The sequence below is a fragment of the Cololabis saira genome, chromosome 11 (assembly GCF_033807715.1).
Source record: "Cololabis saira isolate AMF1-May2022 chromosome 11, fColSai1.1, whole genome shotgun sequence".
Lineage (NCBI taxonomy): Eukaryota > Metazoa > Chordata > Actinopteri > Beloniformes > Belonidae > Cololabis > Cololabis saira.
Window position 1 is genome coordinate 41,988,033 of NC_084597.1, and position 72,089 is coordinate 42,060,121.

Consider the following 72,089-nt stretch of genomic DNA (forward strand, 5'->3'; position numbering starts at 1 on the left):
CAATGAATTGCCGGTCCCCATCAGGCATCTGGAGGATGGGAGCAGAGGTGAATCTAGACCTGAGGGTACTGAAGGCTTTGTCAGGTGCTGGGGTCCAGGTGAAGGGTTGCTTGGTGCTGGTTAAAGCAGTGAGGGGAGCGGCAACGGTACTGTAGTTCCGGATAAACTTTCTATAGAAGTTAGCAAACCCCAGGAACTGTTGCAGCTTCTTTCTGTTCTCCGGAACTGGCCATGAACTGACGGCTGACACCTTGGCTGGATCCATTTGGATACTCCCTTCTGCCACGATGTACCCCAGGAAGGCTATGGTCTTGACATGAAACTCACATTTCTCCGCCTTGACGTAGAGGGAATTCTCCAGGAGACGACGAAGGACTTGCTGGACGTGGCGGGTGTGGTCAGACAGGTCTCTGGAGAAGATTAAGATGTCGTCCAGGTAAACGAAGACAAAGATGTTTAACATGTCCCGTAGCACGTCGTTCACAAGAGCCTGGAACACAGCAGGAGCATTGGTGAGGCCAAAAGGCATAACCAGATACTCGTAGTGGCCTGTTGGTGTATTGAATGCGGTCTTCCATTCATCCCCCTCCCGGATCCGCACTAGGTGGTAAGCGTTTCTGAGATCCAACTTGGTAAAGACAGTGGCTCCCTGGAGCAACTCGAAGGCAGAAGTGAGCAGAGGCAGAGGGTAACGGTTCTTCACCGTGATGTCGTTGATACCCCTGTAATCGATGCAGGGGCGAAGGGATCCATCTTTCTTCCCCACAAAGAAGAAGCCAGCACCAGCAGGGGATGAAGATGGGCGGATTAATCCTGCAGACAGAGAGGCATTGATGTAGTCTTCCATGGACTGTCTTTCAGGAGCAGACAACGAAAAGAGGCGGCCCCTGGGAGGAGCTGTTCCAGGGAGGAGGTCGATGGCACAGTCGTACGGCCGGTGAGGGGGCAGTGATGTGGCTCGTGCTTTGTTAAACACTTCTTTGAGACTGTGGTAGCATTTCGGGACATTGGAAAGGTCTGGAGCGGAGTTGGTGGGAACTGGCCGGGGGGGTAATGTGGCAGCCAGCAGGCAGGTTCGATGGCAGTCTTCTCCCCACTCCCTGATCACCCCGGTCACCCAGTCGAGCTGAGGGTTGTGCCGGCGAAGCCATGGGTAACCCAGGATGAGGGGCTGGCCAGGAGAGTGGAGCAGGTGAAACTGGATGGTTTCCGGACAGGTTCATCGAGACAGGGGCCGTGACATGAGTGACTGACCCGAGTAGGTGTCCATCCAGCGCCCGGGCAGGAATAGGGGGTGTCAAACGGCGGTTCTCCAGTCCCAGTTGGCGTGCCAGCATGATGTCCATTATGTTGGCTTCGGCGCCAGAATCCAACAGAGCAGCCAGAGTGTGAGTTGAGCCAGAGAGACGGAGGTGAACTTGCAGCAGGGGTTTGCGGTCGGAGGACTGGATGGTCGTTGAGCTCAGCCGGACTCCCCCTATGTCCGGTGAGCTTTGGCTTTTACTGGGCAGGTTGCAATCCGATGTCCTTCACCCCCACAATAGAGGCAGAGGTTTGAAGTGAAGCGGCGCTGGCGTTCTGCTGGAGTGAGAGTGGCTCGCCCAATGTCCATGGGCTCAGGCTGGTCAAGCTGGCTTGGTTTTGTAGCAAGGAATGACGGGGGCCCAGTCGAATTTCTCCGAATGCCGGTGGTTGGTGGATCTTGGCGGCCCCTCTCACGACGGCGGGTCTGTATCCTTCTGTCAATCCGGACAGCCAGTGAGATGGCTTCATCCAGGGTGGATGGCAACTCATGAGAGACCAACTCGTCCTTCATATAGTCGGCCAGGCTATGGAAGAATGCGTCCCTCAACGATGGTGTGTTCCAAGAGCTTCATCTTGCCAGGGTTCGGAAGTCGATGGAATGGTCTGCGACTGAGCGCCTGCCCTGCCGAATACTGAACAGTTCACGGGACGCCTCTGCGGTTGGTGAATCCAGGTCAAACACCTTCAGCATCTCCTCAGCAAACAGGTCGAAGGTTGCACATGCGGGGGTTTGACGTTCGAACTCGGCTGTTCCCCAGAGTCGAGCTCGGTCCGTCAAGTGAGTGATGGCATACCCAACTCTAGCCCCCTCAGTGGCAAAGGTCCTTGGCTGCAGGGAGAACTGAAGTCGGCAGCTAGTCAGGAATGGCCGGACCTGGGTTGGATCACAGTTGAAACGCTCTGGGTTTCCAATCCTGGGTTCTGGAGCATGAGCAGCGGCTGCAGCGACCGGGACAGATGACTCGGGAGCCGGGCTGGTGGACAGAGTGGCTGGAGCTGGGCCGGCTAGAGCAGATGGGGGGGTAAGGTTGTTGAGGAGTTGGATGACCCTGGCGAGTTGTTGTTGCTGCTGCTCGAGCCGCTGGTGCTGTTGGTGGCCGACCTGAAGCAGGGAGGCAATATCGCCACTCATGCGGCTTACCCCTCTCTCGGCGTGTTCCAGACGTTGCATGGCGTTGGGTTGCACAGGGTCGTCGGTTTCCATGTTGAGGGGAGTGTGCGCTGGGTCCGTGTTTGGTCAGATCGTACTGTCACGATTTAGACAGACAACCAGAGGACCACAATTGCGTCACACAAGAAGGTTTATTAATCCTTCAGGGGAAAGGGAAGTTGGGAGTGAATGAGGGCTTCAGGGGGTCCAGGGGGTCCCGGGGGTTCAGGGGGTCCACGGTGTTCAGGGGGTCCAGGGGGTCCAGGGTGTTCAGGGGGTCCAGGGGGTCAAGGGGGTCCAGGGGGTCTGTGTGTGTGTGTTCCCCCGGCAGCGATCACGGGAGCTGGAGGGTCCGGGCAGTCCTGGGGGAAACTGTTAGGTTAAAAAGTCATCAACATACATTAATTAACTTAGAAAAAGACACCGGAGACTTATGGAATGATTTTCAATGCCTTCTGCAGAAGGTTGGACAGAAGTCTGAGGAGCTGTAGGGCAACACGGCCCTCTCTTCGAACTCGTCAAACTTCTTCCAACTGGCTGTCTGCAGAGCTGGCGCTTTTATTCAGCAAAGGATGACAGGAATGACCATATTTGGAACAGTGAATGTATAGATGGTCAATTGACAAAAACAGGAAACAGATGGTCACACAGACATGGTAGTTGAAAAGTCACACCTTATGACTTTTCAGTTAGTAAGTAACTTATCTGTGGTGTGCAGAGCAACAGACATCCTTTTAGAATTGGTCAAGGGGGTTTTGTTGTCATGAGATGGTCTTAAACCCTTAAAGACAATGAGACGGCTGTCAGACAACCCCCCTGAGTCTCTCCAAGGAAGTTTATCTGTTTAGAGCATGTGATGGGGGTCTTGGCAAAGGTCAATTTGGGCCTCCTCCTGAACCCAGGAAATCTGGGACAGATGTGTCCATCTGACAATGGTTCATTGACAGACTGAGAAGTCAGCAGGGCAACCTTCAGTTTTAACCTCCAAAGCATGTCATGAGGATAAACAGGCAGTTTTCTCATTCTGATTATGGCAGTTTCAAAATTATAAACTTGGATTAATCTCACATTTCCCTCCTTTTTATCATTTTGAAACTTCAACAGTAAACAAAATAAAACACTCCAGTGTCATCGTAAACATACAGGTAATGAAAACACAGAACAGTACAAAGACAGTAATAGTCGGAATCGTAATCGTAATCTCAGTCATTATGTCAGCATGACTCAGTAGTGAAAAAGTCTCTTCCATTCCTCGGACTCCTCTCCTAGTTTGTTGTCGCAAGTCAGTTTGGCTAGTCATATTCTTCAGGCTGGGCTGGCGAGATAGGCATCAGTTGATTACTTCGGCGGGCAAAGGTTGTGAAACCGCCCGACTTCCTGCACTACTCGAGCCTGGCACGTTTGTCCGCTAGCTTTCACTGCAACTGGTGAACGCAGTAGATCGTTCAGCAGCCTTTACTGCTGCCGGTGCTGTCGGTGTCCTGATCTGGACAGCAAAAGGGCCCGTCCTGATGGGTGATGACGTTTCACCACTCGACTCAGGATCCGGTCACCCAGTTTCAGCAGTTCCTGCTTTAGGAGAGGGAAGAGGAAGAAAACAGCAGCGTACAAGAAGACGATTCTCATGTACAGTTCGACTAATGGCCGGCATTCAGGCCATGGCTTTCTTGAGCCTTAACTTAACAGCCATTAGTTCACTCCAAGAATGAAATCCATATGAACAACTTCAAATGGATAGGTCCTCTCATGTTGTATCTGCAACATGTCGGAAAGCTCCTACTAAAAAAATTTTTAAAGGGTATTTAGTATTTAATCCTCATGATGTATCATATACCCCTACTCCCTCCTGTTGAGCCATAAAAACTTCCTATGGCTCAACTTAGCCACCAGGGGGAACAACTTCCTTGGAAGCACCAGTTTGCTTCGCTCCAGACAAAGGCCTTCTGAAGTTACAGTAGCTAGTTGCAGTAGCACCTTCATTTAGCCAAATGCTTTTCTCTTCTTTGCAAGAGCATTGTTTCTAATGTCAACAGGGGATAGAGGGGGGTCAGGGCTGCCTGAGTCCTGACTTCTCCCCAGATAAGTGGCCCTCCCACTTTTTGACCTCTGCATCCTGGCAGGTCGGCAGGTCTGACTTAATGATTCTCTAGGGTCGGATATCTATGTCCCTCAGAGATCCCCCCCTCCCATCACCAGATTAGAAGGGGCAAAAACCTGGTAAATTCTGTCTCCCACCGTAGATTAGACTACAGAATTTCTCATTGAAAAACGTTCTTATTTCAACCCAAGTAGGTTATGATCTTATTAAAGTAACACACAAAAACTGTCAGTGCAGCAACTCTCCTGCAACGTAAACAGTAGTCTTCAGTGAACTTATATATATATATATATATAAACAATAAGTCATAGTCACAAAACATCGGACTTAAAGGAGCATTCTATCAAATAATGTCTTCTCAACTGTTGTTGAGCTCTATTTTCCCCAAATCAAAAAAGAAATGCCAGAAAATTGTCAGAAAATTGTCAGAAAATTATCAGAAAAATTGTCTCCAGATAAATCATATAGTCTTCAGGAGATTCCTAATCTTCTGTTTGCATGCTGCAACGCAAATGCATGCTCTTCTATGAAAACTCATAGAAGTCTTAAGAAAATTGTGGGATAAATTCCCATGTGTAAACTACACATAGACAAAAACCCACTAACATTAAACACAACTTCAGACCATCTATATGTGGGTTTGTGTATCACTGCAAATGTGTAAATTATTTATCCTCCAACTAAACTAACCAAACTCAATTGGTGCATTTCAAATTAACTCCAAAACTAAATGGTAACAACACTGATCACAAATGTACACATTTTCAGTGTGAATAGCCTAGTATGCACTCAGAGTTTTTCTTTTCTAAAAAGATTGTACAACGGGTTTGTTTCTCCTGCATACAATCCGAGTTAAATACAGTATTACAAAAGTAATCTGCAAATTAAATGATGAATTAACCCAATTTAAAACTTCTATGATTCTATGCCCTCATTCAGGGCTTAGAATGATAGAACAAACTATATTTCTCCATTTGTACGTCTCCTCCAAAAGGAGAGCTCACTTCTCAGCCTGCAGCCGCTCGTAAAGCGGAGCATGCTTTCACACACACACACAGACACAGACTTCCTCATGCTGCAGCCTGCAGCAGCCCCCACTTCTCCCAAAATCCATCCTCTCCTCACAAGTTCGCAATTTTCTTGTTTCTTCTTCTAGTCTTAAATTACTCCATTTACTTCTTTTTAAGTTCCCTATATTTCGCAAGATTTGTCTCCATTTTCTTAAGTTTGAGGACGTCTCCCCATCAATTAAGCATCTTTTGAGATTCTTTAAGCATAAGTTTCAGCTTAACCACACCTCTGCTATTTTTCGTCAGTTATTTTCTTTCCTAAGTTTCTCTCAGAACACAAGTTTCCTTTTTCAACAGTTTGGTTTTAGCCTGATCTTTAGTGAACAATTTAAATTTTTCCTCTCAATTTTGAAAACCCCAAACATTGAACAGACAGTTTTCCTGTCATAAACATCAGACAAACATTAGACAAACAATAGACAAGACGAACATTAAACAAAACCCATTAAAAAAATCATTCCAAAGAAACCTCTTCTTGTTATTCTGTCGGGTCCGAAACCCCCGTGTTGGCCTTACGCACTGCCCCAGGCATAGTATTTTTAGAGGCCCCTATGCCTTCTTATAAAAATCGTGTCCCCGACCTGCTGCCAATCACCTCTTTCACTAACCTTCTTGTTAGCACACAGAATTTCACTCGTATTTTACACAAAAATACTTCAATACCCCAGGTATTAAGTAAGAGGAGTTTTCTCACCAGTCTCCAAGTGCTTTCCCCTGGCTGGGAAATCTCGTCGTCTGGACTCTGGAACAGCGCAGACCAAATCTGGGCCCGTTCCCTAAAGTCGGAAACGCTGTCGACAGATTTTTAGATGGCCTCCTTTGACCGTACGCCGTTCCATCGCCAGAACTTGAGATCCCGGGTTTCTCTGCACCAAATGTTAGGTTAAAAAGTCATCAACATACATTAATTAACTTAGAAAAAGACACCGGAGACTTATGGAATGATTTTCAATGCCTTCTGCAGAAGGTTGGACAGAAGTCTGAGGAGCTGTAGGGCAACACGGCCCTCTCTTCGAACTCGTCAAACTTCTTCCAACTGGCTGTCTGCAGAGCTGGCGCTTTTATTCAGCAAAGGATGACAGGAATGACCATATTTGGAACAGTGAATGTATAGATGGTCAATTGACAAAAACAGGAAACAGATGGTCACACAGACATGGTAGTTGAAAAGTCACACCTTATGACTTTTCAGTTAGTAAGTAACTTATCTGTGGTGTGCAGAGCAACAGACATCCTTTTAGAATTGGTCAAGGGGGTTTTGTTGTCATGAGATGGTCTTAAACCCTTAAAGACAATGAGACGGCTGTCAGACAACCCCCCTGAGTCTCTCCAAGGAAGTTTATCTGTTTAGAGCATGTGATGGGGGTCTTGGCAAAGGTCAATTTGGGCCTCCTCCTGAACCCAGGAAATCTGGGACAGATGTGTCCATCTGACAATGGTTCATTGACAGACTGAGAAGTCAGCAGGGCAACCTTCAGTTTTAACCTCCAAAGCATGTCATGAGGATAAACAGGCAGTTTTCTCATTCTGATTATGGCAGTTTCAAAATTATAAACTTGGATTAATCTCACAGAAACACACACACAACAGAACAGGTGAAAACGGAGCAGTAGTGCAGTCGAGGGCAAAGCAGAAATCGTAGTCGGGGGCAGAAGGCAGGTCAAAATTACCGGGGCAGGAGATCAGAGTGGGGTGGAATCCAAGTCCGGGTCACAGATGGGAGTCAGAGAGACAAGCAGACAGGCAGGGTTCCGGTGCAGGTTTGCAGACGATCTGACAAGGGAGAGCTGAAAGACAGGGCTTTAAATACTGGGAGAGGTTAAGTGGAGAATGCAATACAGCTGTGCAGGTAAATCAGAGCAGAGTGGGGGCAGGTGGAGCTAATTGGATAGAGGGTCAACGGGTGGAGTGACAGGGCTCATGACAAAAACAAATATATTATTTCCCACTACATTCAAAGTGAGATATTTCAAGCCTTTATTTGTTATCATTTTGGTGATTATGGCTCACAGCTTGAAAACCCCATATAAAAAATCTCAAAAAGTTTGAATGTTTTATGAAATCAATAAACAATCTTAAAAAAGAAAATAAACAACATATCTTGCTTTGCATGTAAGACTGTGAGACTGTAATTTATTAGTTTCACCCTTTAAGTTGATTTATTGAAATAAATAGTAATACATGCTAGTATGGTTGTCTGTCTGTACAGTCATGCAAATTCAATGCTTTTAAAGCACTTTAAACTTTAAATCAAAGCATTTTGTTTTTTCATATAAAATAAATAAATGTCTATGCAGTTAAGAAGTTTTGGGGATGTTCCCTTTTTTTTGGCGCCTGCGATGCTGAAATCGGGGCGTCCCTTATTTCTATTTCTGAAAGGTGGCAACCCTAGCAACAGCAGACGTGTAATAGTAGGGAACCTGTAACTTTCCTTTAAACGTTTAGAAACCCTTTTGAGACTTTTAAAAATCTCTTTTTCCATTTCTTCTGAATCCAAGCAGAGCTTGTCACATTTGCCCTGATTGGAAACAAGCACTCCACAGTCCAACAAGCCATTTAGTTTTATTTCACTAAAGTTCCCTATATAGTTCAGGTCTCTGTCTGCTCATTAAAGGTGACCTATTATGGCATTTAATGTATATTTTAAACAGGCCTTGAATGTCTTAAAAACAATCTAAAGCTTGTTTTTTCTACATAAATCATAAATTCAGCCTGTGGGCCATGTCACTAGTTTTACCGCTTCTAACCTCTTTTTCTGCGCCTCATTTTTAGGGAAGGGGGGGGTATGATAATGAGGCTCTGCGCTGATTGGCTCCCTGAATGACGTGTAGCAGGGGAGGAGAATAAACCCTCGCTCCGCCAGAGCAGCCCGAGCCTGTAAATTATCACAACACTGAATTTTCACAAATGGCAACTTTGTTAAAAAAATAAAATATGAGTTGTATATAAATAACATTTATGCACTATTTAAGCCGGATCTACCCGGCGGATGCTGAACGCTGCCCCGGAGCCACGCCGGGCGCCCGGGAGCAGCGCGCATCACCGCGGCTTTAACGGGGGAATCTGACCGGTTCCGACCGGCCGGGACTGCAGGAACCGGCCTGGACTGGTAGCAGGGACTCCCGGGGACCGACCAGCGGAATTTCAGCCGGATCTACCCGGCGGATGCTGCGCGATGGGCGCCGCAACCCCACAGCGGGCGCACAGATCGGCTCCGGGGCGCATCCGCGGCGCATCGCCCGTTACCGGGGATCAAACCGACAGATTTGCCTGAAAATCTCGGAGGATGAAGCTGGTCCAGCCTGGGACGGACCCCCGAGGACCCAGCTCCCAAACCACCCGGGAACCTGGATGATTTAACCCGGATCCGCTCCGCCGCGGCGCCGCGTCCGACTGGCTGAAGGAAGGACCGCTCCAGCAGCGGAGAGAGCTGGTTGTGGGCGTGGTTTCAGCAGCGGAGGCTGAACCTCTGGAAATCTGCTCCCGTCGTGACGTCACGATGGGAGCAGATTTTAATCGGCTCAAAAAAAACCACCTGACACTGGGGGACTCTGTCCGGCGGGGGTCAGAGAGCTTGCAGAAATTCATGGTATTTTGTCTCCCCTGTGCTGGCAGGGTGAGGGGAGACCACTTTATATATGTTAAAACAAGAAAAAACGTGTTTTTCATAATAGGTCCCCTTTAACTGTAGACCAGGCCCAGGGGTCCGTTTCACAAAGCAGGTTTAGTGAAAACTCGGAGTCTGTTAACCCTGAAATGAGGGAAACTCTGAGTTTTCCGTTTCACAAAGGGAGGTAACTCAAACCAGAGAAAGAGGAGTAACTCTAGCCTGTTTCACAAAGAGAGTTAACTTAAGCTCTCGGTCAGTTACCGTAGTAACAGACTCTCTGAATCTAACCTGGTCGGGACCAGGTTTATATCGTGAAACCTGGAGTTTTTCTGCGTCTCCGCCCTCTTTCAGAGCCGCACGCACATTTGATTTCCTCATTCATTCAGTCAGCAGGCGAGTTTTGGCGAAGTTCTGCCGTCTGTCATTAAAAACAGAGTCAGTATATATATTAGAAGTCCATTGTCACGAACATGGCATGTCCTTTTGATGAAGTCACAATTGATGAAGGTGCAGAATGATTGCGCAGAGAATTAAATATTCGTCGGGAGATGGTTATCAGACCGCGTAGTATATTACAGTACATAGTCTCATTACAGGCAAAGCAATATATGTTAATCCTTTATTTGTTATAATTTTGATGATTGAATTGTTTAATGATTTCATAATATATTCTAATTTTTTGAGATTTTTTATTTGGGGTTTTCATAAACTGTGAACCATAATCATCAAAATTGCTTATTTTCATGCGTACTATAAACTACTTGTACTTTTACTTTTGGTACTTGAGTATATTTTTTCACAAGATACTTTTGATACTTAAGTACATTTAATGTGAGCTACTTTAATACTTTTACTCAAGTAATTTTCTTATGGGTGACTAACTTTTACCAAAGTCTTTTTCAGTTATGGTATTTCTACTTTTACTTAGTTACTTTTTTCAAATACTTTATACACCTCTGTTGAAAACACCCTCAGCAAAATTAATGTTAGACTTACTGGGTTTATTTTTGCGATTTCAGCTTCAATGTAAACTTTAAATTCAGAACGTTTTCCCTGTTTTCTTCTTGAAGTATACAGAACTGTCTCAGAAAATTAGAAGATTGTGATTTTCTGTAATGCAAGTAAAAAAACAAAAATGTCATACATTCTGGTTTCATTACAAATCAACTAAAATATTATAAGCCTTTTATTATTTTAATATTGCTGATCCCGCGACCCGGGAACGGATAAGCGGAAGAAGATGAGTGAGTGAGTGAGTGAGTGAGTGAGTGAGTGAGTGAGTGAATATTGCTGATCATGGTTTACAGCTTAAGAAAACTCAAATATCCTATCTCAAAAAATTAGAATATTCTGGGAATCTTAATATTAAACTGTAAACCATAATCAGCAATATTAAAATAATAAAAGGCTTGCGATATTTCAGTTGATTTGTAATGAATCCAGAATGTATGACATTTTTGTTTTTTTAATTGCATTACAGAAAATAAAGAACTTTATCACAATATTCTAATTTTCTGAGTCCTGTAGTTAAGGTTGCTCGGGTGTTTAAGGCTGATTTATGGTCCGCGTTACACCAACGCAGATCCTACGGCGCACCGTAGGGTGCGCGTCGCCGCGTACCCTACGCCGTAGGCTACGCCGTCGATTCAACGCAGAACCATAAATCCTGCTTTACTCGACACCGCTCAAGTCCATCCTCCTGCGCTTCTCATTTGCTGGCCAGACTCGCGGGGGGAATGTGCAGGATTCCTGCAGACATGCGCGTTCCAGCCTCTCATTGAAAGTTTGGGGAAACTCCTGCGGGCTGTTTGTCCGTGCAGCCCCAGGATGATGGCCGTGGTGCTGGGCAGCCTGGCTGCGGGGCTGCTGGCTCTGCTGTTTCTGCTCCTCCAGCTGGCTCGGGCTCGTCCCTTCCTCTGGGCAGATCTGCGCTTCTACCTGAAACTGCAGCGGTACAAGCGGGCCGTGCAGGCTCGGGTGCGCCGGGGAAACTCCACATTCCTGCACTGCTTCCGCTCCAGGGCGCAGCAGAGTCCCGGGAAAGCCTTCCTGGTGTCCCGGGAGCGCAGCCTGACGTACGGGGACGTGGACCGCCGGAGCGAGCGCTTCGCCCGGGTGTTCGGAGCCGCCGCGCGGCTGCGCAGGGGCGACGTGGTGGCGCTGCTGATGAGCAACGAGCCCGACTTCGTGTGCGCCTGGTTCGGGCTGAGCAAGCTGGGCTGCACGGTGGCCTTCCTCAACAGCAACGGCCGAGCCCGGTCCCTGCGGCACTGCGTGCTCAGCTGCCGGGCCACGGCGCTGGTGGTGGGGCCAGGTACGACCCCACACCCCCCCCCCCCCGGCCCCGGGACAGGACAGGGTGTTTAGTTTAGTTTTTTACTTTATTGTTTTGCACAGATTTAAAGATATACAGGACTGTCTCAGAAAATTAGAATATTGTGATAAAGTTCTTTATTTTCTGTAATGCAATTTAAAAAAAACAAAAATGTCATACATTCTGGATTCATTCAATCAACTGAAATATTGCAAGGCTTTTATTATTTTAATATTGCTGATTATGGCTTACAGTTTAAGATTAAGATTCCCAGAATATTCTAATTTTTTGAGATAGGATATTTGAGTTTTCTTAAACTGTAAGCCATGATCAGCAATATTAAAATAATAAAAGGCTTGCAATATTTCAGTTGATTTGTAATTAATCCAGAATGTATGACATTTTTGTTTTTTTAATTGCATTACAGAAAATCACAATATTCTAATTTTCTGAGACAGTTCTGTACACTGCAAGAAGAAAACAGGGAAAACGTTGGGAATTTAAAGTTTACATTGAAAGTGAAATCGCAAAAATAAACCCAGTAAGTCTAACATTAATTTTGCTGAGGGTGTTTTCAACAGAGGTGTATAAAGTATTTGAAAAAAGTAACTAAGTAAAAGTAGAAATACCATAACTGAAAAAGACTTTGGTAAAAGTTAGTCACCCATAAGAAAATTACTTGAGTAAAAGTACTAAAGTAGCTCACATTAAATGTACTTAAGTATCAAAAGTATCTTGTGAAAAAATATACTCAAGTATCAAAAGTAAAAGTACAAGTAGTTTATAATACGCATGAAAAGAAGCAACACAACCAAAAATTATGCTTGTTTTTTTTTATTTCACTTTCAGGTGAAAGAAATGTGGTATAAAATACAGCAAAAAAGTAAACTGTCTTTCTTGCAAAATATAATTATTAGATTATTTTAATTTGTAACAAGCTGTAATTATGTATGTATATGGATGGATAGATGGATAGATAGGGTCTTAACAGAAAGTGAGGACTTAATCAATAAACAGTAAATCTGAGTACGCAGACAGAAACTCAGAATAAGGACCAGAGGGACAATATACCAGAAAAAAGAAATGTTCTCTCACGATTTCCATGCTGAGTGGGAAAAACTCTGATTCTCCAGGGATTTTCAGCCGAGGCTGGGCAATGTGACAGACTTGAATGACGACTAAATGATTCCTAAATACACAAATATTGCAATATAATTCAACCTGACGCTGTAATATCTAAGATGAGCAGAGCCGGACTGGCGACTGGTGGGCAGGTTTGTCTTCTTCACCAGCTTCCACTGAACCTCCTGTGTCTTCTTCTGCAGATTTGGTACCTTTGTTGGAGGAGGTGCTGACGGATCTGAAGGAGGACAATGTTGACTTGTGGGTGGTGGACCACACATCACCCTCCAAGGAGTTCAACTGCTTACTTGATAAGGTGGAAAACACGTCCGTAGAAACCTTGAGTGACATCCCCAAGGTGGACATCATGTCTACCTTCCTGTTGATCTTCACCTCGGGGACCACAGGTACCGTATCAGCCCCTGAACCACCAAGTCCTTTCACAGAAACCACGTCTAAAATCATCTGAATAAGTTGTTAGGAGGAAAGAAAAGGATTGTAGTAATATTGTGTTGTTCTTGGTATCAGGTGCAGTTAAAGTTTGGTCATGTGGGATGGTCATGTGACACATGTTTACAGCGCTGAAGCGTGGAGGGAGAACTTCCCTGACACACATTTACATTTTGAAACGTAAACAGACCGATGTGGCTGCTTCCTGTCAGATTTATAGATTTAAAGGGGACCTATTATGGCATCTAATGTCTTAAAAACAAGCTTTTGATTGTTTTTTCTAAATAAATTAGAAATTCAGCCTCTAAACCATGTCTTTATCTTCCCAGTCTCTAACCTCATTATCTATGCAGGATTCTGAGTGGGCGGGGCTTTGATAATGAGGCTCTGTGCTGATTGGCTGCCTGAATGACGTGTAGCAGGGGAGGACACAAAGCCTCGCTCTGGGCAGAAGAGCAGCGGCTCCGTACACTATTAAACCGTGTCCTAACTGCATGCGATGTGAGCGAGCGTCAGCGACAAAATCAATTCCATGTCTTTATTTTCTATTGGACTGTCCTAACTGGCTGCAGAGACGCAGCGTTTTGAGCTGAACATTTGTCGGACGCCCTGCTTCTATTTTCTTTCTGTCACTCGCGCCAGAGACGTTCTATAAACGAGACCCCCCACTACGGTTGTGTTTCCTGTATCTGTGTTTCCCCACTGCCCTTTAGGAGACCGGAAGTAGGTCCTGAGTCTATTGAGTCCTATGGGAAAAGTGAACGTGAGCACAGATTATTACCAATTCCTTCGCCCCATAGTAACCTAAGTAAATATGGGACCCATTTCTCAAAAGCCACAAACCTTCTGAACATTCTGACACCAACATGGCAATTTTCAGACCGACAGATTAAGAGAAAATGAACTTTGTTTGAGACCTGTCTCTGTCTGAGCAACGCACTCTCACGAGATTTGGCTCTCATAGCTAATAATATAATATAATATAATAATACATGGCTCTGCTCAGAGTTGTCGCTCACTGCAGAACTCGTTTTCCCATCGGATAAAATGAAGTTTAAAACTAAAATAAAACTTGCTTCTTTGCTTAATAATACTGTTATTGTTATTATTGAAGTCTTTTTGGAAGGGAAAAAAAATATTAGACTGATCCCATGATCAGTGACTGGGTGGGCGACCACGCCCACTTAGGAGACAGGAAGTGTATACCATTTCATACCATTGGCAGTAACGGTAATGCGCTATCTTCTGTAGAGTATCTTTGCTCGCGTTGAAAGCCGGTTGAAAGCGCTGTAGGAAACGGTCACGGATGAGGAACGGCTGATCCAGTTAGTTGAAATGAGAAGTTATCTCTATGATTCCTCCTCATTTCACTACAAAAACCTCAATAAATATGGCAGCTGCTGGAGGGAGATGGACAGAGAGACGATGTCACGCAGTGCTACGATAGTCGGACGCTCATGCAGTTACACGGTTTTATAGTTGTGGCCGTGGTTTGCATTTTGGTTACGTCACGACGGGAGCAGAATCTTATTGGCTCGTAGATCCACATCACACTGGACGGCTCATCCGGGCGGCTGTACAGACACTGCAGAATCTGGTTGTTTCCTCCTTCTCTGAGTTGGGAGGCTGAGGGGAGACCACTTTATATATGTTAAAGCAAGAGAAAACCTGTTTTTCAGAATAGGTCCCCTTTAAATGTCCCAGACGAGGCGACAAGTACGGTTTTGACTGAAGAAGAACTGTCAACATTTCAACCTTCCCTGCCAGGTCTGCCCAAGGCCGCCCGTGTGGGCCACCTGAAAGCCATCGGCAGCATGGCCCTCTTTGACCTGTGTGGAGCCACCTCTGATGACGTCTTCTACATCACTCTTCCTCTGTACCACATGTCTGCTTCCCTCTTAGCCATCGGAGGCTGCATACACCTCGGTAAGTTTCTGCCTCGCGCTGGCCGTGCAGGGAGAGGCAGCATTGACCTCTGCGGTGCAGGCCTTTTATTTGCATAGAAACAACAACTCATCTTTGATTCTCTGCGTTATTGCAACAAAGTCTGGTCGGTGGTTCTTTCTTTTGAAAAGACATTTGGAAAGAACTGTTGCCCTGCAGCAACCGAGGGATTGGAGCAGTGTCAGGCTGTCATTTAGCAGCAGAACATTTCAGCATCTCTACCATTTACTTTCCATAAAGTAACATTTTCATGGGTTGATGGTTCTGCAAGTCGTGTTTTCCGGTAGAGATCCTGAGACTCCTGCACATCCTGAAAGTTGGCCTTTTCATGTACAGTAGTTGCAGGCCACAAGGGAACGCCCCCATATTTAAGGGAAGTCTCACTCCCTCACATGCAAAGAGGAAAAGCTGAAACAAACCAGGGAAATCCCTCCCTGCTGCTTCAACACTGACTCTGGCTGTTTTTATCTTTGTCTTTGCATCCTCTCCACCTCTTCTCTGAATCACAGGCGCGACATGTGTGTTGAAGAAAAAGTTCTCTGCCAGTGGATTTTGGAAGGACTGCTTGAAGCATGACGTGACCGTGGTGCAGTACATCGGCGAGCTCTGCCGGTACCTGCTCAACCATCCCGTGGTGAGTCGGGTCTGTCTCTTCACAGACATACAGTCAGTCCGGAAAGTATTCAGAACGCTTCACTTTTCCCACATTCTTTTATGTTACAGCCCTATTGATAATAGGAATACATTCATTTTTTTTCTCAGAATTCTACACAAAATACCCCATAATGACAACATGAAAGAAGTTTTGTTATGATTTTTGTAAATTTATAAAAAATAAAAAACTATAAATATCACCTGTGCATAAGTATTCAGAACGTTTGCCATGAAGCTCAAAATTGAGCTCTGGTTCATTCTGTTTCCACTGATCTCTCTCAAGTTGTTTCTCCAGCTTAATGGGAGTCCACCTGTGGTGAATTCAGTTGATTGGACTTGATTTGGAAAGACACACACCTGTCTATATAAGCTCTCACAGTTGGCAGTGCATGTTGCAACACAAACCAAACATGAAGTCAAAAGAATTGTCTTCAGACCTCCGAAACAGGATTGTTTCGAGGCACAAATCTGGGGAAGGGTACAGAAAAATGTCTGCTGCTTTGAAGGTCCCAGTGAGCACTGTGGCCTGCATCATCCTTAAATGGAAGAAGTTTGGAACCACCAGGAATCTCCCTAGAGCTGGCCGCCCGCCTAAGCTGAGCAATCGGGGGAGAAGGGCCTTAGTCAGAGAGGTGACCAAGGACCCGACGGTCACTCTGTCAGAACTCCAGTGTTCCTCTGTGGAGAGAGGAGAAACTTCAAGAAGGACAACCATCTCTGCAGCAATCCACCAATCAGGCTTGTATGGTAGAGTGGCCAGGCGCAAGCCCCTCCTTACTAAAAAGCACATGGCAGCCCGACTGGAGTTTGCCAAAAGGCCCCTGGAAAAAAAATCCTCTGGTCTGATGAGACAAAGATTGAACTATTTGGCATGAATTCCACGTGTGGTGTTTGGAGGAGACCAGGCACCGCTCATCACCTGGAGAACACCATCCCTACAGTGAAGCATGGTGGTGGCAGCATCATGCTGTGGGGGTGTTTTTCATCAGCAGGACCTGGGCGACTAGTCAGGATTGAGGGAAAGATGAATGCAGCCATGTACAGAGACATCTTGGATGAAAACCTGATCCAGAGTGCTGTTGACCTCAGACTAGGACGACGCTTCATCTTTCAGCAGGACAACGACCCAAAGCACACAGCCAAAATATCAAAGGAGTGGCTTCAGAACAACCATGTCAATGTCCTTGAGTTTCCCAGCCAGAGCCCAGACCTGAATCCCATCCAACATCTCTGGCTGTACACCGACGCTCCCCATCCAACCTGATGGAGCTTGAGAGGGTCTGTAAGGAAGAATGGGCAAAACTGCCCAAGAATAGGTGTACCAAACTTGTAGCAACCTATTCAAAAAGACTTGAGGCTGTAATTGCTGCCAGAGGAGCTTCTACAAAGTATTAAGCAAACGTTATGAATACTTATGCTCATATGATTTCTAGTTATTTTTCTTTTTAATACATTTACAAAAGTCGCATCAAAACTTCTTTCATGTTGTCATTATGGGGTGTTTTGTGTAGAATTCTGAGAAAAAAAATGAATTTATTCCAATTATCAATAGGGCTGTAACATAAAAGAATGTGGGAAAAGTGAAGCGTTCTGAATACTTTCCGGACTGCCTGTAGTTCCTGTTGATTGAAGCGTTTCACACCGGAGGCGTTTGTAAGGCGTGCAGCTGCTTCACACGAGTGAAGGAAGCCGGAGTTGGTGGGTGTTCAGCTGCAGAGCATCCAGGACTGAGAGGAGAAGGAAAAGCCCAAAAAGGCACTGATTGTTAAATCTTATTTTTAGTGATGCACCGAAATGAAAATTTGTGGCCAAAACCGAAAATAATAATAAACACTTGGCCGAATACCGAATAATACTGAACAATGCTTCTTTGTAGTTTTTAATTTATTTTGCCAATTTTTTCACCATTGCATAAATCAAATAAATGTGCAGTGAAATACCCGTCAGTCACAATTTGTCTTACTTTACTTATTGTATTTTTTCTCATAATCCTTTTTCATTTTCTCCCGTTCAAATCCAGTTAATCGGGTCGTGGTGGGGCTGATCTCTGCAGTTTGAAGCCTTGTATAATAATTGTAAAAATCTGGGTTATTTTCTTGGAGGATCTGGTCATATCAGACAGTGAGTTTTCTCCACCACATCGGTAGTACGGTTCCTTTTCTCTGCTGTGCATCCCGTCACCGTCTCCATCACCAAGCCGTTTCCCAAATTCAGCTCAGCCTGGATCATTTCTCGTGTTTCTGCTTTTCCCCACATCCAAGTAATGATCTGACATGCTGACATGTTTGCTGCATTTAACACCACACGCTGTTCGCTGTTTGATTTCGTCATCACACGCCGTTATTAATTGTTCGTTTTTTTCCACTGAAAGTGTTTTTTTGCTATTTTCGGCCAAACAATTTCGGTTACCGAACATTCGGTGCATCACTACTTATTTTCTTGCTGAAAGTCTTTTTTTGTAACCAACTTCATTTTATTTGTGAATGTACGTCCATTTTTGTATTTCACATCCAAGCGGCTGGACGGTAAAGCTCTCGGCTCTGTGTAACGCCACGGTAACAATCCTTTTTTTTTTTTTTAATATATTTTTATCCAGATTTTTTCCCATTATATGTGGGTGCTCCTACCTAAGCTACAGTCCTGGGCATTGCTCCCTCTACCAACCCCGGGAGTTCCTGCACTGAGCTCAGGTCTCCTCGTTAACCTGAGGAGTGAGCAGCAGCAGCTTCTTTTCAGCAGACAGGGTGAGGTTTCTCCGGCCGGACGTAGCGCGTGGAAGGATCACGTTATTCCGGCCGGATCCTGGTTGGCCAGAGGGGGCATGTGTAGCCCAGGACTGCTGCATGTTTTTGTGAGGGTAGCTCACATTAGCTACCCAAGGGAACACGGGGAGAACATGCAAACTCCACACAGAAAGCCTTTCTCCAACCCCACCCAGGGTGTGGGTGCTGAAGTCATGGGGGAACTAACACGCACTTCAGCGCCCACAGCGTCCCCGGCGGGAATCGAACCCAGAACCTTCTTGCTGTGAGACGGCTGCACTACCAGCTGCACCACTGTGTACCGCGTTACCCCTCGGTAACAATTCTTTCTGGAAAACACATGTCTGGGTGGGCTGCATTGCTGTTCTGTTGGGGACAGGTCCAGACTGGAGCCAGACCAGTGCAGGACCCTCCTCTTCCTCAGCGGGGCCTCTATAGCATCTTCTCTGGTGGAAAAGTGCTTGGAGGTCCCTAGGAGACATTGGATGTTGAAGGCAGTTTTGTTGGCCTGTTTATCAGGGGCCCCACCACATCACCCCCTACAATCACAGGACCCCGGCCTCTGGACTCTGGATAGTCTGTTTCATCTTTGGTCCAGAGCACAAGGTTCCAATTTTTTCTGTAAAAGCTGTAAAGAACCAGTTTGTCTGTTTCCATCTCCGATGACTCAGAGTCCAGAGATGAGCCTCTACCTCCAAAGCCGTGTTTTTGTGATTGACGACAGTTTCCCGGACGTTTGGCCTTCTCACCTGCTTATATGAGCGACTGAAGATAGAAATCAGCCAGAGCCGTTTCCTTTATAGAGCTGCTCACATACGTTGTGTTTCAGAAACGTCTTCTATATTTTGTAGGTTTTGTACAAAAAAAAGAAAAGTGACCCAGTAATATGTGTTTTTTTTTTAATCCAAGGTTTTAATGTTCCTAATTTTGGGACCTGGAAAGAGCCTGGCGACATCTGTTCAGAGGTGGAAAAAGTACAAAAATATTGTACTTAAGTAAAAGTACAGATTTTCTGCTTGAAAATTACTTAAGTAAAAGTACCCATTAAGAACATTACTTAAGTAAAAGTATAAAAGTACCTCAAATTAAATATAATAAAGTACCAAAAGTACATGGTGTAAAATGTACTTAAAATTAAAAGTACAAAATTCTTTTCAAAAGGATTGCAAAGAAATGAAGTCCCAACATTGTCATGCTGTCGAAAGTGGCTTTATTCCAATAATTTGCTTACAACTCTAAATAATGGTGATATTATTCTGACCCCTTTAGTGTTTGTCTCCATTACCCCATTTTAATTTCTCCCTTTGCTCATCACTGCTGCTGTACCCCATTGGCCCCGCTGACACTGACAGTGACAGTGACTGACAGGTTAAGTTATTACATTAATCAAACCCATTTAAATCTTCATCCTCCGTTTCTGCATTCATCCAAGCCTGATCGCGCTGAGACCGGGAGAACTGATCAATGAGACCGGGAGAACTGATCAATGAGAACGGGAGAACTGATCAATGAGACCGGGAGAACTGATCAATGAGACCGGGAGAACTGGTCAATGAGACCGGGAGAACTGATCAATGAGACCGGGAGAACTGATCAATGAGACCGGGAGAACTGATCAATGAGACCTGGAGAACTGATCAATGAGACCGGGAGAACTGATCAATGAGACCGGGAGAACTGATCAATGAGACCTGGAGAACTGATCAATGAGACCGGGAGAACTGATCAATGAGACCGGGAGAACTGGTCAATGAGACCGGGAGAACTGATCAATGAGACCTGGAGAACTGATCAATGAGACCGGGAGAACTGATCAATGAGACCGGGAGAACTGATCAATGAGACCGGGAGAACTGGTGCGCGCTGCGACGGGCAGAGCCCGCAGCTCTCTGGCTGCTGAGCAGCCGAGTCATTTTCCATGCCGTGAAATGATGCCGGCTTTTGCAAAAGCCCGAACAACAGTCCAACCCAGCAGACACGTCAGCCCACGCATCTACAATCCTTCAACAGTAAACGGCGGAGCCCGCCGCCCGAGCTCGATACTTGTCGGTCCTTGACGCGACGGCGGTTCCTCCAGCCTTCCGGCCGCCTCTGCGGCGCAGATCCCCCAGGAGCTGAGGCTCCTTCTCGGTATGGAGGTCGAGTCGCCCCGTCCGTGCTGTTCTCACGGCAATAGCCTACATTTAATGTAAGACTTTAATTTGTAGCGAGTAACGACGTGTCCAATTTTAAAGGAACCGTCTGTAAGAAATGGCCAAAACTGGTACTGCAGTCACTTTCAAAATATTGTTGAGCGGCGTGTACCCTCCCCCTCCTCCCCCCGACCAGAGGTTGCCAGGTAGGCTGCAGAATGCAGCAGGAACGTAGGCTGCCATGGCTGCGATAATTAGAGCTGAGCTGGCAACCCGGATGCCGAAACAATACTGACTTGGTGATTGGGAGATAGGTGGAGGGTGGAGCTTCAGAAACAATACTGACTTGGTGATTGGGAGATAGGTGGAGGGTGGAGCTTCAGAAACAATACTGACTTGGTGATTGGGAGATAGGTGGAGGGTGGAGCTTCAGAAACAATACTGACTTGGGGATTGGGAGATAGGTGGAGGGTGGAGCTTCAGAAACAATACTGACTTGGTGATTGGGAGATAGGTGGAGGGTGGAGCTTCAGAAACAATACTGACTTGGTGATTGGGAGATAGGTGGAGGGTGGAGCTTCAGAAACAATACTGACTTGGTGATTGGGAGATAGGTGGAGGGTGGAGCTTCAGGACAAAACAAAAAATGACAACATAAACATCAGTTGAGGGCTGCAACTCCTCTTTTTAAACTGGAATATCCTGGCTTGAGTGCTGTTGTCAGTGACATAAGTATTTGAAATGAACATGATTTTTAAATGTCTGTTGACATATCGGGGTCATTTTATGATTCGTTTTATTATTGCTCTTACATACAGCTCCTTTAAATATAGCGGATTAAAAGTACGATTTTTTTCCTTGAAAATGTAACGAAGTAAAAGTAGAAGTACAGAAAAATAAAAGTATCAATAAAAGTACAAATTCTCAAAAATCTTAAGTACAGTAACGAAGTACTTGTACTTCGTTACTTGACACCACTGCATCTGTTATTGTCCTTATTGTGTATTTTATTCCCCAGGATTGGAAGATGGATGTCAAGTCTGTATCTGTTGAAGTGACAGATAAGGACAATTAAAAGAAGGGAAGTGTTGCTTTGAAACTGAGTTGAAGGTCCTTCCCTGCCTCCAGGTTCCGGAGGAGAAAGCTCACTGTGTCCGGCTGGCAGTCGGAAGTGGTCTCAGGTCGGATATCTGGAGGAAGTTTAAGGCGCGCTTTGGGATCAGTCACATCCGAGAGGGTTACGGCATGACGGAGACCAACGTGGGCTTCCTCAACTACACCGACGAGGTCGGGCCCATTGGACGTGCCAGCTACTTCAACAAGGTCAGCAGGGAAACCTTCACATACTGCACCCCAACCTCAGTTAGACAGTAACTTCAAGTCCAATGTATTTTGATTCTGTCCTCAGAGCCTCGTGTTGATGCGCTAAAGGGTCACATGAAGGTCAAACCTATCAGCACACCTTAGACAGGTGTGTTTGTTGGTGGTAAAGCCAGGCTTAACCAGCCAATAAGCCCCGGGACTGGGCAACTCTGCACCACCACAACTGTATGTGCACTGCAAAAACAGGAATATTTGTCTTATTTCTAGTTAAAATGTCTCATTTTTAGTCAAAAAATCTCATTACACTTAAAGCAGCATGTAACTTTTCCACCTTAATCTAATATTTCATCATCATCATTATGATGGTACATCAACTTCCAACAGGTTTAATGAACCTCTGTCATGGTCTGAGGGGTCTGTATCGCCTTCACTGGCACTATGTAACTTTGAGGAGCATGGTAGGAACCCTGCCACACTAAAAAACTACACATTTTTACGGCTTTGACTGATTTACGGCATACGTCACTTCCCCCTCCTTCCCGATTCGCCGAGACAAAAATGGGCTGGGCTTTGAGCGCAGAGCTCCGTAGAAGCTGGTAACCCGTTGCTGTGTTGTGGCTGCAGCAGCTCCACACAACAGATGTGGGGAAAAGATCGCTAATGGTTTACCTTTTCACCGCTTTCCTGCTCGGAGGCAGAACCACGGAGGCCGGCCAATTATCTGAGATAACAGAGTAAAAGAGTCGTCGGCTCGGTTGGATCGCGGCTGTAACGACCAAACATAACGTTCCCCAGTACCACAAACTAACACAGACGGGCGTCGCATCATTCATACGGGTTTTATTCCTCACTTCTCCAGCTAAATGCAGTTGCTGGCCAGCTCTCTGCAGTGCAATTAACCCCAATCTTCAGATAAAACTAGTTTGTTGAGGAAAAAATATTAACTCTTATTCGTAGCTGCAGAGGAAAAAAATAATCTCACGAGGAAAACAAAAATATTGCTCACGCCTCGGAGCCTCTTCAGCATAATATAGCAGTCAAAAAAAAGAAAAGAGAAGTAAGAGGGATACAAAACATGTACTGTATGTTGTACTATTATACAAATTTATTGAAACACATGGCGAGTAAAACATTTACCAAACCAGCTGCCAAACTCCTAAACAAGGTAGTAAGACGTGGGTTGTGCAGAACTGCGGCAGTAAATCCTTCTAAAGAGTGCAGCTCCGACCAGGAGCTCCACTCTTTAGTAGTGATCTCATATGGATCCAAACCGTTAATAATCATTATTTTCTACAGAACGATAAGAGTTCTGTAGACTCTTATCGTGAATGGAAAGATATTCTAATAGTATATAAAAAAGCCATTCGCAAAGCAAGAACAGCTTATTATTCAACGTTGATAGAGGATAACAAAAGTAACCCACGTTTTCTGTTCAGCACTGTAGCCAGGCTGACAAAGAGTCACAGCTCTGTTGAGCCGTGTATTCCTGCAGCTCTCAGTAGTGAAGACTTTATGAGCTTCTTTAACAGTAAAATCACGAGAATTAGAGAAGAAATCAACCAGCCGGTTGTGGGCGTTTCTTCAGCTTTAGCGACTTCCCTAGGCTCTGACTTGTCTCTAGACTGTTTTGATCCTATAGACCTCCCTGAGCTGACCTCACTCGTTAATAGAGCTAAGTCTACCACATGTATGTTAGACCCCATCCCGACTCGACTATTCAAAAATGTTTTTTCTCTTATTGGTGTGACAATACTGGACCAAATCAACCTATCCCTAAGCTTAGGATATGTACCACAGGTTTTCAAAGTGGCAGTAATTAAACCTTTACTTAAAAAACCTTCCCTTGACCCAGACACCTTAGCTAATTATAGGCCAATTTCTAACCTTCCATTTGTATCTAAAATTCTGGAAAAGGCAGTTTCAAGCCAGTTATGTGACTATTTGTATAGAAATGATCTGTTTGAAGTCTTTCAGTCAGGGTTCAGAATGCATCATAGCACAGAGACAGCACTGGTTCGAGTTACGAATGACCTTCTTATGGCCTCAGATAAGGGATTAGTGTCCATATTGGTTTTACTGGACCTCAGTGCTGCTTTTGACACTATAGATCATGGCATTTTACTGCACAGGTTAGAGCATGTTGTTGGGATTAAAGGGACAGCTCTATGTTGGTTTAAATCATATCTATCTGACAGGTTCCAGTTTGTTCATGTACATGAGGTTTCTTCAGAACAGTCGAGGGTCTGTTATGGTGTTCCGCAGGGTTCAGTGCTAGGGCCAGTCTTGTTCAGTTTATACATGCAGCCGTTGGGAAGTATAATCCAGAATCACGGCATACACTTTCATTGTTATGCTGATGATACGCAGCTCTACTTGTCTATGAAGCCGGATGAAACAGAACCGTTAGTTAAACTTCAGGCATGTCTTAGGGACATCAAGGACTGGATGTCCAGAAATTTCTTGCTTCTAAATTCAGATAAAACAGAGGTTATCATTCTTGGTCCAGAGCATCTTAGGAAGGGATTAGATGGTGTTGCGATGGCTTCCAGTGCAACTGTGAGAAACCTTGGTGTTATTTTCGATCAGGATTTGTCGTTTAAACCATATGTTAGTCAGGTTTGTAAAATAGCGTTTTTCCATCTCCGTAATATTGCAAAAATTAGGAAAATCCTCTCGCAGAGGGATGCAGAGAAACTAGTTCATGCGTTTGTATCTTCTAGACTGGATTACTGTAATGTGTTGTTAGCAGGATGTCCAAGTAATTTGCTGAATAGGCTCCAGCTGATCCAAAATGCAGCAGCACGAGTACTGACAGGAATTCGCAGGAGAGACCACGTCTCTCCAGTGTTAGCGTCGCTCCATTGGCTACCTGTAAAATTCAGAATTCAATTTAAAATTTTATTACTTGCATATAAAGCCCAAAACGGCTTAGCTCCGCAGTATTTACAAGATTTGATAGTACCTTATGTTCCTGGCCGAGCTCTCCGCTCCCAGGGTGCAGGTTTACTCGTAGTTCCTAGAGTATCTAAATGTAGATTTGGAGGGCGGGCGTTCTGCTATCAGGCACCATTACTTTGGAACCAACTTCCAATCTGGGTTAAGGAGGCTGACACCACCTCCACCTTTAAAACTAAACTTAAAACCTTTCTGTTTAGTAAAGTTTATAGTTAGTGTTTAGTAAACCTCTAGCTGGTGTTGGTAAATCTCTAGGTAGTGTAAACTTTAGTGTGTTAGAGTCAGTAGTCATAGTCGCAGCTATAGAACAAAACTATAATAGTTAGTCTCAAATATAGCTTCGCGGTAGATATGCTGCTATAGGCTTATGCTGCAGGGGGGCACCGACATGATCCGCTGGGCGGTGCCTCTCACCCTTCTTCTCCTCTCCTTTTCCCTGCCTCTCTTCTCCATTACCATTTTTATTTATTATAAATATCTCATAGCTATCATTTTTGTCCATTGTTCCTGTAGTTTCTTGTGCCGGCCCCCCTTTTTTCTCTTTTGTGTATGTTTGCAGGCCGGAGCCTCAGGAGCTGCGTTCTGGCCTGTGTTCCCGGCCCTCCCCCCCCTCTGGTCATCCCATTGCTTCTTCCACCTGCCTACGTGGATGTCTGCTGTTGCTGCTTCCGCCTGCCTGCACCCCCCCCCCCTCTGGTCATCCCGCTGCTGCTTCCACATGACTGTTGTGTGCTGCTGATGCCCCCCCCCCCCCCCCTCTGGTCATCCCGCTGCTGCTTCCACATGACTGTTGTGTGCTGCTGACGCCCCCCCCCCCCCCCCCCACCTCTGGTCATCCCGCTGCTGCTTCCACCTGCCTGCTGTGTGCTGTCGACGTCCCTGACTCCCCCAGTCTGGCCTTCGGCAGGAGGGTCCCCCCTTATGAGCCTGGTCCTGCTCAAGGTTTCTTCCCTCCTAAAGGGGAGTTTTTCCTTGCCACTGTTTGGCTTAAGGCTTTTCTCCCACTAAGGGAGTTTTTACCTGCCATTGTTTATATAATAATTGCTCGGGGGTTTATGTTTATGTTTATGTTTATGTTTATGTTCATGTTCTGGATCTCTGGAAAGCGTCTAGAGACAACATCTGTTGTATTAGACGCTATATAAATAAAATTGAATTGAATTGAATTGAATTATTTTCTCCATATACCGTTCCCTGGCTTCCTTGTTTAAGGTATCCCGGTAAATTCCAGTTCCTTTCCAGCAGTTTAACATCTTTTTTTTGCGTTCACTCGGTGAAACAGAAAAGTCCGTCCCGTCTTCATTCACTATCAAAACAAATGCAGCGACAGGGACAGGAGTTTTCCGGCAGTACGCGCTGGTGCTCATGGGAAATGAAGTGTTCTTTCTGGTAAAGCACTACCGCTTTTGTCCAAAAGATGCCGCCAAACTCAGAAAAGCTGAAAGTTACGTTGTGCTGCTTTAAAACAAGAGTCATTATCAGAAAAATAACTTTTTTGACAATTTTCACCTGTTTCAAGTAAATTTTCACTTGAAATAAGTAGAAAAATTAAGTAGAAAGAAAAAATAAGTAGAAAGATTTTTCTACTTATTTTAAGTGAAAATCTACTTGAAACAGGTGAAATTTGCAGTTTTTTCCAGTGATGAGTCTTGTTTTAAGTGTAATGAGATTTTTTTGACTAAAAATGAGACATTTTAACTAGAAATAAGACAAATATTCTTGTTAATATTTTGAGTTTTTGCAGTGTGTTGTTGAGGTTAGATTGTCCCGACACGAACAACAACCAAACAGCAGTCTGAGCTGCAGGTTCTGCTGGGAAAGCCCAAACAAAAGAGGCTCTTATACTTTCACCACATACAGAGGGGTTGTTTTCCAGAGGAAATAAAAGACTACAAACATTCACTTAGCCTATAATTTGTTTTTGATGGTTTACTGGGGGCTGTAACTCCTCAGTCAGACTGGACACCACCAAGTCAAAGTTACTGACGTTGCTCCTTTTACAGCTTTCTGCTGCTTTTGATCTGGTGAGATACGACCCAGCGACGTGTGAGCCGGTCCGAACCAACTGTGGAAGATGCATACGAGCACAAACAGGTACATAAGACATTGCTGTGGTCATCTTTCGGTACATCTGTAGAGAACATGCGCAGACTAAGTTATGCACCTCTGCTGGGCGCAGGCGAGCCAGGGATCCTGGTTTCTCCCCAGACTGGGATGAACCAGTTCCTGGGCTACGCTGGGAACAAGGTGCAGTCTGAGAAGAAGCTGCTCAGGGACGTCTTTGAAGCCGGGGACGTCTACTTCAGCACGGGAGACATCCTGCTCCGCGACCACAGGGACTTTCTGTACTTCCGGGACCGCATCGGAGACACGTTCAGGTAGCATTTCACATTCCGTATAATTAAAACTGCAACTGGGGGGGTTGGGGGGTGGGATGTTCCAACCATCAGCTGAGCTGCAGCTGCTTGTGGATGTATTTTAACTGCATCTAATTTCCCCTCCGCCAGGTGGAAAGGGGAGAACGTGTCCACCACAGAGGTGTCAGAGGTTGTGGGTCTTCTGGATTTCATCCAAGAGGCCAGCATCTACGGCGTCTCCATACCAGGTCTGTTGAGTTATGTCTATGATCTATAACAGAACTGGCGAAGTCAGGCAACCTGGTCTGATGTGCGAATGTCTTTCTGGTTTTGTCATAAAGTTGTGAGCTACGACTGTTAACGCCTTGTTACAGGGGTTTAGATGTATTCATCTGAATATCTCTACAAAAGAAAATACACACTTCAGCCAACTTATAACTTACACGGCTCAGTTTTAATATGAAACAGAATTCATTGTTTTTGGACATTAATCAGTGGGGTCTCTCCCAGTCTGGACCAGAAAAAGACATGTTTGTCGCTCCGCAGATGACTGTTCTGTTGACTCCTCGTGACTGGAGTCAAACATGGCAGGACAGAGTCTGTCCTCCTGCAGACGGTGTCTGAAAGGTGTTTAACTCGGGCTGAGCGTGTCTGCTGCGTACGTCCTTCCAGGTTCAGTGTTGTGCAAGTTCACGTTCATAGTTCACCATTTTCACTTTGAACTAGTTCAAATTCAGTTAATTTCAATATTTTTAGGTGAGAAGTACGAATGAAACACCCCCCTATCCTAAAACTGTTCACTGTATACAATCATGTCCTGGTGGCTTTTCAACTTCACTCAGAGGCTGTAAATCTCCAACATTGTAGTCCATTATCAGTGTTTCTACCTGTTGCAGGTAAATCAACCATGAAAGAGCAGCAGTGGGACTGGGGTCTTTCCTGATGACTTTGTTTGATTGTCAAGGACTTGCAGATATTTTCTCACACTGGACGGATGCTTTAACTCCACATGACGTTTACAATGTGAAGTTGACGAGGCAGACGCTCTGACTTGTTTTCTCAGCGCAGCTGGAAATAATTTGCACAGAAAGGTTATATTTTTACCGTCGGGTTCTTTGGGAGACGATGTGTAAAATTCCTGCAGATAATGATAGGGATCATCATCTATGTCTCGCTGCGTCTGCATCGTCTCTCTCTTCACTGGTCATGTAAAGATGCACCGGGCTCGGGCTGCCGTTGCCATGGAGCTGGTGCCCGTTGCTATGCTGGTGTGTGCACTGCATTGTGGGTAATGTAGTGTGAAGTCGTCGTCTCGTCGAATATTTTAAATGTGGTGAAATGTATTCCATAATAATTGGACCTAAACAGTGAAGCTTAAACTGAGCTTGAACAAATCCAAGTTCAAGTTCTTTATTTGCATGTATGTTGCGTGACCCTGCAAAGGATAAAAGCGAGTATAGATAATGGATGGATGGATGGATGGATGTTGCGTTCAGTTCAATGTTCTCAAAGAAATGAACGTGTTCAATGAACGTGTTCATTTGAACTCGTTCATGCACAACACTGTCCAGGTTACAGCAGAACAAGTTTCCCAGCACAGTTTCTTGCATTTACTTTCATGTCTTTGCAGACAGTGTTAACCCAAGTTAAAGGGGACCTATTATGAAAAACAGGTTTTCTCTGTCTTTAACATATATAAAGTGGTCTCCCCTCAGCCTGCCAACTCAGAGAAGGAGGAAAGCAACCAGATTCTGCAGTGTCTGTACAGCCGCCCGGATGATCCGTCCAGTGTGATGTGGATCTACGAGCCAATAAGATTCTGCTCCCGTTGTTACGTAACGACGGGAGAGATTTCCATAGTTTGGCCTCCGATGTGTGAAACCACTCCCACAACTAACTCCACCGGCCGGAGCTTCTGCCATTTTTTGGTAGCGGTGTATCGCGTCATTCAGGCAGCCAATCAGCACAGAGCCTCATTATCATAGCCCCGCCCACTCAGAATCCTGCATAGATAATGAGGTTAGAGAATGGGAAGATAAAGACATGGATCAGAGGCTGAATTTCTAATTTATTTAGCAAAAACAATCAAAAGCTTGTTTTTAAGACATTCAAGGCCTGTTTAAAATAGGTATTAGATGCCATAATAGGTCCCCTTTAAGTTTCATTTTATTTGTTAATGTGCATGCACCTTTTGCATATCAGGCTTGCAACATATTACACATAAACTTGATTCTGGTGGACAGGCAAGCTCCGCTTGATCAATAAATGTGTGATTAAAATCCTGGAAACCTTTTATGACCGAGACCAATGGGGATCATCCTGACCGTTATCAGCAGCCGGCCCAGACTCAGGATCAGTGTCCGAGGCAAAGCTCCTCAACTTCCGTGAGGGCTGCATTAACTCAGAAAACTGTCGTGGAAAAATGTATCAACACCTATGTATAATATGTTTGAACCACTAGGTGACCATCTGCACTGAAACTGAATGCATTTAGATTACCAGGAATAAAGAATTGAGAGATGATCCAGATTTCAGTAGATTTCATGTAAATGGGTCAGAACATACATAAGGCGTCTCAAAGTAGGAAATGACCCAGAACAAGGGATGAGTAAACATTACAATTCTGATAAACAGGTCATTGTGACACCAGAGCGACTCGTTCAGAGCAGAGAAGTCAAGTAACAAAGTACAAATACTTCGTTACCTTACTTAAGTAGAAATTTTGGTTATTTATACTTCACTGGAGTAATTATTTTTCAGACGACTTTTTACTTTTACTCCTTACATTTTCATGCAATTATCTGTACTTTTTACTCCTTACATTTTAAAAACAGCCTCGTTACTCTATTTCATTTGGGCCTTTAATAAAAACTATCCAGTTAAATTGCTCCATCCGGATAGAGTGAATTTGGTTGTGGTTGTTTCAGATGTTCTTGTCCAGTTTTGTTCTTACATCCGTTCCCTCAGATTCCTGCAACTAAACTTGGATGTACATTCCAATAAAGGTTAGGATAAATGATAACATGAACATGAAGTTTGACTTTTTGCACCATTACAATACTTATAGGCAACTAGTCATCATATCTCCTGCTCTCTGAAACACATGTTAATGCTCAATAGTACACATATATGCTTCTTTAATATATTTGCATTATACTAAGATACATTCATTTTCAATGGCTTTTGTCCTTAATGGCTTTTTTCCCCCTTACATTACTTTTACTTTTATACTTTAAGTAGTTTTGAAACCAGTACTTTTATACTTTTACTTGAGTAAAAAACTTGAGTTGATACTTCAACTTCTACAGGAGTATTTTTATACTCTAGTATCTATACTTCTACCTGAGTCATGAATGTGAATACTGAAGACACCTCTGGTTCAGAGACAAAATATTAGTCTGCACACTTTTTTTGAAAGCAAAAAAAGCTACAACAGTTATTCTGTACTGTTTCACCACTTTATACATGTTTTCAGGAAATAATGCCTGCAACTTTTCATCATTTGAGATCATCAGTATCAGAGCAGCTTTTAGGTGTTGTCAGAAGGAATGAAAACATTTAAAAGAGGTTTAAAAACTTCTTTTGGGGGGATGTTTTGCAGGCCTGAATCCCCAAAGTGCATGTATGATTACAAATGAAAGGAAGTTATCTTGCTCTCTCGGCCTGTGCTTTCCCTTCCGTGGCCTGAACTGCTGGATGTCCTGAATAACAATGAGCCAAGTGTCACGTAAGGCTTTTCTTCCCATCTGTGTGTGCAGGACACGAAGGCCGAGCAGGTATGGCTGCCGTTGTGATAAAGCAGGGCCTCACCTTGGATGGAAGGAAGCTCTACGATCATTTAGTGGAAACACTTCCTGCGTATGCCTGGCCCCGCTTCCTCAGGATACAAGTAAGCCACCCGGGTGTTTCTAAACTTCCAGACATTGTGAAGCGTGAGCTGAACTCGTTGATTTGCTTTGCTTTCAGACGTCTCTGGATGTGACGGAGACATTCAAGCAGCAGAAGCTGAAGCTGGTCCAGGAAGGCTTCGATCCTGACGTCGCTCCTGATCCTCTGTACTTCTTGGACGTCTCTCGGAAAGACTTGATTCTCCTCACAGCAGATCTGTATCAGGACATTGTGTCTGGAAAGACCCGTTTATGAAGTCTTCGGGAGGTTCCTGCAGGTTTTTAGACAGTATTTGTATCCTTGTGTTCATGTTGCCCATTAGTGTTGTATATGAATATGTGACCAGTTCAGCAGTGACGAGAACGGAAACATGTCCGTGTAAACCTGGTTCCTGCTCTCATAGACACCACTGAGACGTTCCGCCAATCACTATTCCACTTCTTCTCAAGATGTAGAAAAGATTGTACTTAACACCGTCCTGCAATTATCAAAGAAGCAGCTCCAGCTTTATTCATGAATCTTACTTCATATCCTCTGCAGGTGCGTTTGGTTGGAGTTACACCATCAACTAATGTACTAATGTAATGCTGGTTCTCTCAGGGGGGTGTCATTACTTTCTACTCAAGGAAATGAGTGGCTGTGTGTGTGTGTCGGGGGGGGGGGGTATTTTCAGGAGCAGCTATATTTTCAGTATAACGGTTGTTTGTTTCTGCAATCATATATTGAACTGATCTTCCGTCTAACTCAGAATGCACACTGACAAAGTCTCTGTGTTCAGCCGACTCTTCACTACGCAACATTTTTTCTGCACTTGTTAACAGTGATGACTGTAAATCAGGAGAGATCTAATAAGAAAGTTCTTACAAGTCTACTTTCTCACAACATGCCGTTGTTTAGTATTAACAATTCATTCTGGTTTCGTTGTGGTGGATGCAAACAGCAGAAAACATCCCTTTTCTACTTGTGAAACTTGAACAATGTGAATAAATATAGTTATCAGCTCATGAAAATGTTACATTTTAGGTCTCATCTACACCCATCAAGACCACCAACACTACGAAAGTCCTTCTCATATTTACATGATAGGTTTAACCCGATGTTTAAACTGGTTCTGCAAGCTTGATTGTCTCAGACTGTTGGACGTTAAAGGAACTGAACCAGTGATGCAGAAGCTTGTTAGTAAAATTCTGCAAAGTATTAGACAACGAATTTTCTAGCATTTGTATAACAAGTTTAACACTTTTTTTAAAAAGAAATATAGAAGTATTAGATCAGACACAATCATAAAGGAAAATATGTTACAAATTTGGCAATAATTTTCTAATGTCCTACAAAGTTCAGAGTTGAAGAGGAGACAAACAACATTCCAGAGATGAATTAGTCTCCAAATGTCTGCAGTGATTACTCATCTGAACATGTTCCAACAGTGAAGAGAATAATGTCTTTACTATAAACATTATTACTGTTTTTCTTTTTTTCAGGATTTAACTGTAATTGATTTTGTTTTTTTGTTTGTTTGTAGGTTTGTCAGTTTTACAGATTTTTTTTTTTCACATCTATGGTCAAATTAGAATTCCTTTATTAATTTATTATCAGATGTTTATTTGCTGGTTGAACTGGAATTAAAGATAGAATGTGTTAACACACTGGGTTGTGTGTGTGGGTCTTTGTGGATGGATACACCCTCACACACATAGCCACACAACTTTTTTTCACTGAACTTTATTTTTCACTTTAACAAAAACATGTCCATCTTCTCCAGACTAATCGTGACATCTGTTGCTGTTGTGAAGTGGTTTCCAAGCGTAAGGGGGAATGGAACTATCCACCAAAATCAGTTTTTAAACAAAATTAGGCAAGAAGCAAACAATATTGATGCAGAATTCTAAGTTGTAGTATAATATGTAAAAAAAAAAAAATAGGAAATGAATTGTTAACTGCATGTACTTTGTGTACATTACATCTGCATGGATATACAAACAAATACATAATAAAGTAGGTTTTGTTGTTTTATGTTTTGTCATTTGTGTAACTGTTTTGTCCCTCCTGTCATACGATACATGTCGCCTGTTCGGTCATTCAGTGTGATGTTGTGTTCAAGTTGCTTGGAATTTAGAATTTATCTACCGAAACTACTTAAATGGACCTCGGCTAGTGTGATGCACACATTAAAAAAGTTCAGGGCTCCCTTACTTTTCTTTTTGTTTCAATTTCAACAAAAAAGATCAGCTATACAGTTAACTTCAGTAAATAAATGAGCGACTAAGACCCACTTAGGCAGACTACTTTGTCTCACAACATAAAGACTTTAAGTTAACGAGGTCAGTTGGGAGAAGTAGAACTTGTACATACCGATTTCCAAGTTCTTACTGGGGGCAACTCTTACAGCGGTTTTATTTTCTAGTGCAGTGGAAAATATACATGTAAAAATTATGCAACGTATCATTGCTCTAGCTTTTCTGTCTGTGAAGAGGACAATACTTCGCAAGCCAAACTGCTTTCATAAATACAATTGGCTAAAGGACTTTTCGGATTTATTGTCAATGGAAAAGGCAACCTCAATCCTTAAAGACAATGAAAATGACCAATTTGCCCCATGGACTTGAATTAGAGAACACCTGAGAATAATAGAACCATAACATGACCTATTGTGTTGGTCACATGCTTTTTATTTTATTTTACTTATTTTTCTTTTAGAGCTGGACCTGAACTGACGCTAGAGGCTCCATCATCTCTAAAGTTTATCTCTACCAACCATTCCCCCCAACCCCCTTGTCTTTCTTTTTTTTGTGTTATTGTAATGTTTTTCTTCTTGTTATGTGAAATGTGGTGTTGTTAACCTCTTTTTTTGTCTTCATTTTGAAAAATAAAGATTATAAATTATAAAAAAAAAAAACAGTGGTTGTTTTATGTTTGTTTGTTTTTGGCAGTGGAGGCTATAAATTCCCACGTGTTTTTGAACCTCGAACGCAGCACGGCTCGTCCCGGTTGTGGGCGGGGCCAGCGCGGTGGGCGTGGCCACGGCGGAGCGGACGTGGCAGCGCTGACGTCATCAGCGCGTGTCGCAGGGCTCTGCTCGTTGCTGCTGCAGGAACCGCAGGTGAGTCTTTACTGGCTTTTTAGGACAGTTTTACTCCCATTTAACGTCAGGGGAATATTCTAAACTCCAGAGGCATGGGTTTGGGTGGTCAAGGGATGAAAGACTGAGAATATCTGGAATGGAGACATTAGAGTTCACTAAGTACACACGGATGAGTAATAAACCTAATAAAGATAAAAACATACTGGATCAGAAACAAGAATGGAGAATGAATGAAGTACGAGCCAAAGCGAGTGTATACTTGAAAAATAGTTATTACAACTACCTGAAAATATACACAGATGGGTCAAGAAATCAAAAGGATTGTGCGGAAATAGGTGTGTATATCCCTGGGTTTGATGTGAATATCTCCAAAAGATTATCCAACCAACTATCAGTATACACAGCAGAAATGGTGCAGTCTTTATTGGGTTACAGTGGGTGGTAGAGGTCAAACCTGGTAAGGTGCTGGTTGCACAGACTCAATAGCTGTATTAGAAAGTATACAATCAACAACAACCTGCAGAGAAGACTTACTCATAGATATTTCTCATAGTTTAGAATACACAGATGTGGCATGGATGTACAGTTCTGTTGGGTACCAGCACATGAGGGAGGAACAGGGAACGAGGGTGACGATAAATGAGCAAAAATGGCTCTGCAAAAGGAAATAACAATACCAGTTCCACTAGGATTTGCGATCCGACTGAAGTGGGAGTATTCAGACTCACCTGGTCTACAGACTCACCTGGTCTACAGACTCACCTGGTCTAAATAGTCCATGTTCCAGACCAGATATCAGCACTACTCAAGGTGACAAAACTTACCTATGATTTTTTTAAAGATCCATGTCTATAGATGATATTCTGGTATAATAACTTTCCTGAGTGGCAGCTGGATCAGAGTTATCAGTTCATGAAGTTACCAGCCCCTTCAGAAAATGACATTTTAGATGCTGCTGCATATCCTGGTTTAGACTCATGTACAGGGAATCTGTCAATGTTTCACTATATTTCCTTTGGTATCATTTTAAAGGAGACCTTTTAAGTATTCATTCAAGCTAAGATGTGAATCTTTCTGACCAACATAGATGTCACTGCAGCTCTTTAAACTAGAAACAACACACGTTTTTACACATTTTCGCCTAAATGATATACTATATTTTAGCCCTGTGTTTATCTTGTACATGAGTCTAAACCAGGATATGCACCAGAATCTAAAATGTAATTTTACTAACTTCATGAGCTGATAACTCTGATCCAGCTGCCACTCAGGAAGGTTATTATACCAGAATATCATCTATAGACATGGATTTTTTCAAAAATTGTTTTACAGGGAGCCAGTGAAGAGAGGATAAAACAGGAGTGATGTGTTCATACCTCCTGGTTTTTGTTAGAATTCTGGCTGCAGCATTTTGAATAAGCTGGAGTTTATGTAACACTTGCTTTGTTAGTCCTGCGAAAAGTGCATTGCAATAATCTAATCTACTGGAGATAAAAGCATGAAGCAGCTTTTCAGAGTTTAGTGTGGGTGTCCCAAGCAACCCGCTACTGCTGGGGATGATGATGATGATGGTGTTGATGATGATGACATTAATTCAGTTAAATTAAAGAAAACTGGACGGTGAAGAAGCTCAGCTGCTTAGTTTGTTGTTGTTACCCTCTTCATTTAACTCTTGGTTGCAGCCTAAAATGAAAATGATGAGGTCCACGTTGTCAGTCTTCAGCTTTGACAGTGGAAACTCAGTCTGTCAGTCTATTAATCAAATACGGTGGAGAGGAAAAAAAAGATATCCGAGATTGAGCGTATTTATCTGACTAACTACCAAATGACTGGCATGTCAACAGATAACAGGTCCTTGTCTCTTTGCTTGGAGCCACTTAACTCTGAAAACATGTCTTCCAGTGAGCGGTAGCGATTAAACAATTTGGGAAATTATCTAAGTGCTTTTTTTTTTTTTGACAAATAAAGTGATTGCAACCTAATTCTAATGTGTAGAACGACCTCAGTGACCCATTTTGCATTTCGTGGCAGCATTTGTGCAAAGTGCACGCTTTGAGAGGTTGGGCTCAGTTGTCCCACTTTACTACAAATCAGTTGTCCTGGTGTAAAACTACAATCTCTGCTCAGATGAGCTCGGAGACCGATCACAAGGGCGGGTGTTTGATCCTGGGCTGGTCTTTGGGCCTTTTTGAACACTTCTTTTCCCAACCAGGTGAATAACTGGACTGAAACTGAGTGTCTAATAGGGCTGGGCGATATGGACCAAAAGTCATATGTCCATATTTTCTAGCTGAATGTTGATACTCAGATACTATATATCGATATTTTTTCTGTGACACAATTGGGGTTTCCCCCAAAGCATTATAGCATAGCATCTCTGTTAGCATCTCTGTTAGCTTAATTTTTTTCTGAGGCAAACCCTTAAAAAAACAGTCAGTTTTGATACAATGCCTCGTGCCAAATGTCTCACAGGTTCCTTTATTAACAGAGGTCTGCACAATATCAAAATGTATAAAACAAATGAAATAAAAATAAACTGCCTGCATATATAGAATAAAAATGCTTCTTGAATAAAATAAAACAAATATCCCTTTCCTGCATAACAATTAAATTAAAATACACTGTGCAATTAATACAATGTAGACAGTAACAGGCAGACTTTTCCACTGAGGTTGATAGTTGTGCAAATAACAAAACATTTGTGCAAATCTCAAATAAAACATTCAAGTCCATTTGTCACAAAATTAGCTATATCAAAATAATAAAAAAAAAAAAAAAATCAATATAAACGATATTGTCTCGTACCATATCGCGTTTGAAAATATATCGATATATATATTAAAATCTCGATATATCGCCCAGCCCTAGTGTCTAAGTTACCAAGAATAAGATTTGAGAGATGATCCAGATTTCAGTAGATTTAAAGGGGACCTATTGTGAAAACTAGGTTTTTTCTGTCTTTAACATATATAAAGTGGTCTCCCCTCAGCCTGCCAACTCAGAGAAGGAGGAAAGCAACCAAATCCTGCAGTGTCTGTACAGCCGCCTGGATGATCCGTCCAGTGTGATGTGGATCTACGAGACAATTAGATTCTGCTGATTTTCGTTACGTAACCAAAATGCAAACCACGGCCACAACTATAAAAGCGTGTAACTGCATGAGCGTCCGACTATCGTAGCACTGCGTGACATCGTCTCTCTGTCCATCTCCCTCCAGCAGCTGAACTTTATTGAGGTTTTTGTAGTGAAATGAGGAGGAATCATAGAGATAACTTCTCATTTCAACTACCGGTAACTGGATCAGCCGTTCCTCATCCGTGACCGTTTCCTACAGCGCTTTCAACCGGCTTTCAACGCGAGTGACAGGAAGAAAATAGAAGCAGGACGTCCGACAAATGTTCAGATCAAAACGCTGCGTCGCTGTGTCCAGTTAGGACAGTCCAATAGAAAATAAAGACATGGAATTGATATTTTGTTGCTGACGCTCGCATCACATCACATGCAGTTAGGACACGGTAACTCCGTCGGCCGGAGCTTCCATCATTTTTCCGTAGCGGTGTATTGCGTCATTCAGGCAGCCAATCAGCACAGAGCCTCATTATCATAGCCCCGCCCACTCAGAATCCTCCATAGATAATGAGATTAGAGAATGGGAAGATAAAGACATGGATCAGAGGCTGAATTTCTAATTTATTTAGCAAAAACAATCAAAAGCTTGTTTTTAAGACATTCAAGTCCTGTTTAAAATAGACATTATATGCCATAATAGGTCCCCTTTAATTAAATGGTTGCATGTAAAAGGGTCAGAACATCCCTGAGGCGTCTCGATGCAGAATGATGATGAAACAAAGGAGCATGGTGATTTTGAAGCATAGAGGATGATTCATTCTGGTAGACGAAACCTTGTGTTCCCACCGCTAATGCTTGTTTGGGCAGAATACTAGTCTGTAATAGGCTAAGGTCGTATCCTGATGTTTCAGCAGTTTGGGTTTCATCAAGTATGGGAAACACTTTTTTTTCATCACACTTTCCCAAAACACCTGAACGAGGCATCCAGGAACCATTCTCACAACGCTTTCAGAGTAGATGACTTTTCCAAATGACCGCGAATTTGGAGGTTCTGACTAGGGTCGTCCCCATCAGGATTATTTAGCTCCCGATCAGATCCCGATCACTTTAGTTTGAGTTTCTGCCGATCACGATTTTTCCCGATTCGATCACTTTTTTTGGCTCCCGATACATTTCTGATACTTTTTCCCGATCAGATACATTTTGGCAATGAATTAAAAAAAAAAAGAGAAAAGAGGACTAAAACTCAAATTATCCCAAGTTTCTTTTCTTGTCCATTGGAAACAACATGGACATTATTTCGACAAAGCTTATCAGCTCTGGTGCCACAAAATGTAAAAACATGAAATTGTAAACTAAAACAAAAAGTGCAGAATAGTGCAATAACAAAAATAAATAAATTTAACTTCAAAAGAGGTAGTTGAATGAAATCCAGTCAAACTCACAAACACAAGAAAATTAAAATACTTATTGTCTTAACCTTAGTGCAACATTCTGAATGAATGAATGAATGAATGAATGAATGAATGAATGAATGAATAGCAGCAGCTTAATGAACATGAACAGATAGAACATTTCACAATTCAAACATGTAAACCGTGTTAGTTTCACTTACTTCGTCGGCCGGAAGGGACGTTAAATGCAACGATATATAAAACCATTTAATATATATTAAAAACATTAATAACTAGGTATGTCCCCATACTTTTTTGTCCGATACCGATCAAACTTAAAAAGTGTATTTGTTTGAAACAGACAATATGTGTTCTTCATTTGGAGGTAGAGGGTTGAGAATACGCTGCACCACACCTGCTACCTGCTGTTTCTGACCCGCTTCTACCCTTTCTTTAGTTGTTTTCCGGCCTGACGTTTGGGTCCACAGCTGAGAAGATGATGGAAGAAAGTGGGATCGAGACGACCCCCCCCACCAGCCCTGCACCTCTGACAGTGATGTCGCCCATCAGCTGCCCACCCAGCACCGCTGGTAAGACCCCAGCCGTGTCTTCACTGCCCCAAATATAAAGCATTAAGACTTAAAGGAATATTTGTGAGTTTAATCAACCCTACATGTATTAATAGATATAATAAGTAGGGGTGGCGCGATACGGGTAACTTACGATTCAACACTGTGGCGATATGTGGCCCAAGATAGCGATAATATCACCATACACCATATCTACCATAGTTGATATATTGTAAGTAGTGATGCACCGATTGTTCGGTAACCGAAATTGTTCGGTAACCGAAATTGTTCGGCCGAAAATGGCAAAAAAACACTTTCGGTGTTCGGTGGAATAAGTGGGGAAAAAAACCGAACAATTAATAACGGCGCTGTAATATAAGGAAATAGACTGGCCGCTCCGTAACTGTTGCGCACCACATAAATCGTTGGCCAACCAAAGACTAACCACATAAGAATTTTACCAACATTCACCAGCAGGTGGAACCAAAACAACATAAATCAATCTATTACAGGTGCGTTTAGATGAGGAAATCAAACGTGGAAGAGCGTGGAGTGAAGTGGTGCAAACATGTCAGCAGTGTGGAAGTATTTTAGAATGGCTGTTTGCAATGAATGTTCTGCTCAAATATCTAGAGGGGAAACATCTGCAAAGTCTTTCAGCTACAAGTTTAATTTATCATTTGAAATGATAAAAAACCCTGAGCGCTTTAATGCATTTTTATTGTTTTAAGGCCTATGTTACAATGTTCAGTAAGTTAAGCCTAACGTAAGCTCAAAGATGGCCAAAAAATGTATTTTGCTAATTTATTTATTTTAAGTTATTGTTCTTTGCTGGTATAATGTCTGCTGGAATATTTAAGAAATGCTGGGAAATTAAAAAATGTTCAGTTTTTTATGTTCAACAAATGTTTTCTACCTTGTAATTTTGTAAAATATTTTTTTCTTTTAGCATGCCTAAATCAAATTTATTTGATTTATGCAATGGTGAAAAAATTGGCAAAATAAATGAAAAACTGCGAATAACCATGTTCGGTATTGTTCGGTATTCGGCCAAGTGTTTATTATTATTTTCGGTTTCGATTTCGGCCACAAATTTTCATTTCGGTGCATCACTAATTGTAAGAAATTTCAGCAACGATATATCACGATATATGTGACTGAAAAAGAAAAAATACCCATAAAAAGGAAAACGTCTGTAGTTCTGCAATTATTCAATGCCAAAACTTCATACAATGTAGAAAGAAAGAAGAAAGTGCATCACTGCCTTCTAGTCTTGTAAATGTAAACACTGAACAGCTGGACAAATTAAAGTGCATGAACATTTATAACATGTTTTATATAAACCAGGACAGTGCACTGCTGTGTTTCTAATACTGAAAAGTCAGTAAGCAACTTAATTTTGCATCGTACCTCACTGCCTTCTAGGCTTGTAAATGTAAACTCTGTACAGTTGGACAAATTAAAGTGCATGAACACTAGTGCGGTGACAACACCGTAAATCCATTATGTGTGTTGTAATAAAATATTGATACTTGCCGTCAGTTTATCGACTATTTATTGTGACAGAGAGAGCAACAATATATTGCAATATCGTTTTTTTTTTGTTTTTTTTTTCCCCACCACCAATAATAAGAGTAAAGGTTAGTTAGGGAGCAGGTGATGATCCTGTTCATGGCTGACATGACTGCTGGTTACGCTGCAAACATTAGAAAAAGAAGTTTGGGTTGATGGGGAAAAAATTAGTTTGGTGTAGTTTATTTGCACATAAAAATATACAACCGATTTAAAAGTACAGACGAACAGTATGTAGAAAAAAAAAAGAAATAAAAAAAGAAATACAATATAACAGAAAATGTGCGGGAGGAACCAAAAAAACCCATAAGGGCTTAAGCTAAATTGCTAGAAAACAAAAACAGGAATCTGATGAGGGTTTGAGAGAAGAACTGGAAATGGATGGTTAAACTTTGCTAACTTGGGCTAGTAAAAATGTTGATTTGTTTTTTGAATGTATTTGTGCTCGAGCATTCTCTAATATGGTGGTAAGATGTTCCAATAAAGAGGAACCTCTGAATCTAACTGAAAATTGGGAAAAAGTCATCCTGAAAAAGGTGGGATGGAGATTATTTTCAGACGTAGTATTAAAGTGATGAATTTGGGAATTGAATTGAAATAAAGAATGAAAACAGGTTGGAAGCAGCTTGTGAATGATAGATGATAGATAAAAAGACAAATCTGAAATACATTTACAGCAGAAATAGGGAGAATACTTAGGCATTGGAACGATGGGGTGGATCTAGTGAGTCTATTGGAAAATGGAATCATTTTGATAAAACGTTTTTGCAGGATAAAGATACAGTTGAGGTTGCTCTTGCCTTTACTCTGAATTTTGAGTCTGACTTGAGTTATTTTCCTTTCAGGTCTGTCTGGTCCCGGCTCCATCGGTCCAGCCAGCGTCTCCACCCCTCTGGGATCTGGCCCCGGCCCTTCTTCCTTCAGCAGCCCTCTGGCCGCTCCGTCTCTCCTTCCCTCCCAGCTTCCTCCTGCCTCCACCTTTGTCTCCCCTTTGACCAGCAGCTCTCCCTTCCCCCCCTCCTCCTCTCCCTCCCCTTCGTTCCCACCCATGGCGTCCTCCATCAGACCCCCCCCAGCAGCCGGCATGTCTGCTCCCCCCGCCAGGCCGCCCGTTCCCAACTTCTCCATGAGCGCTGGCTACGACATCACACGTGGCCACGCCGGTCGAACGCCACAGACGCCACTGATGCCCACGTTCTCCAGCCCGACTGCTCTGCCAGGTCAGAAGAAGAGTCTGGACCAGAACCACACTCACCTGGGGCCTCATTTAGAAAGCTTACAAAATAGGGCTTGAAAGATGCGCACGCCACCTTCTACGCAAAGGTTGGGATTTAAAAACGGAAAAATGTGTGTATCTCTACCCCAACCCAATTTTGAAGATATGGGGAACTGGTGACGCAGAAGTGAGGTGGTGAAATGAAGCCAGTAGGCCTGTGTTGGAAAAATCAATTTTCCGATTCTAAATCGATTCTCATATTAATTCCTAAAAATCAATTCTTATGTCTAAAGATCGTTTTTTATTTATTTATTTATTTATTTATTTATTTATTTATTTTCCCTCATCATTTTCGCCAGGTGAACTTTAATCCCAGTAGTTGGACACACAGTTTGTCATGACACTTCTGAAAAATGCCAGGTGCTTCATGGCAATATGTGTGCGTGGTGACAGAATAAATTAGATAAGCTAAAATGATTTGTTTACTGCATGAACTGTTGCAATTTCTTTCTTTTTTGCACTTGAAATGGATATTGAAAGGCCTGTTTGAGTTATTTATTTCTTAGTTATTTCACAATAATTATTGTGAAATTATTATTTCACTAGTTATTTTACAATCATATAATTCAGGCAACAGCTCAAAAAACATTTTAAATAACACTAAGCCCAAACAGACTGCAGGTGGCGCTGCGCATGCTCAGCAGGCTCATTCATATGCAAATACAGTCATCATGTAGTTTGCATTGCCCATTTATGGTATAAAGTGGGCGTGTAGAGGGTGGGATATGAGGTGAATTCACCTGCACAACCTTCCAACTGGAATGTGATTTATAAAGAGAACATTGCGTGCAGATGTGCGTGCACACGGTTTTATAAATCAGGATTTTTTTGTGCGCCCGCCAATTTCGGCTTTTGAGCGCACGTACACTTTTAGTATGAATCCTACGCACTTTTTTTATAAATGAGGCCCCTGATCTTTACATTTTTAGATGCAACCCTGTTACTTTCTCTGTATGAAAGACTCTGGGCAGTGTAAATGAGGGGGAGAAGGGGAGTGAGGGTGGAGTTATGGGCCGGTACTGTAACATGATGCTGTCTGGTTGGTTGGTCTGATCTACAAATCTCACCCAGTCCAAATTCTGAATACGCCTTTCCTTATCCTGTCACGGGGTAAACACGGGGCAAAAAAGAGAAGAGTGGTCAGAATTCGATGAGGTAGGAGCCGGTTTAGGTTAACATGCATATACTCTGGATCTTGGGTTTCCCAGAATGCACCTCTGACAGCATCTTTTATGTTCCTCTTTCTCAAACGTTGCAAACTGAAAGTTTTCATTTGAATTTGGTTTGTACCGGAAATAATGACATGTAAGGTTTAATTGTTCCAGGTGTGGTGTCTAACACCATGGTGCAGCAGCCGACCATGACGGGAGGACTGGATTCTGGGTCTCCAATCACGTTCCCTGAGGAGCAGGAAGACCCCCGGGTGTCTGGAGACACCAATCCTGGAGGCGGCATCTGGGGCTTTTTCAAGGTAAACGCTCTTGTTTCCGGTGTTCGTGTAAGCTTAAAGCCCTTTTCTACACTCATGACCCGTGTATCCTCAGGGAGTGGCAGGTAACGCTATGGTGAAGACGGTCCTGGATAAAACCAAGCACTCAGTGGAGTCCATGATCACCACTCTGGACCCCGGCATGGCCCCGTACATCAGTAAGTTCCCCTGCCGTCTCCTGACACCCTGTCCTAACTGCATGCGAGCGTCCGACTATCGCGTTGCACTGCGTGGCATCGGACGCTCTCTGTCACCACTGAAACCGTTATGGGCCCCCACGTTATTTTGATTGACAGCTGAAACTCGCCTTTTACTCACCGCACTCCCCGCCCGTGTGCTCCTAAAGGCAGCACGGACGAGACGAAGCGAGCGTGACTCCCATCGGTCAGTCTCGCTAAAGCCTGAACTATGGTTCTGTGTCAAACCAACGCAGAGCACACGCCGTCACCGTGACGCCGTCGTGAACCTTCAGACTTCTCCGTCACTCCATTTCTCCGCGGTGCAGTACCCCCCGTGACCGCTAATTCGCGATCTTTTCCTGAATGGTTTATCCGACTTTTTCCGGTCACAGTGAATCAAAGAGATAAGGACAACTATTGCGCAAAAAAAAAAAAAAGAAATCACACATACACGAAGAAAAGAGCGCTGAAAGTTCACGACTGCTTCAAACCAGAAACCGGAAATGCGTTGCTACCAAGCGAACCAATCACAGCCCTCTCTCTGCGTTTGGTCTGCGTCTCCTCCACGTGTAGTTACATTTTTCGGGAGGTGCAGGTCAATGACGTGTGTCAGTGACGGCGTCAGTGACGGCGTCAGTGACGGCGTCAGTGACGGCGTGTGGTCTGCGTCGACGCGTACCACACGCCGTAGGCACGGCGTCGTTTTGACGCAGAACCGTAACTCAAGCTTAAGCAGAAACTGGTTATCACATTAAGGTAAATGAAAAAGGCACAAGCTTTAGATAATAAGTTGTGAAACTTCCAGCTCTCAGTCCATCTCCCTCCAGCAGCTGAACTTTATTGAGGTTTTTGTAGTGAAATGAGGAGGAATCATAGAGATAACTTCTCATTTCAACTAACTGGATCAGCCGTTCCTCATCATGACCGTTTCCTACAGCGCTTTCAACCGGCTTTCAACGCGAGCGACAGGAAGAAAATAGAAGCAGGGCGTCCGACAAATGTTCAGCTCAAAACGCAGCGTCTCTGCAGCCAGTTAGGACAGTCCAATAGAAAATAAAGCAATGGAATTAATTTTGTCACTGACGCTCGCTCGCATCGCATGCAGTTATTCGGACACAGTGTGAGGTGGAAACTGAGCGTTCAGACTAGGGCTGGGCGATGTATCGAGATTTTAATATATATCGATATATTTTCAAACGCGATATGGTACGAGACAATATCGTTTATATCGATTTAATTTTTTTTTTTTTTTAATGATATAGCTTATTTTGTGACAAATTGAGTTGAATGTTTTATTTGAGATTTGCACAAATGTTTTGTTATTTTTCACAACTGTCAACCTCAGTGGAAAAGTCTGCCTGTTACTGTCTACATTGTATTAATTGCACAGTGTATTTTAATTTAATTGTTATGCAGGAAAGGGATATTTGTTTTATTTTATTCAAGAAGCATTTTTATTCTATATATGCAGGCAGTTTATTTTGATTTCATTTGTTTTATACATGTTGATATTGTGCAGACCTCTGTTAATAAAGGAACCTGTGTGACATTTGGCACGAGGTTTGTATTAAAACTGACTGTTTTTTTAAGGGTTTGCCTCAGAAAAAAATGAAGCTAACAGAGATGCTATGCTATAATGCTTTGGGGGAAACCCCAATTATGGCACAGAAAAAATATCGATATATATCGAGTATCGCCATTCAGCTAGAAAATATGGAGATATGACTTTTGGTCCATATCGCCCAGCCCTAATCCAGACTCACCAGGTTCTGGTCTCTGTGGTTCCTGTTCAGAGTCTGGAGGTGACATCGACGTTGTGGTGGCATCAGATAAGGAGACAAACATTGAAGCAATCAGACATGCCTTTCAAGAGGTCTTTGGGATGGCGATGGTCACTGGAGAGCCCGGTCAGTCCAACATCGCGCCCCAGCCTGTGGGCTACGCCGCAGGTGTCAAGGTGGGTTCACCTCTGCTCCGTCTGGGGCCTTTGTAATCTTTACCAAAGAAGGACGAACGCTGAAACCCAGCAACCCTCCGGTGTGTCTGCAGGGAGCTCAGGAGCGCATCGACGGCCTCCGCCGAGCCGGCGTGATCCACGAGAAGCAGCCGGTGGTCTCTGTGGAGAACTTCATCGCTGAGCTGTTCCCTGACAAGTAAGAAATGCTGACAGATGCACCTTCTGTTAGGTTTAGGTATCTTCCAGGCTGCATGCAGGAACTGTTCAAGCCAAGAGAGGGCAAACATGACCACAGGGGCAATGTTTAAGACAACAGCAATAAGAACCAATAAGGGCAGATGTTTATCCGTTTTAGGAGTAAAACTGTGGAACTCATTAGACAACGACCTTAAACTAGCAAACTCAATAAAAGCATACAAGATATTATTCCAAGCAAAGGTAATGGACACATATATATAGAAGCACAATAAGCAAACAAAGAAGAATGTACACATGCATGAGATGAAATGCAACCTAAATTTTGTTTTGTTTCTTTAGCATCTTTTCACTTTCTGTTTTCAGAGCTATCATTATTATTATTATCATTATTATTACTATTATTACAGTTATTACAGATATTATTATTATTTTATTATTTTTATTATTATTATTATCATTATTATTACTATTACTATTATAACATTTATTACAGATATTATTATTATTATTATTATTATTATTATTATTATTACTATTATTATTATTACTATTATTATTATTATTATTTTGTGTAACCTCATGATACTTCGTTTGTTCTTTTTGTATATTCTATTCTGTTAAAAAGTGGGCAAGATAAGCTTTATGCTTCAAGCCCAGACCTTTTTGGTCAAAATAATCACAATGTTGACCAGGGAAAATCCTGTGGATGTTTGTTATCTTGTTTGTTGATTTTTATGTTTGTGATTGACCGAAATAAGTATTAACTAACTATTTTCTGTAAGGCAAGGCGAGGCAAGTTTATTTATACAGTACAATTCAACACAAAGTAATTCAAAGTGCTTTACATCGACATTAAAAGCGGCAAGACATAATTAGACAGTAAATAACAAATAAGATTGATAAGATGATAAGAAAAGAAGTAAAATAATAAAAAGCACAAGCTGTTAAAAATAAGGGCAGTAAAGTACAGCAGGTAAGTATTTAATTTAAGAGTACGCTTTAGTAAACAGTAATGGTTTTTATCCTGATTTAAAGGATCTACAGTTGGAGCAGACCTCAGGTCTACAGGAAGTTTGTTCCACCGGTGAGGAGCAGAATAACTGAACGCTGATGAACCTTGCTTGGTTCTGGTTCTGGAACCACAACAAACCAGATCCAGATGAAGCTCAGGGGTCTGGGAGCTTCATAGGAACTAACAGATCCAGATGAACCTCAGAGGTCTGGGAGCTTCATAGGAACTAACAGATCCAGATGAACCTCAGGGGTCTGGGAGCTTCATAGGAACTAACAGATCCAGATGAAGCTCAGGGGTCTGGGAGCTTCATAGGAACTAACAGATCCACATGAACTTCAGGGGTCTGGGAGCTTCATAGGAACTAACAGATCCAGATGAAGCTCAGGGGTCTGGGAGCTTCATAGGAACTAACAGATCCAGATGAAGCTCAGGGGTCTGGGAGCTTCATAGGAACTAACAGATCCAGATGAAGCTCAGGGGTCTGGGAGCTTCATAGGAACTAACAGATCCAGATGAAGCTCAGGGGTCTGGGAGCTTCATAGGAACTAACAGATCCAGATGAACCTCAGGGGTCTGGGAGCATCATAGGGAAAAAATAAGTCATCTGGTTCCCACCAGCTCTGGAAAAGATGAAATGTAATTCTTTAATGAGCTAAGAGCACATGCAGAGGGCTGCTGGTTTTCAGGCTCCCCTCGTTGTCTCCAGGTGGTTTGACATCGGCTGTCTGATCTTGGAGGACCCGTGCTTCGACATCCGCATCGAGGTGTTCACCCAGGCGACTCCTCTGGATCTGCACCACATCCAGCAGGTGCTGACAGAAACACACACCTAATCGTATCTGTTAAGAGATATCCGTGTTTGCATTCAGGTCTGAGATATATTCCAGGAGCAGTTGGGAGAGTAAAGCTTTTACCTCCTTGTAATCGTGCCGCTGCTTCTCACAGCACTTTGAAGGCGTTCTGGCGTGGAGGAAGAGTTTCAGCCGTTGCATTGTGTGCTGAGAATAGTTTGGATGTTCAGAGATCTGATATACGTCCCCGGTAAAGATGTGGTCTACTTTTCTGCATTCATGCTGCCATCTCTGAAGCAGAACCGGAAGCTCTAGCACGACCTTTGACCTTCACAGAGCCTACAACATGGACTACGTTTACGTGCAGTCAAAATTCAGGTTATTGCTAATATTCCAGTTACTGAAACATTGGGAATATTCCGTTTCCATGCGTGAGCTAACAGGGTTATCCCTGTTTACATGGTAATTACGGCGGGGGAATGTCAAGATTCGATTCCGATTCTTAAGATTCAGAATCGATTCATCAAGATTTGATTCGATCCCGATATTGATTTGGGTTAGTGATATTAAAACTGTTTTTTGAGCTGTTGCATGAATTATATGAGTTATGCAGCATATTACTACTAGTATTATATTGAGATTCAACAGCAAGTATTGCAGCTAATGATGCTGTAAGGACCAATCAGCTCCCAGAATGCTGATAGAACTGCTTTCAGAAACATCGTGGGGCAGAATTACCAAACAGATCCAGGGAGGAAACAGAGACGGAGGAAATCGCTTTTATTTTTTGCCACATTCCGTTTTAATTTGTTCCATTTTTGGTCTATTTTGGTTATTCATTTTTGAGCATTTGGTTTTTAGCATTTTTGGCAAATGTAACCCCAAGACAGTATATAAAGTAATGAAATATAGACAATTTATGCAATTATAACTGAAAACTTTAATGTTTTCATACCTTTAAACATATTTAAAGGCAAAAACATGGCACCAGTTATTCTGGTGTCCAACAAAACATTCCTTTTTTGAGGATAAACAAAAAAGTACCAAAGGTTGTAATGTAATGATGTAATGTAAAAAAATAAATAAATAAATAAATAAATAAAAGAAACCCCCCCCCCCAAAAAAAAAAAAAATCTTTCTCTAGACATATGAATCGATTTTTAGGAATTAATATGAGAATCGATTTAGAATTGGGAAATCGATTTTTTTCAACACAGGCCTACTGGTAATGAATCATTCAGGATATCTGGATCAAACCAGCGACGCACGGAGAACATCATGACACAATTCCCGTCATTTCCGCTTCTTCTTCCTGTATCCAAATTCAAAACAGTGGGTGGAAGTTCTGAGGAGAGTGCATAAGTCTTCAATTTGTGCTAGACATAGTTTTATGCAATGCCGGATCGTACATCGAGCTCACTATACCAAAGCGCGGCTCGCAAAAATGTTTGAGACACTGACTGCGTTTACATGCAGTCAAAATTCAGGTTATTGCTAATATTCCGGTTTCTGAAACATTTGGAATATTCTGTTTACATGCGTGAGCAAACAGGGTTATCCCTGTTTCCATGGTAATTAATCATTCAGGATATCTGGATCAAACCAGCGACGCACGGAGAACATCATGACACAATTACCGTCATTTCTGCTTCTTCTTCCTGTATCCAAATTCAAAACAAATGCTGCTTCGTGCAACTTTTCTCTCACCTTCTTGTAAATCTGTCTATCCCGGTACTTTCTACCGTCTACAAATGCAGAAATGTTCATATCCTTCATTCCATTTATGAAGTGATTAGTCTCCTCCTCACTCTTCATTGGGAACCGGTTCTCAAAAAGAACCGGTTCTCGATTCCTATCCCTAGATGGGGGACGGGACTTCAACCTTTGAAAACAACACTAACCACACTGTCTGTGACCCCACAGGCTCAGGGCCTGACCCCCCCTGACTACGGCCTGCGCTGGTCCGGCCTGCTGGTCACCGTGGGGGAGGTTCTGGAGCGCAGCCTCCCCAACATCAACAGAATGGACTGGCATCAATCAGTGACGGGAACGAGCCAGCGCCACATGGTCCAGAGCGCCGCCAAGACGTTGGCGGGAATCTACAAACAGAAGCTGCCCCCCAGGACAGTCTGAGGCGCAGGGCTCCCAGGGCTCCCAGGGCTCCCAGGGCTCCCAGGGATCCCAGGGCTCCCAGTTCCTGGGGCGTACCGGGGAGAGCGGGACTCCTACCGGAGTTGAGACTGGCTGGTGGGACGTGAGGACGTGAAGCTCCACCTTGACCCTCTGTGTGCTTTCAGGCCAAAAACGTGCACGTTTGTTTCAAGATGTTTGTGTCTGAGCTGTAGACGTGGAACCACATTCCTGCGTTTTACTAAAAATGTCCTCAAATATCAATCTCCAAACACCGCCAAACCATGAAGTGACTGCACCCTCGTCCCTCTTTCTCATCCCGTTGGTTGATGTCAGTTACATTTTTATGTCCTTATCTTCTGAACTAACATTTTATAGTAAAAACTGTGTCCCAGCTGAACTGTCACCACATCCAAACTTCAGGAGAAACTCAGATCAAACACAGAAGACCTCAGTGTGATCAGGACCCCGGCCCCGGGGGGAGGGCTCCGGGGCCGGGGTCCTGATCCTCCTACAGATCTCCTTCGTCTTGTGTGGAACTAAAGAGATGTGATCAGTGCCTTTGCAAAACATCTCAGGAAGGCAGTGTGTTGCAGCAGTGCATCAAAGTGCTGTTTGGTCCAACGTCAACCAAAATCCAGTCTCAGGGCATTATTCAGTCTTTGTTCTCCTTTGTGGCGGCATTTACTAAACCAGGGAAGTTCTTCCTGAAGTGTGCAACAAAAACTAAAAGCTGCTAGACATGCAGCCTTACAGTGTGCCTGAGAAACCATCTCCATTAGTCATTGATCTCTTCCTAGAAACACCTTCAAACTAACAAAGTTGACAAATAAATATAACTGTAGAACCTAGTTCTACTATGTCTGGCCATTATCCTTTTTTCCTAGTTTGACGCATTCGTGTTCATTAAAAGTTTGTCTTTGGATATGCAAATCCATTTATTTGCATTTGCAGCCCAAAAAATAATATTGATCAAACTCCAAATGTGAAAAGATATAAAATGTCAACCAGCACAGCCTATCAAAAACACAATCACGATCACGTTCAAAACCTAATAGCCTTCTAGCTCATTGCCAGCCTGGCTTCAATCACGGCCAGGTTTAAATCAGTTACCATAACGACCAATAAAATATGAAATGAGGTCATAGCAGAGACACATAAAATAGAGAGACAGGAAATGCAGAGCTCCATCTGCTGAATGCAGAAGGCATAAAACAAACCATGTATCTTGGCTCCAACAATAACAAAGTTGCTCGGTTGAAATGGAAATGCTGTGTTACTCTAAAGCAGTGTCTCCAACCCTGGTCCTCAGGACTCCTGTCCTGCAGGTTTAGATGTTTCCCTGCTTTATCACCCTGATACAAGTGACTGTGTCATTAACAGACTTGTCCAGACCAGGGGCCGGATTCACCAATATGTTCTTAAGAACGATCTTAAGAAATGTCTTAAGATCTAAAATTAAGAATTTCATAAGAAAGTTCTTAAGTGCAATTCCTCAATATTTTCTTAAGAACTGTCTTAAGAACTGTCATTTCTTACGAATTTCTTATTTTTCCTACTTAAGAACTTCTTAAAATATGTCATTGCATTGCACGCGCCAACAAACAACATTTATAGGTAGTTTGGTCTTAACCGTCAGTCACTCACTAAACATGGAGACGGAGAAAAAGAGATGCAGGAACTTTTCCAGGTTGTGGTTGATGAGATTAATGTGCGAAAAAAAAATACTATTGGGGAAAATTAATAATAATTAACTACCACGCTAACTAACATGCTAACAAACAGGTTCTTTGTGTAATTAATTACAAAGTATATCCTCAAACTATGACCTACTAGTCTAAACTTGTCTAAAATGTGTTGAAAAAGGTGATATAGAGTCTTACCTTTTCACAGAAGACATTTTAAGACAGGTCAAGGTTGTCTTAAAGTTAAGAAAAAAGTCAAGAACAAATTTGAGAACTTTTATTTCTAGGATACCATTTATTCTTAAGTTTTTTCTTAAGAAGAAAGTTGAGAAAATACTTAAAAACTTTTTTGGAGAATGACTTCTTTTCTTTTTTCTTCTTAAGACTGAACTTAAGAAAAAAAAGACACTTAAGAAGATTTTTTTTCTTAAGAATGTTTTGTGAATCCGGCCCCTGGATGACAAGCTGATGACGACCATTAACTAGAATCAGGTGATGCAGGGAAACATCTAAAACATGCAGGACAGGGGGTCCCGTGGACCAGGGTTGAAGACCACGGCTCTAAATCCATCATTGTCCAGTGGCACGTCACCCCGAGTTCACGTTAGGATGCTGAGAAGTAGGAAGAAGCCACATCTGGCTGCTAAACTGCTGAAGTGGAAAGATGTGCAATTCCTTGAAAGGCCACTAGTATGCAACCTGCAGCAGAAGCCAACATATTTACAGCCTGGTACAGCGGCACTGGGGCAGGTTTTATCCACCTCATCAACTCATATTATGAAAGCCACATCTTTTTTTTTTTTTTTTAATCCTTTCCTGAGTTTGGAGGGGTCTCCGGTCTGCAGCTGGGACCCAGTTACAGAGTCTGTTTGTAAAAACCTGTGTCGCATTAACTCTTTCCAGTTTGTTTTGTGCAACATCTGTCCAGCGCAGCTGCTGTGGATGTGCACTGGTTCGGTGACGGCCAGCCCGGACACGCGGACGCCTGCAGGATGACGGCGCCCGTCACGTTGACTAGAATGAAGCTGCGTTACGTCCCGCGGTGTCAGGTGGCCAGAGGAAGTTACTTGTACAACAGATGGTTATTTTAACACAATTACTACTCGCTGTTGGTGGAAATAACATTTTGTTCAATAAATGTGCCTTTTTACACAAATCACTAACCTCGGTGGTCGATGTTGTCTCCTCCAGTTCATCTTTGCACGTGCAGACGCAACGTCGACCGAACCGCGTCGTTCGCACTTCTCCGAACACGGCTCCTAAAATATAAATATGGGAATTCATGATAACAGAACATGACTGACCTTTTACGGTTTCAAAAAAGCTGCTGGTAGTTTCCCCAGACTTCCCAGTGTCTAAGTAACGGACTGCAACACGGACTCGCTTGCCTTTTTTCACACCGCCTTCATCCACAGACTTTAAAGGACAGAGGTGTCAAGTAACAAAGTACAAATACTTCGTTACCTTACTTAAGTAGTAATTTTGGTTATCTATACTTCACTGGAGTAATTATTTTTTAGACAACTTTTTACTTTTACTCCTTACATTTTCACGCAATTATCTGTACTTTTTACTCCTTACATTTTAAAAACAGCCTCGTTACTCTATTTCATTTCTGCCTTTAATAAAAACTATCCAGTTAAATTGCTCCATCCGGATAGAGTGAATTTGGTTGTGGTTGTTTCAGATGTTCTTGTCCAGTTTTGTTCTTACATCCGTTCCCTCAGATTCCTGCAACTAAACTTGGATGTACATTCCAATAAAGGTTAGGATAAATGATAACATGCCTCTGAAGTTTGACTTTTTGCACCATTACAATACTTATAGGCAACTAGTCATCATATCTCCTGCTCTCTGAAACACATGTTAATGCTCAATAGTACACATATATGCTTCTTTAATATATTTGCATTATACTAACATGCATTCATTTCAATGGCTTTTGTCCTTAATGGCTTTTTTCCCCCTTACATTACTTTTACCGGTACTTTTATACTTTAAGTAGTTTTGAAACCAGTACTTTTATACTTTTACTTGAGTAAAAACTTGAGTTGATACTTCAACTTCTACGGGAGTATTTTTAAACTCTAGTATCTATACTTCTACCTGAGTAATGAATGTGAATACTGAAGACACCTCTGATAAAGGACTAAATATTTCATCAGGCATCCCTGTTTTTTCACACCTCTGATTCCGGTGTGTCCCGTCACCTGTTGGGTTTGATGAAGCGGCTTCACTTCCTGTCTGTTATATTCATGAGGTGTTCTGCATGCACAGAAACGAGCTGCAGCTGCCGGTCCGGTCCGGCCTGCGTCTGACCCGTGGAGCCGTCCATGTGATCGTCAGCCAAGGTCGGCGAGGTCGCCGTCGTTCCTCTGAACGCCGGTCTGGATTGGAAGCGTTTCCTTCCACTCTGTCGTCAGTCTTCTGCTGATAGAGTTGCTCCATCAGTGTTGGTGTTCTGTTGCAGTGATCTTTTACTCATCCTGACGAGGATGAGGATGGATATGAAAACGTTCACCTGCGCACTTGTCTCTGCGGTTTGGAGCTGTAATCTTCCCGGTCCACAGAGCATTGACAGCTCTTTTTATCCTCCGATGGTGCTGTAACGAAGGATGAGTGGACTCTTGTTCTCATGGTTTTGTCGTCTTGTGATGATATTGAACATGTTTAACTTAACAGATTCAGATAACACTGACCCTACCTGATCACGCTTTAATTGTGGGGTTCATTAGAAACCTTGAGCAGAACCTGGATCCAGTGGTGCAAACAGTTGGTGTGCATTATCTGCGGTGCATAAGATCACTGCAACAGAACACCAACACTGATGGAGCAACTCTATCAGCAGAAGACTGACGACAGAGTGGAAGGAAACGCTTCCAATCCAGACCGGCGTTCAGAGGAAAGACGGCGACCTCGCCGACCTTCGCTGACGATCACATGGACGGCTCCATGGGTCAGACGCAGGCCGGACCGGACCGGCAGCTGCAGCTCGTTTCTGTGCATGCAGAACACCTCATGAATATAACAGACAGGAAGTGAAGCCGCTTCATCAAACCCAACAGGTGACGGGACACACCGGAATCAGAGGTGTGAAAAAACAGGGATGCCTGATGAAATATTTAGGCCTTTATCAGAGGTGTCAAAAGTATTCACATTCATTACTCAGGTACAAGTATAGATACTAGAGTTTAAAAATACTCCTGTAGAAGTTGAAGTATCAACTCAAGTTTTTTACTCAAGTAAAAGTATAAAAGTACTGGTTTCAAAACTACTTAAAGTATAAAAGTAAAAGTAATGTAAGGGGGAAAAAAGCCATTAAGGACAAAAACCATTGAAAATGAATGCATCTTAGTATAATGCAAATATATTAAAGAAGCATATGTGTGTACTATTGAGCATTAACATGTGTTTCAGAGAGCAGCAGATATGATGACTAGTTGCCTATAAGTATTGTAATGGTGCAAAAAGTCAAACTTCAGAGGCATGTTATCATTTATCCTAACCTTTATTGGAATGTACATCCAGAATAAGGTAACTAAAATAGAATTAAATGAAATAATTGACGCAAAAACGCAGTTTCTAGTACAAAGGCTTCGCCTGGAAAACTTTGCACATGCTAACAGATCGGGAAAATGTTAGGTTTAAAACAACATTACATAAATTCATAATGAGAAAAGACACAGAGACTACCTTGGAATGGGTTTTAGCGAACTCCTGCAGGAGGGGGGAGAGCAGAGGAGTGCAGAGCAACTGCCCTCACTGAGAACTCCTGAGCTTCCCCAAAGATCCTCCCTCTAGAAGATGCTTTTATTAAGAAACTTTGACAGGAATTGATCATATGAGGACAATGCAAAGTAAACAGTAGACATTGGGTAGTGGACAATGGGTGGAAGTGATAACGTATGATTGAGTCCTGACATTACAGTCGTCACCTGTCACAGGACAGTAGTGAGCTGTCACCAGGTCAATTCAAAACCTAGTAGATCAGGAAGTGGCTGATGTGGCTTCTGTTAGCCACTCATGTGACAGTTTCACAATGACAAAACAAGTTCAAAGGTTGATTTTCCTCACATTTCCCTACTCTTGTCAATTTGAAACTTCAACTAAAATCCATCCATTAGGCTTAGAATAATAGCCTCATAAACATTTAAGGTCAAACATTTAAGAAATAGCTAGGGCTTATCGCGTAATTATATGTCAAGGGAGAGGCGAAAACCCGATTATATGGGGCAAAATTCCTCTCCGACCCTCCTAGTGAGCGATCACTCTGGCCAAGACACATAAAAGCTTAAAACATTTCACAGTAAACAAAATGAAACAATCTATACTCCAGTGTTATCATAAACAGGTTGTCCTTAGTTAGAGTTCGATGGAGTTGTTGGCAATACTGGACTAACTTCCTTAGTCCAGTGGATGGTTGGATGGTTCTTTGGATCATTGCACTTAGACACAGAATGATACACTCAGAACCGTACAAGGACAGTAATATCGAAATCATAATCTAGCCATTATGTCAGTCCAGGGGCCGGAAGTCAGCCTGGACCCAAAAGTGGTCTCCTGCTGAGCGTCTGTCTTCTGACACAACTTTGGCTAACTGACGTAATTCAGCTATAGTTTTGGTAACATTAGCTTCAGCACCAGTTTATGAACGTACATCAGTGTAATCATATTACAACACAGCAATGCAAGTAAAGAGTTTAAGGAACAATTCCTAACATGTCAGCATGAGTCATTAGTGGAAAATTTTCTTCCATCTCTCGGAGCTCCTCTCCAGTCTGTTGTCGCAAGTCAGTTTGGGCTAGTCATCTTCAGGCTAGCTTTCACTGCAACTGGTGGACGCATGTAGATCGTTCAGCCATCTTTACTGCTGTCGGTGTCCTGATCTAGACCACAAAGGGGCCATCCTGACGGGGTGATGACCATGTTTTTCGTCTCACCAATCAGGATCTGGATCTGGTTTCAGCAGTTCCTGCTAGGAGAGAGAGAGAGAGAGAGAGCAGAAACCAGCAGCCCACAAGAAGACGATTCTTATGTACAGTTCGACTAATGGCCGTCATTCAGGCCATGGCTTTCCTGAGCCTTAATTTAACAGGCCATTAGTTCACTCCAAGAACGAAATCCATATGAACAACTTCAAATGGATAGGTCCTTTCACGACACTGACCTCTCTTAGGCCTCATATTGCCTTGCATGTTGTATCTGCAACATGTCGGAAAGACCCTACAAAAATTTTTAAAGGGTATTTAGTATTTAATTCTTTGTGTACTATACTATTCATCCCTCCTGTTTGAGCTATGGGAAAAACTTCCCATGGCTCAATGTATCCACCAGGGGGAACAGATTCTTTGGAAGCACCGGTCTGCTTCGCACCACACAGAGGCCTTCTGAAGTTACAGTAGCACCTTCATTTAGCCAAATGCTTTTCTCTTTTTGCAAGAGCATTGTTTCGAATGTCAACAGGGGATAGAGGGGGGTCAGGGCTGTCTGAGTCCTGACTCCTCCCCAGATAAGTGGTTTTCCCACTTCTTGACCTATGCACCCTGGCAAGTCGGCAAGTCTGACTTAATGATTGTTCTAGGGACGGTTATCTCTACATCCCAGAGAGATCCCCCAGATCCCCCCTCCCATCACCTTAGATTTAGAAGGGGGCAAAACCTGTTAAATTCTGTCTCCTATCTGAGTCAAGGACCACAGAACTTTCTTATTTCAAAATGTTCTCATTGCAATCCAAGTGGGTTATGGTTTAATGAAAGTAACACCACACAAAAACTGTCAGTGCAGCAACTCTCCTGTAACGTAAAAAGTAGTCTTCAGTGAACTTATATATATATATATAAACAATAAGTCATTGTCACAAAACGTTGGACTGAAAGGAAGCATTCTATCAAATAATGCCTTCTCAACTGTTGTTGAGCTCTATTGTAGCACGCCCAAAAGGAATACCAGAAAATTGTCTCCAGATTAATCATATAGTCTTCAGGAGATACTTAATCTTCTGTTTGCATGCTGTAATGCAAATGCATGCTTTTCTATGAAGACTTATAAAAGTCTTAAGAAAATTGTGGGATAAATTCCGATGTGTAAACTACACATAGACAAAAACCCACTGAACTTTAAACACAAACTTCAGATCATCTGCATGTGGGTTTTGTGTATTAGTGCATATGTGGAAATTACTTCTCCTCAAACTACACTAACCAAACTCAATTGGTGCATTTCAGATGAACTCCAAACCTAAATGGTAGCAACACTGATCACAAATGTACACATTTTTCAGTGTGAATAGGCTAGTATGCACTCAGAGTTCTTCTTTTCTAAAAAGATTGTTCAACGGGTTTGTTTCTTCTCCACACACTCCTTTCCGTGTAAAATGTCACTGACTGACATGCAAATGACAATAGGCTCATGAACACGCCTCACTCCACTGTATCCAAAACACAGCGGCGCCCATTTTATGGGACAAAACTAGGGCTGAAACGATTCATCGAATAATTCGAGTAATTCGATTACAAAAAATGATGCCTCGGGGAATCGTTTAATTTCACCATCTCAAAGCCTCGTATTAGATGTCACTGATGCACCAGACTGATACCGAGGGCCTTCACCATCAGCCGAACCTGACAATTTACCCTCTTGAATTAAGCTTAGCTTTCTATGCTGCAATTCCAACTTATCCCTCTCAGTCTTTTGCCTCATCTCTTCCAAAGCCAGTTCTAGCTACCATTCATGTTTTTGCTTTAACAACAAAACTTCCTTTTGTTGCTCAAAACTCAAAACAGTATCTGCAGAAACTGAAGAACGAGTCCCCACACCAGGTTTAAGAATTCCTTTCTCCAACAAACCTGCCTTCACACTGACTTTAACAGACTCCTTTAATTTTCTATCTGCTACTTCAAGCTCATACTTCTCAGCAATTAGCAGCAACTGGTCCTTAGTACACTGATCTAATTGTGCTGCTGACGGCGAATCAACAAATTCATCCACTACAGATGCCATGCTACACTATCTACACAAAGTGACAAAGAAAAAATAAATAAATCAATACTTTAAGTGTTGGAACCACAAACAAAGCCTGGGGGAAAAATAAACAAGGAAAAAAGGTAGAACCAAAAGGAGATGGAGATTCCGGCCAAAAAGAACAAAAGAGGGGTAAGCACAGGGCCAGCCCGCAATGGGCCGTCGGACCATGCACTTTCCCCACTAAAGAAAAACCAGGTAAATCTATAACCTTAAACAAAACCGATAACAGGACTACCGGCAATCTCCAACTCAAACTAAAATAAGAAAACTCTGCCAATATGGACAGAGGAAAACACACCTTCCCCAAGACCAGTCTCAAAGTTCCAACCCTCACCTTATTTATTGCAACCAAAGCATTACAAACCACAAAAACAAATCTTAAGGACAAATGCTTTCCTACTCCCAAACTCCACCGACCAAAAACCTCCTTCAAAACTGAAAATCAGGGAGAGAAGAATCACATGTGGAACTCCCAACACTGGCACCTAACTAATTGGCTTCAACAGGTGCTACCAATAAGATAAGATAAGATAAGATAAACCTTTAAATAACTTCAAATACAACTATGGCCAAACTAAAATTCCTAACAGGAACACAAACCATATGCCAGCATCAAAAACCAATAGTCAGACCAAAGGGCGAGCCCCCATTTTGTCACACACTGGGCTAGTTAGTGACAAAGAGGGAGTCCACACATGAGTCACCAAATTCAAAAATGTAATTTATTAAAGTAAAAATTAAATCAAAACAAACCAAAAGTATATGTAGGTTTAAATGTAGAGTGTCAGTCATGTATTCTGTGTGTGGGTGAATGAAGTATGCTGAGTGCAAGTATTGCATGCAAGAGGAAAGAATACTTAGTTCCCCATTGGCAGGTGGAAACCCAGAACCAGCCCCTAAATACCCTGGCTCCCACACACACACACACACACACACACACACACACACACACAAGTGAGGCCAATTGGGCTGACGACCTGCACCAACTTCCATCCAGGAAGCAGAATGGCCAATCAGGAGGGAGAGGGGCAGGCCGTCACAGGCCCCGACTACATTTAATGCAACACAACATGCTGACGCTGCGTAAAGGGGGGAGAGCTTAAAGGGGGAAGAAAGAGGCGGCAGGCATGTTTGATTTTTATAACATGCCATGCTCAGGCAGTCTGTAATGGCCCTGACGGGAGACACATGTAGCTCAGCGTTTAACTTTTATTTTTAATCCACGCTATATTCTTCTGGTCTCTTCTCCTATGTCCCCCCTCTAAAGCCAAAATCATTGTCCCGCATTAAATCGACCCAGAGTCTACGCCGCAGCCTACGCCGCTCTCTGGCGAGGGCAGAGAGCGCCGGTCGGGCTGGCGGTGCTGCGCTGCCATGCAGGCTCTTTTGCCACGGCTACGCAGCGACGCGCCCCATTTTACGTTGTTGTAACGTGGAACCATAAATCAGCCCTTACCCAGTACATAAACCTCTGTTCCCGCTACAGTTTTAATTAAAAGAAAAAGGCAGAAAATGTCAGACAAATAAAAACGTAATAAAGCTAAACTGGGTAGTTTACAATTTCAGCTCTGTAATCATCCATGGATAAAACAAGTAGCGCTGGTGCCTAATGTGCTCCAATACAGCAGGTCTCATAATTTTATTATGAACACTGCTAATACTTTCACTTAAAACTTAACTAGAACTTACACAAATGAAAGTTCAATTGAAACACGTGGAAAAAACACCCAACCTTTTAAGTTATGTGTGACACCAGGTGCAATGGCATTTCTAGGTTAGAAACAAGGACATTTCTTGATAAGATCCACAGCCCTTTGAGTGAAGGCAGTGAACCCAGTCAACGTGTCAAGTTCAGGGTCTTCAAATGCACAGCCATGAACCCACTGCACCACATAACCTAGTCTTAGTGATGTCAACTAACATCTAACATCTTATGTATATTTATAATTTTTCTTTAACTAAACAAAAATATGTTTTATCCGATTAATCAATGGAATTTTCAGTAGAATACTTGATTACTAAAATATTCGATAGCTGCAGCCCTAGACGAAACACATCCTGATTAAGCTGTGAATCATCAGTATGTGACTTCAAGACAGACAAAGTAAAGACAAATTATTGATTTGTTTCACACTCATGTCACAGTCACCTTTCCATATGATTAAAACATACAAAGACCAAAAACAGTATTACAAAAGTGATCTGCAATCATTCAACAGTGAATTAACCCCATTTGACAATTCTACATCACTACACCTTCATTCAGGGCTTAGAATGATAGAAACACTGCTAATACTCAATTTCTCTGCCTCCTCAAGAGGGGAGTTTCTCACTTGAAACACTAAACAGAACACCCTCTGAAGCTCTTGTGTTGTCCAGGTTACAAAAAGTCTCCTTTGCAGACACAGATCCAAATACAGTTATTTGTATCATTTTAACAAACATTTCCCCATAGAAAATTTAACACTCACCAGTCTCCAAATGAGAAGACACTCCCTCTGGATCCACCAAGCCTCATCCCATGCAGCTTCTCGTAGCACTTCTTACACAGACAATCTGATCTGCAGCTGATTACACACAGACACTGACCTTTGGCCTGCTGCAGCGTTTTGCAGCAGGCCCTCTCATCAACTTCCCAATTTCCCATCAAATCACATTTCTTATACCATTCTTTTTCACAACTTTCATAATTTCATTCTTTTTCTCTTGCTTGCATTTTGAACATTTTGATCATTTTTTTCTTTTAGCCTTAAATTAATTGATTTTCAATCTTTTAAAGTTCCTGTATATTATTTTGCACAATATTTTTTCACTAGCTTTTATTTCCTAGTTTGTAGGGACGTCTCCCATATTAAGCATCTTTTAGAAATTATTTTAGGCATAAGTTTCCGTTTAACCACGCATCTGCTATTTTAGCCAGCTATTTTTCTTAACTTTAAGTTTCTTTTAGCTCATAAGTTTCCCTTTTTGACAGTTTAGCACTGATCTTTTCAGTGAACAATTGAAACTTGACTTCACAATTTTAGAAACCACAACATTGTCCATAAACAGTTTCAGTCATGAACATTAAACAAGAACATTAGACAAAACACACATTGGCCAAAACAAACATACACAAAAAACCTAAAACCCCATTCCAATAGAAACCTCCTCTCGTTGGGTCCCCAGACCCGTGGGTGTTGGTGAAGTCCATGACTTCTCCACAGTGGTCCAAGACCACAGGCTAACCCCATTAGCCCCATAACCCCATCTATTAAAGTAACACATTTAAATACCCCAGGTATTTATCGAGAGGAGCATTTCTTACCCAGTCTCAGTGCCCCTCCCTGGCTCGAGGAACCCCGTCACCGGGCATCGTCCTGACGCCTCAGATGTAGAGGTCCCGGGTTTCGGCACCAAAAATGTTAGGTTTAAAACAACATTACATAAATTCATAATGAGAAAAGACACAGAGACTACCTTGGAATGGGTTTTAGCGAACTCCTGCAGGAGGGGGGAGAGCAGAGGAGTGCAGAGCAACTGCCCTCACTGAGAACTCCTGAGCTTCCCCAAAGATCCTCCCTCTAGAAGATGCTTTTATTAAGAAACTTTGACAGGAATTGATCATATGAGGACAATGCAAAGTAAACAGTAGACAGTAGACATTGGGTAGTGGACAATGGGTGGAAGTGATAACGTATGATTGAGTCCTGACATTACAGTCGTCACCTGTCACAGGACAGTAGTGAGCTGTCACCAGGTCAATTCAAAACCTAGTAGATCAGGAAGTGGCTGATGTGGCTTCTGTTAGCCACTCATGTGACAGTTTCACAATGACAAAACAAGTTCAAAGGTTGATTTTCCTCACAGAAAATATTTAGCCAATCAATTAAAAATAAACAAAGAAAAAACAGCCATAACATCTATTAAGGACCAGTCAGGGGAAGTTACACATGATCCCTGTTTAATAAATTCAGTCTTTAGAGACTTTTACTATAAATTATACTCGTCACAAATTGAACCATCTGATCAATCCATTAATGAGTTTCTTGGAGAAATTAACCTGCCGAAGTTACATCAGGAACAGGTTACGAATTTAGACTCACCGCTCTCAATAGGAGAACTCCATGAAGCTCTTCAACATATGCCCAATAATAAAGCTCCGGGCCCAGATGGTTTCCCAGCTGAATTTTATAAGGAATTCTGGAGCATATTAGCACCAACATTTTTTAAAATGATCCTAAATGTTAGGGAGAATAAAAGCTTACCCTTAAATATGAACTCTGCTAATATTAGTCTTTTATTAAAACCGGATAAAGATCCCTTGCTCCCATCGAGCTACCGCCCAATTTCATTGATAAATGTAGACCTTAAAATAATTAGCAAGGCCCTTACTGAACGTCTGAAAAGAGTCACCCCTTCTATTATACATCCGGATCAAACAGGCTTCATTAAAGGTAGACATTCTTCTGATATTCGCAGATTATTAAATATTATAGACATTTCGAGTATCAATAAACAGGAAACTACTATTATATCCTTAGACGCGGAAAAAGCATTCGATTGGGTAATCTGCAAGTTTCTATTGGCAACTTTACATAAACTTGGATTTGGTGAATCTTTCATTGACTGGATAAAAATATTATACAGCTCTCCCAAGGCACGTGTAAGGACAAATGATCAAATCTCTAAAAGTTTTACCTTGCAAAGAGGCACTAGACAGGGTTGCCCTCTATCTCCCTCATTATTTGCAATATTTATTGAACCTTTAGCAGCAGCTATTAGACAAAATCAAAATATTAAAAAGGTATACAATGCAAAATATTAGAGCACAAAATAAGTCTTTATGCGGATGACGTACTCCTCTTCCTCCAGAATTCACGATCTTCACTATCACAGACAATTGCACTTATAGAGGGATTTTCATCTCTGTCTGACTATTCTATTAATTGGTCCAAATCCACTGTTTTGTGTGTTAACTGCAATTTTAGGAATATAACCAATACTCAATTACAATCAGGGAGCATTAGATATTTAGGCATAAACATCTCCCCTAGGCTGTCAGAGTTAATAAAATTAAATTATGTTCAGCTTATAAAGAAAATAGAGGATCTTTCCAGATGGAGCTCTCTCCCCATTTCACTCATGGGTAGAATAGCCACCATTAAAATGATGGTTTTACCAAAAGTAAATTATTTTTTTCTCAATGATACCATTCAAACCCCCTCTTTCCTGGTTTAAATCGGCGCAAAATTGCCCCCTTTCTATGCAAATAAGCCTCATTGCAAAAACCGTCTAATTCACAAAGGCCAGTGCTATTTGCCACACGCAAAAATAGTGGAGCAAATACCGTCTTTTCGAAGCGTGTATTAACTGCGCGCAAACTCACTCCTCACTCCCGCTCTGTCTCTGTTTCTCTCTCTCTCTTCAATATCATTCAAGCCTGTGTGATACTGAATGATATCAAGGGTGAAATTTACATTCAGACATGACTGTAGACAGTCAGATCAAGTGGGGTTGTGGACTTATCTCGGATTTAAAAATAAAAATAACAGGACGGAGCTGCAGGATTGATCCATAAGGGGCTGCTTTATTACAAACAATTCCACCATATATACATCTAGAATGTGTGTGTTTAACAGCTGACATGTAGGTGTGTGTAGCAAAACACAGAACATGAATTACTGTCAGATCCTGATCTGATCCCGATCCGGTGTTAATGAAGTTACTGGTGCTGTGCCTTGTGCATAAATGCGCACAGCCTCTTAACATTTGACATTTCATTAGCTTATGTCATACAGACACTGAGGTCTTTTGATGTGTGTATGGAGATGATGGCTATGTTCTACAACACGGTGGTGGGCAGTGCACTCTTTTTTGCTGCTTTGTGTTGGGGGGGCAGCCTTGCAATCAAAAACACCAGGCGACTGGACAAACTGGTCAAAAAAGCGGGCTCAGTGTTGGGCAGGAGTCTGGACCCGCTAAGATCTGTGGTGGAGAGGGGCAAACTCAACAAACTGAGTGCTATAATGGACAATAGCAGACACCCTCTCCACAGCATCCTGGAGCCACAGAGGAGCAGGAGCAGCTGCAGCGGTCGGCTCCTCTCACTGCGCTGCAGAACGGAGCGGTTCAGGACATCCTTCGTCCCCACAGCAATAAGACTGTTTAACTCGTCCTGAACTCAGTTTCACACACTCACCTCTGCCACAACTGGACTATATTTTAGTTTGCACTTTACATGATATATGTTTAAAAACCTTATATTTCATGTTTATTTTAATATTATGAATGTGCTTTTATTGTCTGAATGGAAGTGTGGTTGATTTGTACAGGGTGTGGAGTGTTATTCTAGTGTCAGCCTCCTGGTGTGTGGATTTTAGTGCAGGGACATTTTCAATAGACCCCTCCTTGATCACCACACTCCTTGTCTCTTCTTTAAACCCCCCACCCAGGTAGAGATGTGCTGGACCAAGTGCAAAATACTGTAGCTATTGTATATAGATGCTCATCTTTTGACTGGTAGATAATTCTTTGCATTTGTTAGCAAGACACTGTTTGCATTTGTTAGAAAGTTAGGAACATCTGAATTACCAAGAAGTGTAATGGCTGTAGATGACATTATCCTCCATACTTCCTATAGGGCTATCTTGCTGACCATCTCTTGCCTCAGGAAACTGTACCAAGTCAGAGTTGGCAAGCCAAATAAGTAGCGTTTGTTAATTCTTCAGATACCACATTGAGCATATTTTGAAGTAATTATCAATACCTAACAAGATTAACTAGGATATACTTACATACTGTGTGCACAGTGTTTCTGTACTTGCTGCTTGATGTGAGAAGTTTAGCTTCCCATCAGTTTGGGAAGTCCTTGTGCAGGTTAAATGTCTTTGGAGAATGTGTGGAGAGTGCACTCTAACTGTGTGAAGTGGACTGACAAAGTAATGACTGGCAGGTATGGGGTTGTTTAGGCTGGAGGTTACCATGTCAGTCAATTGGCACATACAGAGGCTGGGAATTGGACATGTGCGGGTACTTAGTCTCGTTAGGGCCAGTGGCAGAGCCTGAGTAGAGTCTTCTGTGCTTGTTCTGCAACGTTGTTATCTGGTTGAGTCAAGGTAGGGTGATGCACTCCCTGTGGTGGTGTGGAATGCATGTCTCGAATTTGCTCGAGTATCCACCATCTTGGTTACATGCAAATTTGGGGTCCAGACACACCAAATCGCAAGTCTGTGTGTTGCATATCTTGTTTATTTTATTTAGTTTATTAAAATTTAATCTTTAAGATACATTGTAGGCTTTTTCTCAGTTTTTTCTGCAGTCATGCCCACAATCTGAGCTAAAATGTAATACCATACATTATTTATTATGACTGCAGCCATATTGACAACATAGAAATGAAAGCTCAAACTGACCAAATATGTTCACATTGCTTAAAAAGCAGACTATTTGACATAACAGTTAGCTGTCACTATAGAAATCCATAGTAAAGCTCCTTTTCAGGGGCGTCCATGTTGGAAATATGCAAATTAAAGGTCCAGATACACCCAATCATAAAAATAAGTATTCTAATGGTTTTCCCATGCTCTGAAACCATGAAACAGACACCAAGTTTGGATTTCTAGACCATTTGGTTCAAAAGTTATCACCAAGCTATGTTTTGATAAGTGGCCAATATTAAGGTGGCCATATTGAATTTCCAGCAAAAAATTGGCCAGGTAGTCCATATAGGTTGTGTTCCTACTGGGTCATAGGTATTATTTCTGGTGGACTACCTTTTATAGCAGGGCAAATGCAGCACACTAAGAAAACAGGGGACTTGCCCCCCGGGTACTAGTTAGTGTTCAGTAAAGCCTCTAGTTAGTGTTATTAAACCTCTAGTTAGTGTTCAGTAAACCTCTAGTTAGTGTTTAGTAAAGCCTCTAGTTAGTGTTTAGTAAACCTCTAGTTAGTGTTAGTAAACCTCTAGTTAGTGTTCAGTAAGGCATCTAGTGTTTAGTAAACCTCTAGTTAGTGTTCAGTAAACCTCTAGTTAGTGTTCAGTAAACCTCTAGTTAGTATTCAGTAAAGCCTCTAGTTAGTGTTCAGTAAAGCCTCTAGTTAGTGTTATTAAATCTCTAGTTAGTGTTCAGCAAAGCCTCTAGTTAGTGTTTAGTAAACCTCTAGTTAGTGTTAGTAAACCTCTAGTTAGTGTTCAGTAAACCTCTAGTTAGTGTTTAGTAAAGCCTCTAGTTAGTGTTTAGTAAACCTCTAGTTAGTGTTTAGTAAACCTCTAGTTAGTGTTCAGTAAGGCATCTAGTGTTTAGTAAACCTCTAGTTAGTGTTCAGTAAACCTCTAGTTAGTATTCAGTAAAGCCTCTAGTTAGTGTTCAGTAAAGCCTCTAGTTAGTGTTATTAAACCTCTAGTTAGTGTTCAGCAAAGCCTCTAGTTAGTGTTATTAAACCTCTAGTTAGTGTTCAGTAAACCTCTAGTTAGTGTTTAGTAAACCTCTAGTTAGTGTTCAGTAAATCCTTTAGTTAGTGTTCAGTAAACCTCTAGTTAGTATTCAGTAAACCTCTAGTTAGTATTCAGTAAAGCCTCTAGTTAGTGTTTAGTAAACCTCTAGTTAGTGTTCAGTCAAGCCCCTAGTTAGTATTCAGTAAAGCCTCTAGTTAGTGTTCAGTAAAGCCCTTAGTTAGTGTTAGTAAACCTCTAGTTAGTGTTCAGTAAACCTCTAGTTAGTGTTAGTAAACCTCTAGTTAGTGTTAGTAAACCTCTAGTTAGTGTTCAGTAAAGTCTCTAGTTAGTGTTCAGTAAAGCCTCTAGTTAGTGTTAGTAAACCTCTAGTTAGTGTTAGTAAACCTCTATTTAGCTGACACAAGGGTAGCCATTTCTTCCACTTCGTTGGTTTCCAGTTGAACTTCTTTAAGACCTTTGACCTTTCTTTAAGACCTGGAGCTGGACTAACCCATCCAGCTCCAGAGATATCTATCATCACACACCGAATATTGTCTCGTGTGTGAATATTGTCTCGTGTCTGAATATTGTCTCGGTGTGTAAGTACGCCAAAACCATGTCGGACTCAGTAGGTTTTTCTGGTCCCCTCCCCAATCTGACCAGCGATGACATGTTTAGCCGCATGCTTTCGCTCCGCCGCTGGCTGTCGCGGTGGTGTTCAGAAAACGACGTGGACTTTATTGACAATTGGGAGATGTTTTGGGGAAAGCCCGGTCTGATTAGAAGAGACGGTATTCATCCCACCCGGGATGGTGCAGCTCTTATTTATAGAAATCTGGCCAGTGTTATTAGACACTCCCCCTGACAATCCAGGGTCCAGGCCAGGATGCAGAGCTGCAGTCTTACACACTTCTCTGCTGCTTCCCGAGGGCCAACGCCTGCCAATAAAACTGTAGGATTGCATTATGTAATTAGCGACTCTAAAACTGTAGGATTACATGATATTGGCGACTCTGGCCAGGTGCCTAGCAAAATAGAAGTGGTTGCAGTTCCCCGCCCTCCAAAAGTTCACCAGGTGCGGCGTTTTGGAGGCGTTAACCAAAATAACCTTGTAAAAATTAAAACCAATGTACATTTGGTGCCAATTACAGACCGAAAAATTAGATGCGGATTACTAAATATACGATCATTAAGCTCTAAGTCTCTGTTAGTAAATGATATAATTACAGAGAGCAGGAGTGATATTTTCTGCTTAACAGAAACATTGTAACAGGAGGAAGAGTATGTTAGTTTGAATGAATCAACTCCGCCCGGCTACTTTAATCACATTCCTAGAAGCAACGGCCGAGGTGGAGGAGTCGCAGCAATTTATAACTCCAGTCTCCAAATAAAAATTGAACCTAAGTGCAATTATAATACATTTGAAAGCCTCACGCTTAGTCTGAAATTTCCGAGCTGGAAATCAGAGAAGCCAGTTGTGTTAGTGGTAGTGTACCGGCCCCCTGCTGGTGCTTATCTAGAGTTTTTGTCTGAATTTTCAGATTTCCTTTCTGGATTATTGATCAGCACAGATAAATTCATCATAGTGGGTGATTTTAACATTCATATGGATGTTGAAAGCGATAATCTTAAATTAACCTTCGATTCTCTTCTAGAATCAATGGGTATCTCACAAAAAGTGGATAAACCGACGCACTGTTTTAATCATACTCTCGATCTCGTTCTCACCTACGGTGTTGAAACTGATGGTCTGTAGGTGTCACCTGTAAACTCCCTTTTATCCGACCATTACTTAATAACGTTGAATTTAATTTTGTTGATGTTGAAGTGCAAAATAGGAGGTATTATTTTAGCAGATGTTTGTCTGATGAAGTTATTGTTAAATTTAGGGAGGCCATTGCTTATCTTACGACAGTGCGAAATAGTGATGTAGTCGAGGCCAGTGACCTGGGTTCTACCTCTGCAGATGTTGATTTCCTTGCTAGTAACACTGCTGATTTGTTGCATTCAGGTTTAGATGAAGTTGCTCCTTTGAAAAGGAGGGTTTCTCACAGGAGCTTAACTCCCTGGTATAATTCAGATATCCGCATTTTGAAACAAAACGTGCCTAAAATGGAAAGGAAGTGGTACTCTTGTAAATCTGTAGACTCTTATGAATGGAAAGATATTCTAATAGTATATAAAAAAGCCATTCGCAAAGCCAGAACAGCTTATTATTCAACGTTGATAGAGGATAACAAAAGTAACCCACGTTTTCTGTTCAGCACTGTAGCCAGGCTGACAAAGAGTCACAACTCTGTTGAGCCGTGCATTCCTACAGCTCTCAGTAGTGAAGACTTTATGAGCTTCTTCAACAGTAAAATCACGAGAATTAGAGAAGAAATCAACCAGCCGGTTGTAGGTGTTTCTTCAGCTTTAGCGACTTCCCTAGGCTCTGACTTGACTCTAGACTGTTTTGATCCAATAGACCTCCCTGAGCTGACCTCACTCGTCAATAGAGCTAAGTCAACCACATGTATGTTAGACTCCATCCCGACTCGACTATTCAAACATATTTTTTCTCTTATTGGTACGACAATACTGGACCAAATTAACCTATCCCTAAGTTTAGGATATGTACCACAGGTTTTCAAAGTCACAGTAAATAAACCTTTACTTAAAAAACTCTCTTGACCCAGACACCTTAGCTAATTATAGGCCAATTTCTAACCTTCCAATTGTATCTACAATTCTGGAAAAGGCAGTTTCAAGCCAGCTATGTGACTATTTGTATAGAAATGATCTGTTTGAAGTCTTTCAGTCAGGGTTCAGAATGCATCATAGCACAGAGACAGCACTGGTTCGAGTCACGAATGACCTTCTTATGGCCTCAGATAAGGGATTAGTATCCATATTGGTTCTACTGGACCTCAGTGCTGCTTTTGACAGTGTAGATCATGGCATTTTACTGCAAAGGTTAGAGCATGTTGTTGGGATTAAAGGGACAGCTCTACGTTGGTTTAAATCATATCTATCTGACAGGTTCCAGTTTGTTCATGTACATGAGGTTTCTTCAGAACAGTCAAGGGTCTGTTATGGTGTTCCGCAGGGTTCACTGCTAGGGCCAATCTTGTTCAGTCTATACATGCAGCCATTGGGAAGTATAATCCAGAATCACGGCATACACCTTCATTGTTATGCTGATGATACGCAGCTCTATTTGTCTATGAAGCCGGATGAAACAGAACCGTTAGTTAAACTTCAGGCATGTCTTAGGGACATCAAGGACTGGATGTCCAGAAATTTCTTGCTTCTAAATTCAGATAAAACAGAGGTTATCATTCTTGGTCCAGAGCATTTTAGGAAGGGATTAGATGGTGTTGCGATGGCTTCCAGTGCAACTGTGAGAAACCTTGGTGTTGTTTTCGATCAGGATTTGTCGTTTAAACCATATGTCAATCAGGTTTGTAAAATAGCATTTTTCCATCTCCGTAATATTGCAAAAATTAGGAAAATCCTCTCGCAGAGTGATGCAGAAAAACTAGTTCATGCGTTTGTATCTTCTAGACTGGATTACTGTAATGTGTTGTTAGCAGGATGTCCAAGTAATTTGCTGAAAAGGCTCCAGCTGATCCAGAATGCAGCAGCACGAGTGCTGACAGGAATCAGCAGGAGAGACCACGTCTCTCCAGTGTTAGCGTCGCTCCATTGGTTACCCGTAAAATTCAGAATCCAATTTAAAATTTTATTACTTGCGTATAAAGCCCAAAACGGCTTAGCTCCGCATTATTTGCAAGACCTGGGGCCTGTACTACGAAGCGGGATTGGGGGTTAGCGAGGTAACTTCAGGTTTAACCCTGGGTTTTCAGGACTACGACGGTGGTTCACTTCTTACCGGGCGGGGTACATCGCCATGGTAACTTATGCTGAACAGCTAACCTGCTCCGGAGCAGGTTATGTTCGAGATACAGATCGCCGGGTATAAAAGCACCGCCCACTGACCAATCAGCTCTCCTGGAAAATTAATCCAGTGGAGCTCGGTGCGCGGATCGTGAGAGGAAAAGAAAAAAGAGGTGGAGGAGAAAATAAAAAATAAATCAATCAATGAATAAATAAAACAAATCATCACCCAAAATCCGATGTACAGTCAATCCAAAACTAATACCAATTAAATAAATAAATCAAGAAGAAATCAAAAAGAAGATGCATTTGTAAGGGGATAGCAAAAAAGGGATTTTCAATTTCGTCCCTCGAACATTCTGAGAAGTCACTTTAAAATACTAAACACCCCCCCTCCTGAAAAAATAAAAAATTAAATAAAATAAATAAAAAAACCCAATTCTTTGGTACAGCATCAGCACAAGTTATCGGTCAACAACAATAGTTATAGAACCAATATATACAGGACTGTCTCAGAAAATTAGAATATTGTGATTTTCTGTAATGCAAAAAAATGTCATACATTCTGGATTCATTACAAATCAACTGAAATATTGCAAGCCTTTTATTATTTTAATATTGCTGATCATGGTTTACAGTTTAAGATTCCCAGAATATTCAAATATATGTTTATATCCCTATGAACTTACGCATTTATACAGTCAGCGATCTTTTGCCAGCTGTCTTTCCTGCATTTTGCAGCTGCAAGTGTGTTGCTTTTTGCCTGTATTATATGCCTATACTCATCATATTTCCGTAAAATGATTGTTTGCTCTTTGCTACTGAAATAAGCGGCTCTGACAGCGGACTTCTCCATGCTTGCGATTGGTCATGCGCTGAAAACACCGCCCCTTTTATGTGCACGCGCTCATATCCAGATTGGAGAAACCTGGGTTGATATACCGAGTTGATAACCACCGTCGTGTGACCGCTTAGCGTGATTGCAATTGTCCGGGTTAGTGAATCTGGATAAGGAAAAGATATCCTGGGTATGTTGAACTTCCTTCGTAGTACAGGCCCCTGATAGTGCCTTATGTTCCTGTCAGAGCTCTCCGTTCTCAGAGTTCAGGTTTACTCGTAGTTCCTAGAGTATCCAAATGTAGATTTGGAGGGCGGGCGTTCTGCTATCAGGCACCATTACTATGGAAACAACTTCCAATCTGGGTTAAGGAGGCTGACACCACCTCCACCT

General features: G+C 42.4%; 2 protein-coding genes across 2 annotated transcripts; both read left to right on the forward strand.

The window, feature by feature from the left end:
• The first annotated feature begins 10,986 nt into the window (after positions 1 to 10,986).
• LOC133455481 (long-chain fatty acid transport protein 6-like) lies at positions 10,987 to 33,960 on the forward strand. The gene is made up of 10 exons (XM_061734553.1): positions 10,987 to 11,547; positions 12,873 to 13,076; positions 14,887 to 15,045; positions 15,573 to 15,697; positions 21,740 to 21,934; positions 26,893 to 26,983; positions 27,069 to 27,267; positions 27,397 to 27,494; positions 31,005 to 31,135; positions 31,213 to 33,960. Exons 1-10 carry the CDS (start codon positions 11,061 to 11,063, stop codon positions 31,387 to 31,389), a joined length of 1,866 nt encoding a protein of 621 aa, XP_061590537.1. The 5' UTR covers positions 10,987 to 11,060; the 3' UTR covers positions 31,390 to 33,960.
• A 215-nt stretch (positions 33,961 to 34,175) lies between these two features.
• prrc1 (proline-rich coiled-coil 1) lies at positions 34,176 to 53,237 on the forward strand. Its single transcript, XM_061734554.1, has 9 exons — positions 34,176 to 34,234; positions 39,137 to 39,269; positions 41,666 to 42,040; positions 43,422 to 43,567; positions 43,641 to 43,743; positions 45,558 to 45,721; positions 45,814 to 45,917; positions 47,641 to 47,743; positions 49,649 to 53,237. The coding sequence occupies exons 2-9, from the start codon at positions 39,176 to 39,178 to the stop codon at positions 49,856 to 49,858; spliced, it is 1,299 nt and encodes a 432-aa protein (XP_061590538.1). The 5' UTR covers positions 34,176 to 34,234; positions 39,137 to 39,175; the 3' UTR covers positions 49,859 to 53,237.
• Positions 53,238 to 72,089: the final 18,852 nt, after the last annotated feature.

What these genes read in the sequence shown, in the direction of transcription:
- LOC133455481 (XM_061734553.1), top strand. Translation starts at nt 11,061, where the DNA reads ATGATGGCCGTGGTGCTGGGCAGCCTGGCTGCGGGGCTGCTGGCTCTG. An exon ending in CGGAGGCTGCATACACCTCG is followed by an intron (nt 15,046 to 15,572) that starts GTAAGTTTCTGC and finishes TCTGAATCACAG; the next exon opens with GCGCGACATGTGTGTTGAAG. An exon ending in GTGCCAGCTACTTCAACAAG is followed by an intron (nt 21,935 to 26,892) that starts GTCAGCAGGGAA and finishes CTCCTTTTACAG; the next exon opens with CTTTCTGCTGCTTTTGATCT.
- prrc1 (XM_061734554.1), top strand. Translation starts at nt 39,176, where the DNA reads ATGATGGAAGAAAGTGGGATCGAGACGACCCCCCCCACCAGCCCTGCA. An exon ending in CAGCCCGACTGCTCTGCCAG is followed by an intron (nt 42,041 to 43,421) that starts GTCAGAAGAAGA and finishes TAATTGTTCCAG; the next exon opens with GTGTGGTGTCTAACACCATG. An exon ending in ATCTGCACCACATCCAGCAG is followed by an intron (nt 47,744 to 49,648) that starts GTGCTGACAGAA and finishes GTGACCCCACAG; the next exon opens with GCTCAGGGCCTGACCCCCCC.